The sequence below is a fragment of the Haliotis rufescens genome, unplaced genomic scaffold, assembly GCF_023055435.1.
Source record: "Haliotis rufescens isolate VD_foot unplaced genomic scaffold, xgHalRufe1.0.p SCAF_5, whole genome shotgun sequence".
NCBI lineage: Eukaryota > Metazoa > Mollusca > Gastropoda > Lepetellida > Haliotidae > Haliotis > Haliotis rufescens.
Window position 1 is genome coordinate 54,633,509 of NW_025964223.1, and position 72,089 is coordinate 54,705,597.

Here is a 72,089-nt window from a genome sequence, read left to right on the forward strand (position 1 = left end):
TATAAAGTACCCAGAAACAGTCTCCTTAATTATCCTGGAAAGACAAGAAGTAAGAGCTTTTCTCAGATATGTCATGATAATAGGTCCTACTCTGTCAACATAGTATTGTCTTTATGTTGCAGGCATTCCCCGTGTAGCAGTCCTCGGAAATGATGTGGATCTGTTTAGTTGTATTTATTTAGGATCTTCATAACTTTGTCTCGATATCCTGATGAACTATCTTGGTGATGTATCCAAGTGAATGTTTATCATCATCATCATCATCATCATCATCATCATCATCATCACCATCATCATCATCATCATCATATTTTTTGTTATTATTACTATTATTATTAATGCTACAGTCAGCAATGTCACAACTATATCACGCGATATTTAAATATTAGTATTCGAATATGAGTGCAGCAAACAGGTGGTCGATAGCATGAGCATCTTCCAACACCGCCAGGGTGTGATGAGCCACAATGAGGTTAGTGACTCATTGTGACCACTGATATTGACAGCCGTCCTTATTATAGTTGCACAAGAATCCCAGCGAGGGACTCTAGCGGCGGTGGGTTAGACTGACATTTACACCAAAAAATATGAAATGAAAAATATATATCCACAACATTAAAAATCAAATTCAAATGGAGTCCAGAACAAAACTTAACTGCGGGTAGCGCTGAGGCGAAATCATTCTAATCCTGAGTTGGATTCCTATTTCAATATATTCTCTGGAGTCAGGGAGATAGACTAGTGATCTGGTCGGCTAGTGATTAAATCGAAGGCCTTGTTCTATCTTGCTGACCCTGCTCGTGATAATTCTAGAATATTGCGGACGCCGCGTAAAAGCACAATCACTCATTAATGACATTCCAAGGTGATGGAACATTGTACATGTATAAAAAAGTTTGTTCGTTGTTTAACGCAATATCAGCAATATCACGGCGACCTGCAAATAATCGAGACTGTACCAGACAATCATGTGATTTTATGAGCCATTTTTTCTACGCCGTCGGGGTACGATGACACGCAATCAACCAAGTCACCGAGCTCGACCACCCGATCTATTTGTCGCTTTGTATGACCATTATAGGTTAAGTCAAGCCACCAAGTCACCGAGCTTGACCACCCGATCCATTTGTCGGTTTGTACGACCACTATAGGTTAAGTCAAGCCACCAAGTCACCGAGCTCGACCACCCGATCCATTTGTCGCTTTGTACGACCACTATAGGTTAAGTCAAGCCACCAAGTCACCGAGCTCGACCACCCGATCCATTTGTCGCTTTGTACGACCACTATAGGTTGCTGGGTACCAATTCTACCCGGAATCCCATAGGTGATCGATCCATAGATGGACGATTGCTTTACACATGCACACAGGGGACAGTCATTTTCACCTATTTTCTTTTACAATAGCTTCCAAACTGTTTGTGTTTGTAAACTCTCATAGTTGGCAAATGTTAACATTTGTTAACTATGAATGTTTACAAAATTTTACACTAAGCTTAGGATGAAGATACGTCCGCACACTTTATTATTTATTAGCCTAAGAATATGTCTTTCATTGTTTATAAAGATGTGTGTCTTTGTATTCGGCGCTGGTTGGCTGTTATTCATTCTAATTAACCGTTTGTGTCTAGATTTGTTACTCATTTAAATTATTTATTTATGCACCCCCGTGTAACAGATGTCATTTATATATATGCTTATGAAAACAATAACGGACCACGTGACACCATATTGCAGTCAAATGTTGATTATTTGTCAACAGACCATGTAACCAGTCATAACCGGGTCCCCAGCTGCTTCAAGACATGGGTTGGGCTGAAGTTGGAGACGAACAATTTCTTTCACGACATATTTTGTCAGGACATGAAACATTTCCAGCGAATATATATTTATTTTTTGTAAACCTGAGCGAAACAATATTTCCAGTATTTCCCGGAGAAATACCCAAGGGCAGGATTATATTTCTGTCACAAACATGTATTTAGGCAATTTCTTGCAACAAAAGTTCCCTTTATAGACATGTCATTGCCATCAAAATACAGTCAAGTCCCGTTAATTCGACATGGTTGATTGATAATGACCATGTCGGGTTAACGAGTATGTCGGATAAACGAAATTCTGTAGTATCAATTTTCGTGATCGAAAATCGGACAACTACAGGATACAAACACGTTGTAATAAAAACAATGATAAAGGGAATATTGCAATGTTACATTGTTTGCGGAATATGCTTCCTAATCCTAATCTTCCTTAGAAAACATACAAAACTACTGTTTGACTGATTCAAAATACTTTAAAAAGCATAGTTTACTGGGCAAAAAAGAAACTGTGCATATGATGATATTCTTTTGGTGTCTGGTGTAATTATACACACAACTAAATGTGATTGTTTTCAGAAAGACAAGTTCTATGGATGAACAACTTCTTTATTACAATTAGTGCGAGGTTTCAGCGTAGATCCTAACACCTTTATCACTTGCTTGATAAAGGTGTTAGGATCTACACCGAAACCTCGCACTAATTGTAATAAAGAAGTTGTTCATCCATAGAACTTGTCTTTCTTCATCACACCAACTCCTAAATGCCACTGAAAGAAGTGATTGTTTTCCATTGGAAGTATTTAGCTAAAGGTTCATATTTGTGGCTACCCTCAGTACTCAATCAACTCCTGTTTTGTTTGATCGTACACACAGGACATTAAAGTCATGAACTGGCAGACAGTGTGTCAGTCACGGTCATTCCGTGTCCAGGGAAATCTGGATGACCACAAATTGGACATGGTTAGTTTGAGTTTGCACGTGACGCCTAGCGAGGAGAATCAATCATGCAGGGGAGGTAACCCGCGACGCTCAGCTCTCCCTAGGGACTCAGAATGAGGCTAAGTGGGGTTAGTGTTTCTCTCATTACCATACAAATGGGAGTTTCATGGGGCGATAACTGAGTGTTAATTAATCGGCGTGTCTGTATGATGTAACCTGTGTTCAATCAACTGGTGGCGTACTAAATGTTATCAATACAAAGCAGGAGAGATTTTGGAGGCGTTGACGTTGAAGGTGTAAACCTTTCTCACATTCCCCCGTTTTGCCACCATTTCTTAAACAATATACGTGTCAGTATTAAGTATATGGGATAATGGTATGACAAGAGTACGTTCTGACATAGTAGAAAATTTGATCAACCTATTTAAAATCTTTGAAGATTTCACAGAAATAATAAATGGTGGCTCGCATGTTATTCATTTTATCGCTTCCAAGTTTCGAGCTTACAACGAAATTATTCGTATGCACGATTCATGTGATAAATTTGAAATATGGACAAGTCCATCACACAAGATGGAGTTTAATAAGTTGAAGAAAAACAGGCAAAGACATGTCGTAAAAAGGTGCTTCCTTTTCACAAGATCGGGAACATATTAGGTTTGTGTACTTGGTGGCGTTAAAAGACCAAACTGTACACGCTCATAAATGTTAAAATGGCATTCTTCTATAATGTGAACAGTTTTCTTTATGTCTTTTTGGCCCATCCATATTGACCTTTTGTACGTAAACTTTGAAGAGTCCTTCATCACACACTGTCCGCGTTTCACTCAATCTGGCTTCGGTCCATGTTTCTGTTCTGTATGATGATCATAATCATTAACCTCCCCATCACCTATACCACACAGCAGGAGTTAAGGACCACCGATTCTTTAATTAATCATAACTATGATTAATTATAGTAACATGAGAGAATCGGATGGTTCGTAACTTCTTTTGAGTAGTATATTTAACCAAACTGTTAATGATAGTGAACGTTATTTTACAATGACAATTCTTTGTCTCTGACAATTTTACAGTAGGATATGGTTATCATCATCCTCGTAAGCAGTAGGATTATTATATTGCGGATATATCCCCGGTTTTCTCATTTTAGCGACTAAAGATGAAAGTGGATATGAACAGGTGATTATGAGGAGCTATTTTATCTGAACGTCAGGGTCGATATTATAATAAACTGCATTGCATCTATAACACGCATGTCTATAAATGATCAACGATAATAATAATAATAATAATAATAATAATATATGTAATCAGAATGATAATCGTAAACATTATCATATATGATTTTACAATATTTTTATGCCAGCTCAGTGTCTTGTCATCGCATTTCTGCAAGGCCTTCATTTAGCCAGGTAATTTGCGATAGTAGATAAACAGTCATGGGTTGGGGTTGGGGGTGGGGGTGGGGCGTAATTACCCTCCAAATAAGTGTTGTGTGGGTGTGCACACCTCATCAACTGACTTCCTCGCCATACCCGCACAACTCACATCGCAGCATACCTACTGGACAAAAACAAATGAGAATTCCTTCCCCGAAAACCATTTGTTTCAATTGAGCCTTTTTATCTTCCTTCGCGATCAGGAGAGTTCTTAAAGGGAAGGAAGTCCCTGTCAGCGGTAGTCTCGTCACCGCGAGAACTGAGACGAGAGTGGTGATATACAGATATATGAAGAGTGTTCATTGTATGGACTTTGACAGGGATAACTAGAAAATTATTTACTGCTGAAATCGATGGCGGATTCTATGAACCCCCGATGGTGAGGAAAGCCACCGCCATAACTGCGGGGTGAACACGAAGCTATCCACGCCCATCTTTGTTTGGGGGATAAGGGACTCGTTCAACTTCCACGTGACAAACATTGTTCCGATTCAAGGGTCTGATAAGAGTGTTTAGATAAGGGATGTTTATGCAACTCGTCGTCGTTTAACAACGCTCGTAATAAATCCAACATGTTCTATGACCTGGAAACTGTTTTTGTAAACAATTCAGTTTGACACATAAACGTTGTCCTTTTAAATTTGAAATAATTAATTTCTTTAATTTAGACAATGTTTAAAGAATCTATTTGTTCCAAATAATGTCCTGCTCAACGTTTGAAAAAGGTGTTCCTTTCAATGACACACCAAACTGGTAACTTGTAATATGCATAGAAAATATGCTTGCCATAAGAGGCGACTAACATGATAGGGTGGTCAGACTCGCTGACTTGGTTGATGCATGCCATCGATCCCAATTGCGTGGATCGATGCTCAAGATAACAATCAATAGATTGTTTGTTCCAGACTTGTTTGTTTTGTTTTTTACAGATCGCCGTCATATAAGAGGAATAGTGCTGAGTGCGGCGTTAAACAGCAAACACATTTCTGGTTTTCCTCCCACGTTGCGCTGACACGCCATGGTATATCTACTTCTAATTAATTAGCGTTTTCGGGTACTTGTGAAAGTAGAGGTAAAAAACACTGAACGACCTCGCCGTGTTTGTTGAGCAACTGTATGTCAAGGAGAAATTCTTCTGTTTTGCGCATGCGCTGCCATCTGCCCAATGAGAAGACGTCTTTCATAAAGCAGTCGCATGCGCAGATACAATCTGTAGTATAATGTGCATATAAAATGCGAGAAGATTTATGCGACGGTTTGAACGGATGCCCACATTCTCAGTAATGCCGTTTTGAAGTTTATGATACCGTCGGAATAGTTAGATGTTAACGTTTATGAACAGACCGTTAGTCGCCTCTAACGACAAGCATAGTTGCCTTATTTCTATTAAAACGAATAGGTTACAAATTATACACAAGTACATATTTATTTAAAGAAATGAAACTGACAATGAAAGATCTAAACTGTCTAAACACCGACTTTTTTGGTATATTTAAACACCTATTTAATTGAAATATTAATATCAAGTTACGTTTCGCACATAAATATGATATTAGATATAAACGCCAACATGAGAGAATAACCAGCATAGATTAGCTGACGACCAAGATTCAGCTGGGAGTAAAAAACAAAATAGTGTTGAAAAATATATGAATATTTCAATGAAAATGAGAGATGACACCAGGTGTTCGCGAAACATTCTGGATGATGAACAATGTCAAAGTAGATACACATATATTCACAGAAAACAAATGAACCCCAAAATATCACGAAAATAAAAACTTACATTCTTAAAACCTCCACACTTCCTCTCTAAATAAAAGTTTTAAAAACTTTCTTTTTTAGTCCTGTGATGTATATTCGTCACCTATCTGTAAATCTTGCTTTAAATTTGTATAACGTAACGAGAATGGGTGACCCCATTACACATTGTTTTTCATATGAACGTTTTCAGGTCTTATCTAAAGAACTGCTTCTCAATGATCTTGGTGAGAGAATTACTGCTTCCCCACTTCCTTACTCCTCTGGCCGGTAAGTACGAGCGAGATTCCTCACACTCACTCTCTCCCGCAATTCGTTTCATGCCTTGATAAGAACTTTTACGACGAATAATATTTTCTGTGATTGCCAGCCAAATCACACAATTTCTACCAAATAAAATAAATACATAACCCTCACGAGGACAATTTCAAAATTTATTATTGTAGAATTAATTTATATGGCCGTGTCGAACCTGACAAGGCGGAAATAAAGTTCGGTAAAAAGTTGTAATTATAGGTGCTAAACATTCGTTTTATGTTCTAAAAGATTTGCCACATTTCCTCTTATCATAAGGCAACATTCTGAAAGATTAATTGGTTTTCGCAAATTATGTTTTCGTCAAATGAATACCTTTACAAGCGGGAGCGTTTCTGCCAGCCTTGTATCTGATAAGGCGTCTGTATCTGAATTTTCTGCCGCTCGTAAATCGCTATTTTCTTATCAGTCAAACGTATTTCCGAAATTTAATACCTCCCGTTTATGTTTTTCCTAATACATATAGATTAAAGAGGGCCAATTTGTCAGCAAATAGATTTCTTTTGAACAAGAAGGTGTGTTAAAAGCGTTAGTTGGATACTTGATTATTCTTTGTTTAATTCTGAGGGAAAATGATCACTATATTTACAAAGACGATTTTAGTATTTGTGATGGCAGTAAGTTTAAAGAATTAATTGAATTCTAGTGTGATAGAATGAATACACAATGCCATTTAGAAAGTGGTCAAATGTAACAGATGCTATATTTGGGATAACACTTTCTTAGTAAAGTACAGATTCTCGTACCCCAAAAAAGTACAAGAATCTGTACTTTACTAAGAAAGTGTTATCCCAAATATAGCATCTTTTACATTTTACCACTTTCTAAATGGCATTGCGAATTCATAGCTTTCGGCCATGAGAGCCGTGCCAATTTAACTTGTCAGAGGGGTACTCAAAGTACGTGATCTAGACTACCAGTTGTCAAACTTTCATTTTTGTGGAAGCATCGGTGGCTGCAGCTGAGTGGGTTGGATCGCTGACTTTGTGTGCTGGCGATTAGGTGCCTCACTCTGGCAAGTGTGGGTTCGAATCCCGGACGCGACTCAACCCCAAAAAGGTACGAGAATCTGTACTTTACTAAGAAAGTGTTATCCCAAATATAGCATCTGTTACAGTGAGATAGAAGTTTGGCTATTTTTAACGCCGCACTCAGCAATATTCCTCTGTGGTATAGTGGTAGAGCGTCTGCCCGGAGAGCGGAAGGTCGGGGTTCGACCCCCGCCGTGTCATACAAAAAGGCGTTAAAACGGTACTTGTTGTTACCTTGCCTGGCGGTCGGCATTAAGGGGCTCGAAGTCAGTATACTGTGTCTGAGTGGGGTATTTATGTTAAACTGCGGCATGGTATCTCAGAGGACTATAAGATCGGCATTAGTCCGGACTAGTACAAGCAGCCCCCATACCCCCCATACACACACACCCCACCTACACAAACAATCGAATCGACAAATGTGTCACACGTCACCATTCGATTCTGTATCTTGTCGGTTACATATGGAATATTCATATTCTTAGGAACAGCAGAGTCAGTGGGTTGGGTTAAACGCCACTTTTAACATTATTCCAGTTATATCACGGCGTGTCAGCTTAATGTGGGAGAAAAGCCCGAAGTGATGCAGGTCTCAGACGTTTACCACTTCGGTGAAACTCACGAGCACGGGTATGGTGCAAACCTAGAAACATATTCGGGGCGAACCGGGATTCGAATCCACAATCATAGGTTTCTGGCGTGCCCAAGGGACGCAACCCTGCACAACGCCTTAGACGACTGGGCCACCCGTGCCCCCAGGAACAGGGGAGAGATGTAGCAGGTACAAATACCCGAAATGAATATGCCAACGTTGATATTGCATCCTTTGAAGTGTACTCCAAAAACATTTGTAATTACATACATGTGTAGATGAAAGAAATTTAGGATATGGCGAAGTTTCTTTCATCTGTGTAATTATGTGTTCAGAAACAAATCCGACGAACACGCTGACATTTTCAAAAAATATATTTCTTATCTTGACCATAGTACCACACACACACTACACCCTCTCCTGTATTTAACTATTACTACTTCTGATATCTGACCTGTTAAGATCCGGGGTAGAATAGATCTTCACCAACCCATGCTTGCCATAAAAAGCGACTATGCTTGTATTAAGAGGCGACTAACGGGATCGGGTGATCTGGTTCGCTGACTTGGTTGATGCATGTCATCGTATCCCAATTGCGTGGATTGATGCTCATGATGTCAATCACTGGATTGTCTGGTCAAGACTCGATTATTTACAGACCGCCGTCATATAGCTGGAATATTGCTGAATGCGGCGTCAAATACAAACAGACAAACAGGCTTCTGATATCAGCTATTCTTCTACACCACAATGTGTAGGCTTGTGCCGGTATCCTTCCTTGTGCCCGCCCCCTCTGTGCCAAAATTCTTCCCATATCGAAAAAATATATCGATCGTTAATGAACCAGCATTATGTAGATCATTAAAATTAACATGACACCAGCAGTCGTTATGTACATTTCATCGAATACCTATTATCAGCCGTGCTACAATAACTTCTCGCTTTGTCCTGACGTGCGACGTCATGTCGATTTCAGCACGCGCTGCACGGGAAGCATGCGCTTCATGTCTGATACAAACATCGTGTCAACTATTCTCATTAGCTCTCGCAGTTGTTTCCACAGTTATAAAATGTCAGGAATGTGAGACATTTTCAGTTTGCGAAGCAATTAACGCCAATTAATGAATCAATTTACGACTGGATATTTTCTGATGTAAGATGCTACTGAAATTACGTTCCCCGGGGAGACGGAAGATTTTGACAGTTAATTGGACGAGTTTGTAATATCCCCGGCAAAGCGATGGCGAGACGAGCAATTAGGTACGCTTCCTTGAAAGTGGAGTACATTTCTATCCTTTGGAAGTGATATTGAAAACGATGTTAGTTTGCATTAATGAATAATTTTAACCTTTTTAAACGTTTAACGTTTAAACGTAACGGGGCCATCCGCTTCATCAGTTAAGTCATGAGTGGAGCAAAATACATGAGTTTTGTATATAAGCTGTTTCTATGGATATTTTCAAAAAGAACCGTTGAAGGGCCTTTCCTCTCAATATGCTAATACGCTGTGACAGATCAATGTAAAAATGGTCACAAAGCGGTTCTGTACCACTCGTACTCTATACGTTGTTGTATGGAATTACCATACACCTTTAAAAACAAACATTTCTGATACACAAGCATTTTACACCTGGGAACTTTACATAATACTCGATCAATAATTCGTGTACCAGAGTTCCGACTGTGATGAAGTAACATTTACATCATGTATAACATAATATATTCGTTGTAGATGACACTCATTATTTACAGAACAATCCTATACGTCACAAGTGCTTTGTACTTAGATTAACATACAGTCCCTGAAATAAAGTAATGTATAAGTTTAAACAAAAAATAATTTTATGAGGTAACCATCAAGTATCTTAATTTCCTAGAGATTTGAATGAAATGTGTATAGGCTGCTAGAGCTAGGAAGGAGATGTGTATGGGCTGCTAGAGCTGAGAATGAGATGAGTATAGGCTGCTAGAGATGTGAATGAAATGAGTATAGGCTGCTGGAGCTGGGAAGGGGATGAGTATAGGCTGCTAGAGCTGAGATGGGGATGAGTATAGGCTGCTAGAGCTGGGAAGGGGATGAGTATAGGCTGCTAGAGCTGAGAAGGGGATGAGGAAAGGCTGCTGGAGCTGAGAAGGGGATGAGGAAAGGCTGCCAGAGCTGAGAAGGGGATGAGTATAGGCTGCTAGAGATGTGAATGAAATGAGTATAGGCTGCTAGAGCTGGGAAGGGGATGAGAATAGGCTGCTAGAGCTGAGATGGGGATGAGTATAGGCTGCTAGAGCTGGGAAGGGGATGAGTATAGGCTGCTAGAGCTGAGAAGGGGATGAGCATAGCCTGCTAGAGCTGAGAAGGGGATGAGTATAGGCTGCTCGAGCTGAGAAGGGGATGCATATGACTATAGGCTGCTAGAGCTGAGAAGGGCATGAGTATAGGCTGCTCGAGCTGAGAAGGGGATGCATATGACTATAGGCAGCTAAAGCTGATAAGGGGATGAGTATAGCCTGCTAGAGCTGAGGAGGGAATGAGTATAGGCTGCTAGAGCTGAGAAGGGGGTGAGCATAGGCTGCTAGAGCTGAGATGGGGATGAGCATAGGCTGCTAGAGCTGAGATGGGGATGAATATAGGTTGCTGAGCTGAGAAGGTGATGAGAATAGGCTAATATCGCTGAGATGGGGATGAGTATAGGCTGCTAGAGCTGAGAAGGGGATGAGTATAGGCTGCACGAGCTGAGAAGGGGATGAGCATAGGCTGCTAGAGCTGAGATGGGGATGAATATAGGTTGCTGAGCTGAGAAGGTGATGAGAATAGGCTAATATCGCTGAGATGGGGATGAGTATAGGCTGCTAGAGCTGAGAAGGGGATGAGCATAGGCTGCTAGAGCTGAGAAGGGGATGAGCATAGGCTGCTAGAGCTGAGAAGGGGATGAGTATAGGCTGCTCGAGCTGAGAAGGGGATGCGTATAGGCTGCTAGAGCTGAGATGGGGATGAGTATTGGCTAATATAGCTGAGCTGGGGATGAGTATAGGCTGCTAGAGCTGAGAAGGGGATGAGTATAGGCTGCTAGAGCTGCGAAGGGGATGAGTATGGGCTAATATAGCTGAGAAGGGGATGAGTATGGGCTAATATAGCTGAGAAGGGGATGAGCATAGGCTGCTAGAGCTGAGAAGGGGATGAGCATAGGCTGCTAGAGCTGAGAAGGGGATGAGCATAGACTGCTAGAGCTGAGAAGGGGATGAGTATGGGCTAATATAGCTGAGAAGGGGATGAGCATAGGCTGCTAGAGCTGGGAATTGCATGAATATAGGCTTCTAGAGCTGAGAAGGGGAAGAGCATAGGCTGCTAGAGCTGAGAAGGGGATGAGCATAGGCTGCTAGAGCTGGGAAGGGGATGAGTATAGGCTGCTAGAGCTGAGAAGGGGATGAGGAAAGGCTGCTGGAGCTGAGAAGGGGATGAGGAAAGGCTGCCAGAGCTGAGAAGGGCATGAGTATAGGCTGCTAGAGATGTGAATGAAATGAGTATAGGCTGCTAGAGCTGGGAAGGGGATGAGAATAGGCTGCTAGAGCTGAGATGGGGATGAGTATAGGCTGCTAGAGCTGGGAAGGGGATGAGTATAGGCTGCTAGAGCTGAGAAGGGGATGAGCATAGACTGCTAGAGCTGAGAAGGGGATGAGTATAGGCTGCTCGAGCTGAGAAGGGGATGCATATGACTATAGGCTGCTAGAGCTGAGAAGGGCATGAGTATAGGCTGCTCGAGCTGAGAAGGGGATGCATATGACTATAGGCAGCTAAAGCTGATAAGGGGATGAGTATAGCCTGCTAGAGCTGAGGAGGGAATGAGTATAGGCTGCTAGAGCTGAGAAGGGGGTGAGCATAGGCTGCTAGAGCTGAGATGGGGATGAGCATAGGCTGCTAGAGCTGAGATGGGGATGAATATAGGTTGCTGAGCTGAGAAGGTGATGAGAATAGGCTAATATCGCTGAGATGGGGAAGAGCATAGGCTGCTAGAGCTGAGAAGGGGATGAGCATAGGCTGCTAGAGCTGTGAAGGGGATGAACATAGACTGCTACAGCTGAGAAGGGGATGAGCATAGGCTGCTAGAGCTGAGAAGGGGATGAGCATAGGCTGCTAGAGCTGTGAAGGGGGTGAGCATAGGCTGCTAGAGCTGATAAGGGGATGAGTATAGGCTGCTAGAGCTGAGAAGGGGATGAGCATAGCCTGCTAGAGCTGAGAAGGGTGTAAGTATATGCTGCTGGAGCTGAGAAGGGCATGAGCATAGGCTGCTAGAGCTGGGGAGGGAATGAGTATAGGCTGCTAGAGCTGAGAAGGGGATCAGTATAGGCTGCTATAGGCTGCTAGAGCTGAGTAGGGTATGACTATAGGCTGCTAGAGCTGAGAAGGGGATGAGTATAGGCTGCTAGAGCTGGGAAGGGGATGAGAATAGGCTGCTAGAGCTGAGATGGGGATGAGTATAGGCTGCTAGAGCTGGGAAGGGGATGAGTATAGGCTGCTAGAGCTGAGAAGGGGATGAGCATAGACTGCTAGAGCTGAGAAGGGGATGAGTATAGGCTGCTCGAGCTGAGAAGGGGATGCATATGACTATAGGCTGCTAGAGCTGAGGAGGGAATGAGTATAGGCTGCTAGAGCTGAGAAGGGGGTGAGCATAGGCTGCTAGAGCTGAGATGGGGATGAGCATAGGCTGCTAGAGCTGAGATGGGGATGAATATAGGTTGCTGAGCTGAGAAGGTGATGAGAATAGGCTAATATCGCTGAGATGGGGAAGAGCATAGGCTGCTAGAGCTGAGAAGGGGATGAGCATAGGCTGCTAGAGCTGTGAAGGGGATGAGCATAGACTGCTACAGCTGAGAAGGGGATGAGCATAGGCTGCTAGAGCTGAGAAGGGGATGAGCATAGGCTGCTAGAGCTGTGAAGGGGGTGAGCATAGGCTGCTAGAGCTGATAAGGGGATGAGTATAGGCTGCTAGAGCTGAGAAGGGGATGAGCATAGCCTGCTAGAGCTGAGAAGGGTGTAAGTATATGCTGCTGGAGCTGAGAAGGGCATGAGCATAGGCTGCTAGAGCTGGGGAGGGAATGAGTATAGGCTGCTAGAGCTGAGAAGGGGATCAGTATAGGCTGCTATAGGCTGCTAGAGCTGAGTAGGGTATGACTATAGGCTGCTAGAGCTGAGAAGGGGATGAGTATTGGCTAATATAGCTGAGATGGGGATGAGTATTGGCTGCTAGAGCTGTGAAGGGGATGAGTATAGGCTGCTAGAGCTGAGATGGGGATGAGTATATAGGTTGCTCGAGCTGAGAAGGGGATGAGTATAGGCTAATATAGCTGAGATGGGGATGAGTATAGGCTGCTAGAGCTGAGATGGGAATGAGTATTGGTTAATATAGCTGAGATGGGGATGAGTATAGGCTGCTAGAGCTGAGAAGGGGATGAGTATAGGCTGCACGAGCTGAGAGGGGGATGAGCATAGGCTGCTAGAGCTGAGAAGTGGGTAAGTATAGGCTGCTGGAGCTGAGAAGGGCATGAGTATAGGCTGCTAGAGCTGGGGAGGGAATGAGTATAGGCTGCTAGAGCTGAGAAGGGGATGAGTAGAGGCTGTTCGAGCTGAGAAGGGTATGCATATGACTATAGGCAGCTAAAGCTGATAAGGGGATGAGTATAGGCTGCTAGAGCTGAGAAGGGTATGCGTATAGGCTGCTAGAGCTGAGAAGGGGATGAGTATAGGCTGCTAGAGCTGAGAAGGGGGTGAGCATAGACTGCTAGAGCTGAGATGGGGATGAGTATTGGCTAATATAGCTGAAATGGGGATGAGTATAGGCTGCTAGAGCTGCGAAGGGGATGAGCATAGGCTGCTAGAGCTCAGATGGGGATGAGTATAGGTTGCTAGAGCTGAGAAGGGGATGAGCATAGGCTAATATAGCTGAGGTGGGGATGAGTATAGGCTGCTAGAGCTGAGATGGGATGAGTATTGGCTAATATAGCTGAGATGGGGGTGAGCATAGCCTGCTAGAGCTGAGAAGGGGATGAGTATAGGCTGCACGAGCTGAGATGGGGATGAGTATGGGCTAATAGAGCTGAGAAGGGGATGAGCATAGGCTGCTAGAGCTGGGAATTGCATGAATTTAGGCTTCTAGAGCTGAGAAGGGGATGAGCATAGGCTGCTAAAGCTGTGAAGGGGGTGAGCATAGGCTGCTAGAGCTGATAAGGGGATGGGCATATGCAGCTGGAGCTGAGAATGTGATGTGTAAAGGCTGCTAGAGATGAGATGGGGATGAGCATAGGCTGCTAGAACAGGAGGGGATGAGCATAGGCAGCTGGAGCTGAGAAGGGGATGAGTAAAGGCTGCTGGAGCTGGGAATTGCATGAGTATACGCTGCTAGAGCTGGGAAAGGGGTGAGTAAACGCTAAGGGTGTGAATGGGATGATAACGGAATTGGATGATGATTTGGAACGATTAGGGATCTGTCAGAGACAAATTTTGAAAAGTGTGCTACATAATTATAATTTACATCTCTGTATCAAATTAACATCACAGTGAATTCGTTAGAAACGAAATTCACCCACAACTATCACAAAAGTTCAGTTCCAGATTCCTGGTATAAAATCAGTGTTTATCGTGAGATAGAGCCATCATCCTATTTATCCATCCTCAGCGACATACACCAAGTGTATATTTTGACCCGAGTTGACGCGCCGATTGCTCTATCAAGCCTTCACTTCATATCCCATACGTTATAGTCATCAACGTCTCGCCCGATGACTTTACACCAGCGAGATGTACACCAGCGGCGACTCGCCGACTCCTCGACTAGAGGTGACACAGGCAGTACGGAGTTGAACCTAGCCACGTCAAGCCTCGATACGCCTGATTCCATCGCACTGAAGTAGCAAACCAAATGTCCCCACCCCAGGCAGTTTCAGAGCGGGGGCGATGAAGCCGTTGAGAAATGCAACTCCGATAATATCGCTTATGGCGTGCGCGAGTTGGTGATGTACCAACAACGGACAACTTCCAATTGAGAAATAGAAACGGAAATTATTCACGTGAGTCGGAAATAAGGATTGAGATGAGTTTGGTGATAACCCGCAGCAGGTGGAGAAACATTGTAAGTTTGATTATTTCAAATCTGACAATCTCCCATCTCAGGGGCAACTCGATAGCTCTGCAAACAAACAGCGAAAGGTGATCTGGGTAATAGGGGCGCGACTGGGCAAGGGGAGATTACTCTCAATCGGCGGCTGGGTTCCGGCTTACCTCGTAATTTTGTGCCGGCGTCGACAAGCTCGAAGCAATTCCTTATCAAATTCCCGGAGCGAGAATAAAGTGCGTTACGATAAACACGAAGCTGAATCTTACACTCGCGGTACGCTTTACATGCCGTGATAGACCGTCAACTTCTTCCTGTCGGCCGGCAGATCAGTGCGGGGTGTCACTTTTTTTCATTTGTGATGGAGGTGTAAAATTTGGTAACTTTTTTCACATTTATCTACACGTTCTTTCCGATTATTTGGGCAATAAACCCAGTGGTATGTATGTACAGTCTGATTATAATCACATGTATATACATGGTAGGTGTGCGATCCAGTTCGTTAGATCAATTAAATCAACCTTGATGAATGTATCTGGAGGTTTCATGTTAAAAATAAATATTAATAAAAAAACATATTTTCTTACTAAAAAAAATCAGGATTGATTTATGATGAAAGAGTTTCCTCTTGCCCAGGTCAGCAGATCAAATATCTAAAAAAAACCGCTTTGATTTATTTTCCAAGAGATAATCAGATCCATGTTTATAGTGAATGACCACAGTCTAACCTCAAAGGCGTAAGATCGGTTTAAGAATTTTAGGGCCTCGCGTCTTTTGTAGATTCTATATATTACCCTCCCTCGTACATAAAAGTTGGAGCGAAAAACTATTTATTGTATATACATTTCTCCCTGGAAAGTCAGTAACTAATTCCATAGCATTTTCAAATGTCACTATTTTACAGACCTACGCAATTTTTACATTCCAAGTCCGTATACTAAAATACCGTAGATGTTACAATTACTACCTATGTCAATGTAAGAAAGTTAGTGTTCTAAATGAATTATGTAAATTGTGTAAACCACTGTTCAACATATTAATAGATTGTAAGTAATTCCGTGGCATTTTATTGGCAAACCAAGCAATTATTTTCGCGTTTAGGGACTGGTCATTTACTTTGAAAGTTGGTGGGCTGGGCCTCATTGATGTAAACATTTTTTCATGCTCGATAGGCCCCCTACATTATATGACCAGGGAGCACGGGTGGTCCAGTCGTCTAAGGCGCTGCGATTCGCTGTGCAGAGTTGCGTCCCTTGGGCACGCCAGAAACCTATGATTGTGGGTTCGAATCCCGGTTCGCCCCGATTATGTTTCTAGGTTTGTCAGCACCATGCCCGTGCTCATAGGTTTCATCGAAGTGGTAAACGTCTGAGACCTGCATCACTTCGGGCTTAACTCCCACATTAAGCTGACACGCCGTGATATAACTGTAATACTGTTAAATGAAGCGTTGAACCCAACTCACTCACTCACTATGCGACCAGTCCCTAAATAATGTTCAAATTTATGAACTTGTTATTTGAATAGAAAGAATAGAACTGTGTCATGTATCCATGACCACCTCTGGATAATAAGCGACCAGCCCCTTATGTTTCCACTCATTATGTCACGCCCACTTACAGACTGCTGTTTGCCGATTGGCTGATGATAGAATGGTCGTGGCTTGTGTTGCAATATTGTGCGGAACGATGTCACCGGATTGTTCAGATTAAAACACATTCACTAGTGTCCGTGAGATGGCATCATTCTACATTCCTCGAAATCGATATTAAAAACGGTGGTTCGAATTTACACTAAGGACGGCCAGCAAAATATGTAAAACCCTTCCAAGAATAGAAATAATAGAGTAAGCTAGAAATTGTCAGAGAAAAGTTTGAGACAAATGACTTCACGTTTCTGAGGGGCGGTCGGGTAGCCTAGTGGTTAAAGCGTTCGCTCGTCACGCCGAAGACCCGGGTTCGATTCCCGACATGGGCACAATGTGTGAAGCCCATTTCTGGTGTCCCCCGCCGTGATATTGCTGGAATATTGCTAAAAGCGGCGTAAAACCATACTCACTCACTCACTCACTCACGTTTCTGAGAGTCGACTGCCCACTCCTGAACCAACATGTGAAAAACAAAAGAATCAATTTTCCCAAGTCTTCGTCTCATTTCGAAAACTCCACGAGAACATTTGTCTTGAGCTCCGCAACCTGGTTGCTTGTCATGGCGGCCTACTCATGCCATTATAAGAATCGGTCTGGCAACTGCACGGAGCTCTGGTCACATGTGAAGCTAGTTTCATTGTAGCAAAACACCGTGTCGCCGGCTCGTTAAATAAATTCGTCGAAAACTCGCATTCACTTTGATGATCCGACACTTGAAAACCGGTAAAACAAATTTGCGATATCCTACAGTGTTAATTGAAGATTTGGAGTTAATTTAGCACATTTTCCAGCTTTGCGGCTTTGATTGGAAGCAAGTCGTTCCCTCCCTCCAGCTTGAGGTCGCGCCAGCAAACACAGACTCCTCACAACGCTTGAACACTTTTATAAGATGTACAATTAAACTCGCATGGTTTATATTTACCCAATGGTGATTAGAAATAAGCCAGGGTATGATGTTATTGTCGAATATTGCCCAAACTCTTTGAAATTGTTTACACCTCTAGTTAAGGTTAACGACAGCTTCAGAGGAAACAGACGGCATGATTGCCCTCTAAACAGTTATATGTAGTTAAGCACTTCTATCAAAGCCGGAAAATGAGTTCGCTTCAAGATGCCCACTTCAACGCTTCAATTAAAACACCGAAGCGCTGGTTTCAAGATTCAAGGTGTGGTTCGTACTGATACCACGGGCATTAAAGTGTGAAAACTAGACATAGTTTAAAAACTTCAAACATAAATACGAATATATCTAAATTGCCTTTTGAATAAGATATAACAAGGTTTACGTGACATATCGACGGTTGATGTCGTAAACACTTGTACTTAAAAGTGCATATTTCCTTCGAAAGTCATACGCTTTGCCTCAAGATAGAACTTTAATGACTCAAAGGCAATTTGAAGAAGTAACTGGCATCTGCGTTTTATTTGTTTTAGAGAAGTAATGGCAAAAAATAAACTATTAGTCCGGCCGAAACAATACTTGTGCTTCCGGCAGCTCGACGACCCATAATTTGAAACTTATCTCTCATTGTAACTTCCCTGCAGAAAAGTAAAATATTGATATGCAAACTACCGGGGTAAACCAAGTACACACTTGAAAACTGGATTTCACAAAAAGACACACTTTACCAAAACGTTACTGGGTTGAATACACTCATTGAAGCACTGCAAACTTTAGGTCCAAAACACAACTATGATACCCGTATCGAATACATCACCATGGAATAACCATTGTTTGTCTCCTTTCCAGCTACCTTTAAACATGAGTGTGTACTGTTTTTTGCCAGGCATTTTATATGTAATATGTAGTGTGTGTGCGTGCGTGTGTGTGTGCGTGCGTGCGTGCGCGCGCGTGCGTACGTGCGTGCGTGTGGGGGTGGCGAGGGAATATTGTTGTGTTCGGGAGTGGGGAGGAGTTGGAGGAATGAAGGCGAGCTAAAACTTGAAAGAATTCATATGAGATGCGATGACGTTTTCTAAAAGTGACATGCGCCGCTTATATGCTTTGACGCTGCCCGGTAAGTGGAGCAAGGCAGTGTGTAATTGCATTGATGGTTAATGAAATTCACCGTCCAGTTCTGGATAAATGAGCATTATGTACAGAAATATTTTAGTTACAAGTCGTCCGGTAGGCTTGGTTTCCGGATAAACAGGGTCCTGACAAGCAGGGTTCCACTGTATATGGTATATAGCCATTGTCCAACGTCCCCCCCTCACAGAGCACGTGCTGTCTGACGTTATTCACGGGAGGGTTGTTTTGCCCATGGCGTCGGGTAATTGAAATCCGGTTACTTATGACTGAATAAGTAGATATAAGTGTCATATCATAATGAAAATATGAGTATATAAAAGACGGCAAGATGAAGCAGATAATGGAACTAGATAGGAGACATTAATTAGTGATGGTGGTGAAAGGCGTGTCATCATCGCTCGGTGAAAGAACCTCATGCAGAGGGGAAGGTACCGTAAATACCCCGAGGACGTCACCTGGGTGATGACCATACACTGGGAAGCAACATATTGAGGAAGTGCATAAGATGGTCTCATATATCCCACTGAGGATCTTTTAGTTTCATTGAAGATGGATTTACATGCGACATGAAAGCTCTTTATGTTCGTCTGAAGACCGACTAATATACGACATGGTACGTCTTTAAGTTCGACTGAATATGATCTTAGATGCACCATTGAGGATCTTTAAGTTTTACGACTGGCGATAGCTGATTTCACAGTTAAACTGACGATGGTTTAAGATTTGCGGTAGGGTGCCTTTAGGTTATATTAATGACGATAATAATTATTTATCCCCGATTGTTAAAAATATCAATTATACCCGGGATCTGCATCGGGTTCTCTCTTGTTTTTCTTCACACATATGAACCTTAACTCCTGTCAAAATGGTTGCCTTGTACCACAGCCAAACATAACCACGTGGGGATTCCGGGGTAATAGCTCCCAGTCTTACGTGGCGATTTGGAGGCCCCGAGGATCAGGCTCCCTGACTTGGCTGATTGCGTGTCATCATACTCCGATGGCGTAGATAGGTCTTCAGCACCCCATTCTTGCTGTAAAAGGCGACTATGCTTGTCGTAAGAGGTGACTAACGGGAACGGGTGGTCAGGCTCGCTGACTTGGTTGATGCTTGTCACTATATCCCAATTGCGTGGATCGATGCTCATGATATCAATCACTGGTTTATCTGATCCAGATTCGATTGTTTAGAGGCCACCATCATATAGCTGGAATATTGCTGAGTTCAAAGAAAATAAATATACGGAACATAAGAACGACCCACATCCACACTTAAGTCGGATCCCACTTGCCTATGGATTCTTAATATTAATCGGGTCCAGGAAAAATCGTCCACAGATTTTTTAATTTAAAGTGTTTCGGTTTTTTCAAACTTTACGGTACATGACTTCACCCGCTCCCTGCCGTCCTGTCCCCCTCCCACTGCACGACCGGTAGCTCTCCCCTACAGTAGGCGTGACGCCCCATGAGAGTGGGTTATCAACACAATACATTCATCATGGCGTTAATTCCCTCATCACTTGGACTACAAGTAGCGGGGTATCTCCCAAGTATTCCCTATCACCCCACGTCGTCCACGATAACGTCTTTCTGCCTATGTTGTCTCTCTCTGTTCGCGAGGCTGACCTTCCTGAGAGATCTCCCTTGTTAAACATGTATCGCATCTCATAAATTATGAACAGTGTGAAAACGTCATGGCTCCCTTGGATGTTCCGTTATCTCGGGTTCTGAGTTTGCTTCATGATGAAATGATTTATCTGAAACACTCAAAACGTTATTATGTAATAAGGCTCTCTTGAACTCTGTTACTGCTGTGGGCGGTTATTTTCGCCATTCGTATATTGAAAGCTTAGACTAACATCCAGTCTCTGAAATGAACTATTTTACAGAAAAAAAACAATTGTGTAATAATAAAAAGGAGCATAGAGACTTTCTTCATTTTCAGATACTTCAGTAATCTAGACTTGCCAAATATTATAGACTTGCATGGATGGCTGTATAGGATAAATTTGTTTTCAGGGCCTGTTACACAGACTAATTGAAGGCTTGCAATTAGTATTAAACTACAGTCTGGTTTCATGGGGTTTCACAGTATCTCATTTGTAGACGAGTTTATTCACTGCAATGTCCACACTAGATCAAACCCACATGACCTTGACCGTGACATCGAACTGATACACAACTCTGTCATACATACGTTCAACAACTCAATACAGGCCCTCAAATCTACGACACTGTTAAATGCAAATTAAATCCTCTCATGTCAACACATCGGTTTTCACCTGCGGTATAACACCTCTCACTCCCCCAACCACAATTAAAAAACAATTCCGCGGTCATAAATATAAACCGGTGTCACACTGTAATTGTTGCTGCAATTCATGTGTTTCAAAATATATATTGCTGTCAGTGCTTCCATTCGACGCGCCTGTTGTCCCGCTTCCAGATTAACATCGCCCATTTGTCTCCACCCTAGCAGTTGTATTTTACAGCGTTTAAAGACGGAGGATCATTCGAGCAACGCTGACTTATGGTTGCGAGTGACCTCTGACCCGCAACGCTCATCAATCACAGGGAGACGCCCTTTGGCTGCGAGGGGAGAAGAAGGGGGTGCACAAGTTTTGCCACGGAATGTGGTAAATCGTATTTTATGATGAAATGGTTGGTGTGTTCGCGTCAAAACGCTTCATCATATTTTGAGGGATCGTATGAACTGCGTCATCGTCTTACAATAAAGGAAATGAAGACAACAGAGAAATGTTGAAATGTTTCAGTTATGTTAAGATCATCATAAGATTTATCTATGTCGTATATATGAACGCGGGGTTATGGGGAGACGTTTACCGTTATTGTGGCACAGTTCAGACGCACCTAAATATGGTTTACTATGGCAATAAACAACGCGAAGAGATCCTTATCATCAGTATGTATTACCAAGGGTTCGGTATTTACGATCTTGTTATCTTCTATGAGCCGCCTCCGTGGTCTAGCGGTAGAGCGTCCGCCCGGAGAGCGGAAGGTCCGGGGCTCGAACCCCATCCGCGTCATACCAAAAGATGTTAAAAGATGGTACTTGTTGTTACTCTGTCTGGCGCTCGACATTAAGGGGCTATAACAAGCACTCGGCTCGGAGTCAGTATACGGTGTCTGAGTTGGGTATTCATGTTAAACTGCGGCATGGTATCTCAGTGATCTAGCATTATAAATTGACACCAGTCCGGACCAGTACAAGCGGCCACACACACACACACACATATCGCTATATATATAACGTAGTCATATAGCTGGAATATTGCGGAGTGCGGTGTTAATCAACAAACAAACAAAAGAAGCCAATAGTTCGGAGGAACAAATATGGAAGCAATTACTAACTCATCAAGAAGAGGAATCTTGGTTACAAGACAACGTATCCTATTGTCACGTATACTCACAAATCAGGAGAATATAAATTCATATATAAGTATCAAAGGAAATGTACAACAGTACAATACTCGGTACCAAATGGATACCGTTATACCTGGGATACAATGATTGCCCATTTCACCAACTTGTACAGCCATCAACCAACACCAAGTGAGTGAGTGAGTTGGGTTTAACGCCGCTTTTAACAATATTCCAGTTATATCGCGGCGTGTCAACTTAATGTGGGAGGAAAGCCCGAAGTGATGCAGGTCTCAGACGTTTACCACTTCGGTGAAACCCACGAGCACGGGTATGGTGCTGACAAACCTAGAAACATAATCGGGGCGAACCGGGATTCGAACCCACAATCATAGGTTTCTGGCGTGCCCAAGGGACGCAACTCTGCACAGCGAATCGCGGCGCATTTAGACGACATGGCCACCCGTGCCCCCACCAACACCAAGGATCAGCGTGTATAGGTCATAGACACATCCGCGTTGATGGTTGGGAGAGAGTATATAAACTTCAATATTCCACCTTCCCAATGTCAGGAACTTGTATTGTCTTGGTAAGGTGCCATACACTATCTCAAACAATCTCAGGCAATCGTCGGAAATAGGTCACCTCTTCATCTAGCGTGTCTAGTGCCTTGATGTAGTGCTCGCGGTTTTTAAGACTTTTTGAGTTTCTTCAAGATCGCCATGTGTATATTTTGTTCCGCGGGAAATAGCATTCTTTTTCCTATTTGGGTTACGTTCTATGTGTTAAAAGGATGGTGTATAAATCGCCGGGCCAAAGAAAGTACACGCTTGAAAACTGGATTTGACGAACAAATTACAAACGTCATCAAAACGTTTCTTGGCTACAAACAATCACCGAAGCACTGCAAATTTAAAGTCCAAAACACAACTATGACACTCGTATACGTCACCATCGGATAATATATGCGAAGTAAACTTGTTTAAGTTTCACCTACCATCAAACACGGGTGTACATTTTGCCCGGCAGTTTAGCTTTAAAATATTTGTAATCAATTGAGATCGAATTATCACATTGTGTGGTCCTTATATGGAGATTGTCTAAAAAGGAGTGCAATATAAATATGCGATACTAAATTATCATACAAACTGATAATTACAGGAATGTAGCCTCCTTACAACTTAACATAACGCAGATGATGAATTACCATCGTAAGGACTATCCTTATCCTTATCCTAGAATATGATAATCAATATTTCTGGTAGTCTGTAGATTACGTTTTTATTAGTGCAATTTGATTATCGGTCAAGCAAGTTTTTTGTTGTGTTATAAAATTATCAACTCCACAACAGTTGCAACTTCGTTGACGTCACATTTCTAAACACGACATGACTGTTACAACTTCACAATGGATAGAGGTACTCCTTTAAATACCATCCTTATTTATAAACTATATTTATACTCGGTTAGATGGATATTACTCACATCTGCTACTTACTAATTCCTCTTGGATCTCTGACCCGGCATGTCATTAGCAAGACGGCTTTACTACCCTTTTACCCCAAATCTCGCCGCCGTGATGAGAACTCGTTCCTGTCGAAGCGCTGACTAATTATCTTACACAGGAAAACTCGACCCTTCAAACGGCGTCTTTTAATACCTACGACTTCCGAAATAAACGCACTTCAGTCATTTGGTCCGGGCTATCCTGAACTAGGTACAGGCGTAATTGGAGACGAAACGATCATCTTTGATACCCCGTATGCAAACTTAACCCCGACATGCGCAGAATCAAAGCTGTTATTTCGCAATTTTAAGAAGTCTTTAGTATTAAAATAGTCACATGGTGTAACCCCCCCACCGAACCCCCTTTCACAACCCCCCTGGTAATACGTCTCCATACCCCCCTTTTCCCAAGTGGCTCCAATATCGACACAGGAAGTCCTCGATACGTCGCAATCATCTCCTCATTACGTTAAATGACTTGCATAATTTCTTTAACACTCATACATTACACCTAGCCTGCTTCAACCGTAGCGGGTTTCCCCACCAGATCTGATAATGCTGCTTTGGTATTATGGGAGCTCCGTTTAATTCAACCGGAAGTACACACAGACAGGTCAAGTCGTCAAATTCTGAAGAGAAACATATCCGAATTTAGAATTTGGTTTCAGAGGTTACGGTAAATTTTCCCTGACTCGGATGATTAAAATCTAGGAAAGCTTATCGGTATTGCAAATCAGTTTCTCTGATCTTATTTACCGGATGACTTAGTTGAATTATAGATAATCATTGCAGTCCTGATACCTGTCAAGATGTCCATACACTATTTACTGTAAATTCTTTTTTTAAACAGCATCGTTAGATTAGACTAAATATATGCTTTCAAGTAACTAAAATAATAGAAATATCAATTACATATTTCAGACTTCAACACGTCAACGCCAAATAATCATAAGTCTCGAATATTTGCCCATACCAATTCCGTTGGGTAAAAAAGGCAAAATAGTGATAAAAGTTATATGTAAGGACAACTGACAATCAGTGACGTCACCAGGTGTTCGTGAAAGGGCAAGCAGTTTCTTTTTCAAATTATTATCGAACAAGATGACAAAAAAATTGCTTTCAACGTCTCATGGTTAATAAGGCTCAATGCATGGTTGGAATAAATTATCCTAACTGAGCCATGCGTGCAACGGAGACATTGTCTTAGTAATTACAGAAGTCTTTAACTGTTACTGCACAGTACGAGGTGAGTACGCTGAGAAAGCGGAATTTCAATGTCTTAAATTCAGCTGTGTAGGAGAACGTATCATGATAGCAAGTCCGAACCCAGCGCTCCTTTAAAATATGTCAACACAAGGTTGACAGTACAAATAAATCTATGAATTTATATATAATACATTACAAAGGAACAATTCACTGGAGTACACTGAACTTGCATAGAGTGCTTCGATTGACCCAGCCCTCACGTCGGGAACACATGGAAAAGTACTTAGTCACGTGATCACTCATCCTTAATGAAGTACCCTGTCTGGAGACCAGTACACTGCCCATAGTATAGTGACAGTACAAACACTGTGAGGAGTTTAGTAATCCGTTAAACCGATAACAGAGCTGACGAAAAGTGGGCTGTTGATGATGGTGGGCCCTCCACCAGTTGTCCTAATTGCTGGAGCATCGTGGTAATTACTTGGCGCAATAAGAATTGTAAACAAATAAGAAACGTAGACATACATATAGTCCTCGAAAGACATATATCTATAGTGTTAAATAAAAATAATGCTGTGAAGAAACCCCCGAGTACGGAAGCATTTTAAGGCCATATGTTTTTTTTCTATTTTGTCTTGAAATTTCAAGATACATTTGTTGAAATTTCAAGATACATACTGAGTTGAAATTTCAAGATAATTAGTTAAAATTTCAAGTTAATATCTTGAAATTTCAACTTATGATCTTGAAAATTAAAGATCATTATCTTGAATGTCAACTTATGTATCTTGAAATTTCAATTTAGTAAGCATCTTGAAATATCAACATAAGATCTTAAAATTTCAAGAAAAAAAACAAAAAGACAAATGGCCCTAAAAGCCTTCCGTACCCGAGTGTTATAAGAAACCATCAAGTCTCTTAATGTCATGAGCTGACAATGGGGGGATTACGGGCTGCTCGAGCTGAGAAGGGGATGAGAGAGGAGTTTGAGTAAATGTATTTTTAAAATAGAAGACATCGAGTAAAAGAGACGAGCGAAAAATTAAACAATCACCCAGCTGTCAATTTAATCGGTCGACATTTTGCAGAATATCAGTCAAATGTTATTTGTTTAGATTTTGTATCTTTAAATGCATCAATTCGTTTATAGAAAGGTATTGTCCTTCTCACTCAATCATTTTGAAATAATGATAATTACTGTTGTTTTTAATAATTAATATAATGTTCAATGAATATTTGATAATACATTGTTGGCTGTATACACGTAAACAATTAAGAGAGGTCATTACAAATTTTGTTAACAAATGAGATTTGACACTTGGGGTTTTCATGGTAATAAAACTTTTACACTGAACTTGCAGTATGTTTATTTCCTAATCATTTTGTTATGAAACTATCAGTATCGAAAAATCGAGAGAGATCTTACATGGGTAAGCGTATCCTGAGTACACCAACTACGTGGTACACTGCAGGTTGCTAATGTACCATATGTACCATATGTACCATATGTACCAGGTCCATTGGTCCCTGTCCTGGTCCAATAACCTCTAAAACTCGTGACCTGTACCGTGAATGAGTCGATTTTTATGCCGCTTTGAGCAGTATCCCTGTCACAATCGCGGCGTGGGACATTATATATGGCCACCAAAGGGTTGGCAATCGAACCTGGGCTTTTGGTGTGACGAGCGATCGTTTTAACGAGTAGGCCACACCACCGGCCCTCTCCAACATCTAGATAACGCACAAGACACAAATGGTGTATTGTCCAAAGACAAATTATGAAATTTGAAATATACTATTCGACTTTGAATCTGACTTTTCTTTTCCAAGGGACACACGCCAATCAGAGGTGCATCGCACAATCATTGATATCCACACGCCTTATACACATAAAAGACGAGTGACACAAATCTATGGCTAAAGGCTACGAGTTCATCTGAAACTTGCGTATGTTAAATTCACGATGTCGGTGCTATCTAATTGGAATCTGACCAGAATGTAGGGATGTCAAAATGAACGTCAGCGATACAGATCACTTATCAGCGTCTAGACGGAGCCAGGACAGCAACTCTCGACAGTGAGGAGATTATGTGCATATCATCTTTTCCTTATTCGATGATTCTTAGCAAAAGATTTGAAACCATACATGCAAATATGTGGTAGGTGGTGGCTCATAGAAACGCTAAGGTTTGTTGAGCGTGTGGGTGAATATTGTCAGCGATACTCCAGCTTAATAATATAAGGCGACAAAAAACGAAAATATCCATAATCATAAGAAATCTTAGCTAAAAGCAGAGTCGATGGTACGATTCCGACTATTATGAGTATGTGCTTATGAATAACTATCAAATAATGATGATACCAAGTTTTCGCGAAAAGTTGGGCGTATTCTGTCCTACCGATCATACCCGTTACAAACACATGCAAAGGCAAGTCAATTATTCAAGTCAAAATAGGGAATTGCATAGGACAACGTTTTTGTCACTAACGCGTCAAACGTTCTCCAGATGTTTAGCGTTTATGAGGCCTGGAATGTTGTAACCTTGAAAAAACAACCCCGGCTTTAAAGGAGACATGGGCTCGACCAAATTGGCAGTTCCAGCTCATTTGATAAAAGTAATTATAACACCACTGTTTTGGTTCAATACAAATGTTATGATGCAGGGATGACGCTTACTATAATATCTCCAGTTTAACCACACACATCTTACTGATAACAACGTCTAGATCTCACACCGGAATGGGGTACCGACCGTAGAACATGGTCTTCTTTTCTATTGATATGCTTACCGTATTCGCGAACACCTGGTGTCATCCCTGATCTAAGTGATCCACTCATATACTTTTCACCACTATTTTGCCCTCGGCGTTCAAAGGGATCTGTTCCGGAGGATAATCAGTATTCTTTGGCGTTGACGTTTTATATTGAAAGAGAGGCAACGATCAGTCATATACACAGTCCCAGGAAGATTGATTCAAGTGCTATTAACCTACGCTATTAGTCTGCTAACGCATATTGCACGTGTTAGGACAGGGTTCTTTTTGTTTTACGCCGCACTCAGCAATATTCCAACTATGTAACGGCAAATGCAAGTGATACGAGAGGTGGAATCTGATTGGTCCATAGAGGGGACTTAGAGGGGACATAACTTGTAATAGTCACTGGTGGCGCTACGATCAAGCCCAGGAATTCCAGCCTAGTTCGGTAAGGGTGGAAACTGGACTTTTAAAGTCAGTTCATCCCCTTACCTCGGGAAGATGTTGTCAATTTGATCAGCTTATTAATCAATGTTCGACAGCCATGTTACTTGTCGTGTAATACCATTAAAGGGCTGCGCGGGTATATTTTTATTAAGTCATTACGATGCCTCAACAAAATTCGATTTTACACGATTTTCCAAAAACACTTGTATTCAAAATATAGATGTCCAACACATGTGAAGTTAGCACATGGTCTGTGTTTTCCCCCATACCGATGATACAGCTGCTGAAATATCAAACACAAGACTCATTTTCGTTCACATCGTTTATTACATTTGACTTAAAAATATTACACATGATTCAAATTGTGCGAGGTTGTAACATTCGTGGCAAATTTCGCGAGATCTAGTGCTACCTCGTCATCCTTATATACATATTCAGTTGTTCGACAGGAAGTGACAGTGTACGCATGCGCAATCAAAACTATTTCGCCGAATAGACCAGCGTGTTTATCAATATCGTCATATTTCTTTCTTTCTAACTAAAAATGCTTTGCATAACGTGTTGTGCGAGTGACATTAAATTATAAATCTAAGGTCTAAAATCGATTGAATCGATTAACAATATAAACAAATAAATAAAACCTTTTTTTTAAAAATCATAAGCATGACAAACTTGACATTTATAAATTTGTAACTGATAAAAATGATACCAAATGCTACGATAATTTTAACTCCTGATAAAAAGCATATCAACAAATATATTGCATAGGCACCTTGAATCCAGGTGCGGTTAATATTGGTTCCTGGCACTATGGTGCCACCAATATTGGCTCTATGTACAATACGTGTCGCTGTGGCAGTTCAGACACACCTATCTGACATTGTTCATTGTCACACATCTGTCAAAGACGTCACCACGTCATGAATAGCATCCTCACGAATCACGCCACGTCTTCGTTTACGTCACACGACGTTATATGAAATAGGCCCCTCACGTAATGACTATGATAGCAGTGAAATAACACTCAATCTGTTGTTAGTTCATCGTCCAGAAGAATGTGACGTATAACGCTACGAACTCTCCATGACGTCTACCAACGTTAATAACGCCTCATTTTTATCAAATGTCGTCGACTACGTTACTGTTACTCAATGACGTCCACTGATGTTGATGACGTCGCTTCATTCTCTGGTAAGAAGCTTCCTTGCCGTGTACCTACTGACACTCATTGACGTCGACAGAGGGTTTTGTTTCTTAATGACGTCGACCGACGTTGATGACGCCGCTTTATTGTTCAGTGATTAGCACCCATGCAGTTGTAGGAATACCATCATGACGTTGAGCTTAGTGCGTTATTCCGACATTGGTTACGTCAGAAGCCATGTATAGTTACGTGACGTGACGATCTACACGTTATTTGACGTTTCATAACGGCCTGTCTGAGGCGGCCATGTTGGAGATGACGGAGGCTTGTTTATTGGGTGAGATGCTTTCCACAATGAGGGACAAACAGTCAAGGCTGGACACGCCCCCACCGGACTGGACTTGATCGTAGTCTGAAAAAAAACACACCTGGGTCAGTATGAAATTATCAAACGCAAAGTTTTAATCAAACAGATATTACGATATAGAATTTTAAATTTTGTTTGTTTATTTGTTGTTTAAAGCAGCACTCAGCAATATTCCAGCTATATGACGGCGGTCTGTAAATAATATCATGACATCATGAGCATTGATCCACGCAATTGGGATACGATGACATGCATCAACCAGGGCAGGGAGCCTGATCACACGTTCCCGTTAGTCGCATCTTACGACAAGCATAGACGCCTCAAACGGCACTGAAGACCTATCCTTCCCCGGATCTTCACAGGTCAGATATTTGATATGAACTTGAAATAGATGTTGAATAAGAATGGTATCGCAAAACAACAACAGCAAACATCAATATGAAACATGGGCACTCAACCAGTCAACCGAGAAGAGGAATGGTCACAAAAACGTTTTGAAAAGAGTAACAATAATTCGGGACAATGGATTAACTGGTTTTTTTGTGTGTCAACTTTAACTCAAACAATAACTCAGACACCATGTTAAAGACATCCACAGGATATTAACCCCCATTTACCAATATTCGTCTCAGGATAAGGGAAAGAAGGCAGAAAGACAACGTGTTTACCAAACAAACGTTTGAACATTTCATTTCTTCCCAGAGGACGTACATATAAGAAAAGTCTCCGCGTATTCTGCAAGGAGTTAGGGTTTGTTTACTCACGAGGGGAGCACGCGGTATTCTATTTGTAAATACAACCATTCAGTCAAAGTAAAGTGATTTTCAAGACACGGTAATTTCACACTGCCGGTTATAATGAGATTCATATATGTTTACACCACAGAGCAGTCGTTGTATGTATGAGTGAAAACTGCACAGTCCTCCATTTGGCTTAAGGTACAGCTTGAATGAAGCTACGTTATTTACTGCTATTGACTATGGTTGTCACGTCAGTTATTATCGCAGTGTACTCACGATACATCTTGTGTTGGTGCATGCAATGGTAATTTGCTATAATTAGCCTCTGAAGCAGGTCATGGGCTGAGAAGATGTATTTCTCATCGGTTAACTACACGGAGATACAGGCAAGTGATTCCGGAAAATAGTACTGAACGCATTCCTTATTAAGTGCAATTCTCAACTCAGTATTTTTATGTATATTCGTGATTTCACGATACACGAAATATATCAGAATTGCAATCAACTGCTGAGTATACATACATACATACATACATACATACATACATACATACATACATACATACATACACACATACACACATACATATCCTCCAATACCCTATACAATGCATTTGAAAAATCATATAAATATTATATTATATTCAAAATGTTTTCCCAAAATGTTATCACAATATACTAGCAACAAAGATATGTATGTGTTTATGTGGCATAAATGTCAACACGTTACCCACCGCAGACATAATTAATGATGTCACCACACCACAAAGATTATTGCATACACGGAAATGATTCTTAACATACATGTATACTAACATCTACCGATGAGGGGGTACCAGGAACGCTTTTCCAGATGAAGCAAAATATGAATATCTACTGCTCAGTGATGATATATATCAAAGTAAAGGTCCGTCTCCGCAACATTGGTCGGATAAACACCTTATTTAAACGTCCACACTGGAACGATATTGGCATGTACATTTATATGTAAGTGTATTAGGAAGAATATGATTTGAATTTTAATTATAACTTTTATTAATTATAATACAAAAAAGCAAGTTAAACAATAATGCTGTTGATAGCAAATCGTGGATATATGATGTTTTGTTGAATTAAAGGATTTTCAAGAGAACCCGTTTTAAACTGCCAAGCGAAAGAATGCATACACCCGTTTTTATGCTAAAAATGAAACAAACAAGAAATGGTTATTCGATGGTGATGTATATTTGGTAGGGTATCACAGTTGTGTTTTGAACCTTACGTTTGATGTTTCGCCGACTGTTTTCAGCCTAGTACGGTTTGATAACGTTTGTAATGGTTTGGTAAAATACAATTTCATGTGTATACTTGTATTTGCATGGCAGTTTATACTTATAGGTACAGTAAACTACGTTTATAACGAACACGCATATAACGAACTGACCGATATAACGAATTACATTTTTAGTCCCGGCCATTTGTTGTGTATATGTTGTATATATGCTTATAACGAACTACGGTTATTACGAACTAAAATGGGTGGTCCCTATGAGTTCGTTATAACCGTAGTTTACTGTATATGAATGTGATATTTTTTGGAAGATGAAAATAAAACAAATCGGCATCACTTTTGGAAATATTAACCTTTATTACAAAGTGCTCCAACAGTCAGACAGCCAGAAATCTGAACACACGTCTGAGATGAAGTGCCACCATCCATCCTTGGTCAGAACGCTTCTTCCGTAACAACCCTGTCTGCTGACTAAGTGTGAGTGGGGCACCCTGCACGATTCTGTCATCGGAGTCCCTCCTCCTTAGATGCAGGGAATGGCGTGTCGTCATGGGAACCCCGCCCACTCAAGATACTTCATACCGTCACAGTCCAGCCTGTGCGCTTCTACCCTGCCTTGTCCTCCATCCCATGTGGGAGCTGTAGTCACCGGAAGACTGGGAAGTGATGTTTGTATTTGTCACTGGGCACTTCGTTAGTTCCGGAAACTGCACATCATTAATGATGTATTTATAAGGCTATAGCTATCTCATCAAGATATACGTTAACTTATCCCATATAATACACACTCCCCATCATACACATGTATAGCGTCATACAAATGGCCTTTCGATCCTTTTTGACAGCCATACTATTCATTATGGCTATTAAATGAATTTGTTAAAAAATAACCAAATAATCTGTTCCCGGAAATGTTTGAAAGACATTATTTGTCGCGAGGTGTTAATCAAGCAACGAAATCGTTCACAGGACAAGCTGTATGCTCTGAAAACATTGAATCGTGGCTCCAAACGATAGTTCGTCTCCTCCACAAAGTTGAATGTACGGACCTCGGATTCCGAAGACACTTGTTCGACTGTTCAAAGTTTGAGACAACCGGGTGACAATATTAGACCATGAAGTTATTCTACCTCAATTACGTTTTAACAGATCTATCGAGTAAAAGCGAGTTCCAGTTCAGGTTGATAACAAGGACACATTGTGTCAGCAGTATGGTAGCCGAATGGGTAGGCCTGGTCTGGGTTGGCTACCCAAAACAGAACAAAAATACAAAACTTATTTGTGCATAGTAATCTGACCAAATTACTGTACCGACTCAAAACTAAACTTCTATAAAATAAGCTCTCACTACTTGTACGTACTCCAACACTCTCCCAACATTTTCACCCCACCCTCCCACACACATACACTTAAACAAGTCTCACAAAATCCAGAAGCCGCAGTCTTGAAATCACAGCCAAATAGCCCTCCCTAATCATGTCGGACGAAAACTCCTCACAGGTACACATGTAGCCCAACCGGTGCCTCCCCCGTTCGCCCTATACTAGTAAAGTATGAAGTGGGGGTGTTTGAAGTTTTCCTAGCAGTATCAAGATAAAGAGATTTACGAGCTAACTATAAACGATAATTATGTAGTTGGTCTGCTGCGTATCTCAAACTTAAGATAGCGGGGATTTACTCTGTATTCAGCTTATTTATAGGCGCATGTTTTAGTTCATAGTGTGTATAACGGTAGACCAGGCCTACAATAATTTCTACGATACATTGTTAGCTTTTAATTGACAATAAACTAGTAAAAACAGGTTGCGTGTAACCGATGGGAGGTTTTATTGCAATTATGAAGACTTTTTATCATACATTTAAGCAGATGTGTGGATTATAGAATTTATATGCACATTTCAAATGCTGTTTTTCATTGTTCTATGACTTCGTTTTAATGTGTCCTTAATGGCAATTTAAACACCTAAAGTAAAAAGTACAGCGTATTATATACATGCGGTTCTAATAAAATGTGTTTCTAAAAGTTGCTTTTCGTTGCAGGTATTAAAATAATCTACTTTTACACATATTATGGTAAAAGTAAAAAGCAAACACTTTAGGTATGTTTTAAGATAAGGTGCACAAATTACCATCCGAAGAAGAGAAAGTTTAATGTTTTATGTAGTACCTTTTCTGAAATTAGTTAAATGTCGTAAACGAGGTCCGCTTTCAAATATTTCTACTTTTACGACAACGTCCTCGACGAAAGAATTCTGTTTCTGAATCACAGTTTTTAAACAAACCAAGTGTTCATTCATGAGTTCGTAGTTTTGAAACTTACAACATTGATGACAGGTTTATTTTAAGTGTAGCAACAATCAAACAAGCGATCGCAACATAGCGCCTTCAGTTCGAGAAACTCGTGCAACACGTGCAGTGTTGTGTCTGAACGAGCCACTAGCCTCGTTCTCTCTTCACGTGGAGTTGGGAATCTATTTCTACTTTAATACAGTTTGTTTATCATCACCACGTCGATAACTTGAAATAAGCCGTGCTGTTTGTACACATGCGAGCTTTAAGCCATCACGCCATAACATAGATGTTTGTGTACTTTATTTTTCTTCACATTAAAGGGACGTTACGTTATTTTTACGTGAAATTATCCATGGCAACGTTTGGAGTAAAATAAACAATCTATCGTAAGAAGCGGTGTGGTTTTTGTAGCGGGGGATAGGACGTCGGTGCGAGGAGCTCTTACTGGCTAATAAACCAGGGGAGTCGGGTGCAGAATGGAGATGCGATGTTGTGATAACTCGGGGCGCTGTGAACATTGCGATGCCTCTATTTGTATTGGTATTTGTACTCAAAATCAATAAATAGTGACAGTCAATATTCGAGATGGGATGTTGCTGATATATATTTTCTCAGAAAATTTGACACGCGTTTCACGTGCGCGTTGTGAAAGGTCAAAAGGTTGTACTAGGAAACTCAAGGCACAAAAACAATAAAATGTTCTTCATTAGAAATCGGCTAAAGTTGAAAGTCTTTTCAATTTGTTTATTATCATTTGACATTTTTTTGCTAACACTTGAATTATAAGGGTTACACCTGCATGTCAATCGGTAAGTGACAATTATATAAAAAAAATAAATCTAAACAACACTGTGATTAAAAGCGACATAGCACATCTTTTTCAATTAAAGGATTCAAGATTGTTTTAAAGCATTTACCCTCTAAAAAGCAATCTAAACTTTTAACACGGATGTAAGCCGTTATGCTGAAATTGCTTCGTGCCCTTCCGGTGACAAAGTGACCTGTCACGTGCTAATTCAAACCAATGGCTAAAACGGAGGTTATTGTATTTGTTGACACAGCGCATGGACAACACGCACATGACACGCACGAGAAAAGCGTGACTTTCATGTTGTGTTTCGATCCACCTTCCAGCCCAAGGCTGGTTAATTCATTTGGCACATATAATGTTATTTCGTCATGCCTTGTCTGTTCGGAAGACAACTGGGATATAATGGTGGCTGTATGATGTAACGTGAGATGGCTTGAGACAGGGAATCGGGTTGCAAAATGGGATAGCGAGCGAGGGAGGATGTGTAAAAGTGATTTAGATGCGTTTGAGTATCATTTTGCGTCTGTTAAAACTTCTTGTTAACAAAGACCACCCTCTAGCATACATTTGATTCTTTCTCCTAGACATTGGTCAAACGCCGCAGTCAGTAATGTTCTTTGGTTAGATTCCGGTTAGAATTGGTCCCCCATCAATCTATGCTCGTGGTAGGAGGCGATAAAGACTGGATCGGGTGGTCAGGCTCGGTGAAATGTGGACAGCGTGTACATAATATCAACCACTGTTTTTTCTGTCACAGATTCGATTATTTACAGGCACTTGTTTGTTTGCTTGTTTCGTTGTTGTTTATCCCAGCTATATGACGTCGATCTGTGAATAATCGAGTCTAGACCAGGCAATCACGAGCATTGATCTACACCATTGGGATACGATGACATGCATCAACCAAGTCAGCGAGCCTGATCACCCGATCCTTTTAGTCGCCTCTTACGACAAGCATGGGTTGTTGGAGACCAATTCTCTGCCCAGTTCGTCGCGGGTCTACAGGCAGTCGAAATACTAGACAACACAAACTCACGATCTCTAATATTCCGCATTTATCATGGCGGTATTGTTATGTCTGATCCTGGAAAGCTAGTCATCGATAGCCAGATCAACATTCCGAGCCGTGGCTGTACGATGACACACAATCACCAAGTCACAGAGCCTGACCACCAAATCCCCACTTAGTCGACTGTTTGCATGAGGTACTCTGGACCCAACATGACCAGGAACCCCAACATGAATGTTTATATATGACATGGGTCTGGTAGGTGGCTAATATTCTGTTCATACCCAATGGGTGACTCAAACAAATACATATATCTAGCCCTTAATGTTAATAGTCCAGACCAACAGTCTGTCGTATTTGCTGGAACAGTACGAACGTATGTCTCATTTTCAGTGTATCATGAGAACTCACGTCGTGACAAGATTCATGGAAAACGTGTATGCGCGAACCAAAAATAGCGAACCAAAATAATTCGTCATAAAAGGACCGGAAGTGTGAAACACAGGGCCTTTTTTGCGACCACAATTTAGTATCTGCTTCAAGGCTCACAGAATGGAAACCCGCAATACAAGATGGATATAACGATTTGTAAATTTTCAACACGCGTCCAAGCTACTCCGGGAAAAGGAATTCCCCCTGTACTTAACTGCATCCCAAACCCTCACCCAATGGGACTAATTTAACAGCGGTATCTATGGCATATTGTCATGTTATGATATTTCCAGAGCGGACCCCCCAACATTATCTACACAATCAACTCCACCAGCACCCCACCCGTCTCCGGCACCCCGGGCCCTTAGTAATATACTCAGTGTACATAGTTCCGCCTCGGTTCCAGTTAGGCGACGCGACGCATGAATTCTCTCGTGTGTGAGGACCGTACCAGATTCAGAACGACCAACGCAAAATAATTGCATGTTAGCCAAGTGGAAAAATACAACTCAAGGCCCCACAGGACTTGGTGTTTTGTAGATTGTGCCATCAAAGTGATTCATGATAATCTACATACCATCCTGGATTGTATTAAACAGCTTAATAGGCTTCCCACGCACGTGTCGTCATACGGGGAAACAATAAACCCCGGTGTCTGTTGTAGCCGTTGTAATTCAACCCGTTGTCTGGGCGCATTGTCCGTTAGCCGTACAGTGGGTTAAAGACATTGCGCACCAAGCCTTGCTCAGCACGGGACCCACGTGAACATATTAACAGTTTTACTGATGTCCCAAGTCGATTGATAAATTAATGTTTTCTGTGTTATGAACGAAAATGTTTTTGTGTCTAGACATTAAGGTCGTGTGAATATATGTCACGTCAAATGTAGTTCTTCAGTTGTAGCACATGACTTGTTTCTGAAGTAAGTCTTCACCACTATACAATTAAACCCTTGGTATAATATGTCGTGTAATGCTTAAAAGATCTATTCATACATATTGAAAGACCCGTGAAGATCCGGGGTAGAATAGGTCTTATGCAAACAACCCATGCTTGCCGTAAAATGCGACAGGTTGATGCCTGTCATTATATCCCAATTGCGTGGATCGATGCTCATGATATCAATCACTGGTTTATCTGATTCAGATTCGATTGTTTACAGACCGCCGTCATATAGCTGAAATATTGCTGAGTGCGGCATTAAACAACAGTGTCAGCGAGTGTGGTTTTACGCCGCTTTTAGCAATATTCCAGCAATATCACGGCGGGGGAAGCCAGAAATGGGCTTCACACATTGTACCCATGTCGGGAATCGAACCCGGGTCTTCGACGTGACGAACGAACGCTTTAACCACAAGGCTACCCAACCTGCCCTTTAAACAACAAACAAACAAACAAACAAATCATACAAATTGACATCATGCCTGATGAAAACTATAGAACGGTCACCTACTGTTGCCATGGTTATAGTTGCCGCCAATGTCCCCACCGCCGCCGCCACCGCCGTTGTTGGGCATGTGGTGTAGTTTGTCGTAGTACTGCGGACTGTGAACAGTCTGAAAAAAGGAATGAAATATTTATTTTCAAGGACATGTTATTAGGAGAGATGGGCATACTGAAAAAACATATTTGTGAAAATTTGGGGGAATATTAACAAAACCCTAATGCACATCAGCGTTGGGTTTGTGTGTTTAACGCCGCACTCAGCAATATTCCAGCTATATGACGGTGACTAAAATATTCTACAGAAACTAAACTAAACAGTAATGAAGTATACAGATGAAAATTGGATTTGAAATTGCGATCCTGAGGTTCGTTGAGACATCATGTGCACGTCACCTGTTGTGGGATATTCCTTGATATGATACATGTAATATCGCCTTTGCTGCACTGTTAATGTGTCACCACCGAATAACCATATCTTTGTTTCATATTTAGCCATCATCACATATGAGTGTGTGCTTTCTTTAACCCTGAAGTTTAGACAGGATACTTCGGTAAGAACGACAAAATATAATGCAATGTAGCTATCGTTATGGTGCATGCTAACCATTGACAATGGTATCGTCAGTCCCCGAGTCACAAACTGCATCTGGCGATCATCATCATCATCATCATCATCATCATCATCATCATCATTTTCTTTGAGATTCGTTTAAGAAAAGGATCAGCCACTGCCACGACCATGTGAGAGAGTATAGTTTTACGCCGCTTTTAGCAACATTCCAGCAATATCAAGGCAGGGGACACTATCAATGTGCTTGAGACTTGTGCCCACAGTTTGTGGACGATCGAACCCAGGCCTTCGCGGTAACGTGCGAACGGTTTACAACTAAGCTACCCCACCGCCCACGCTCCTCCGTGACTAGGTCACATCTAGCATGGCGAGTTGTTTTCTCTAAAGTTTTGATTAATTGTGTGTTAGCCATTTTGTATTTCAATATCGAAATATATTTACTACGCAATTATTTATCATAATAAAAGCTAGAAAACCCTTTCCATATTCAAGAGCAATCTCTGCTAAAAGCATATAGGGCACTGTCAGTGTTTTTCAAGAACTCGGTATCCTTTCAGATTTAGACTACCGCAGGGATCCTGTTTTCAATGAGATTCAAATTCTTCGAGGCATTAAGTGCTCTTTGAGATTCACATTGTTCGAGGGATTCAGTGTTCTATTAGATTCACATTGTTCGACGGATTAAGTGTTCTATGAGATTCACATTCGAGGGATTCAGTGTTCTATGCGATTCACATTGTTCGAGGGATTCAGTGTTCTATGGAATTTCAGTGTTATTTTCTGCGTTTTGCGCCACATCGTAACCAGATGGTGCGCTGGACAATTTACGAAATTCAAGTCAACTGTGAAACGCAAAGCAATTTTAACACCCTTCAATCCAAGACCAACAGATCAAAGGCCAGCATATCTTAAAAGACCCTGACTGTAATAGATGACCTCTCGGCCAATACTCCATCTCCCACCACTGACCAGTACGTGGTAATCTGACCACTGAATGTGGTTAATAAGATTCCATGTTACCCCGGTCAGCAGAACACCGCTGTGGACAAGACGATTCAGTTGGCCTGTGTCCGAACTTAACACCGGTTCCCCATTGCTAAACGCAGCATGTTTTGTTCTTGTGCTTGTTCTTGGTGCAATTTCCGACGGGGCCAAGACAATCTACCATCACGCACTGTGACTGCCATTCCGTGGAGGATGAGGAACACTTCCTGCTCTCATGCCCACTGTATACAGACCTCAGGAAAAATCTCATCTCACTGATAGAAATAGGCGACCCTTCCCAGACTGATAAAACCAACCTCCTAAAACAATTTATGAACCCACCAAAAGAATGGTCAAGCCTTGTTACCAGGACTGCATTCTACATATTAAGCTGAGGCCATGAGAAATTCTATTCTAGTCCATCAATGCAGTATCAACACTAAGTGTACGCTGCAAGCCACCTCATGATATACATAAATGTTTATATGATGTAAATGAAATAACATGAAATACCTCTATGTATAATGTACATCATGTATATCTACCTCTCATGTCTATAATTATATACATGTCCATATGTAGATAGTTTGTACCCTACCCTACGAGGGTGTTCTGTACAATAAAAATGCTTGATTCTTGATTCTTGCTAACTTCGCTATTAACTCCGTGACACATAAACACATGCTCATGTTATAGTCGGAATCGTACAATCGACTGACCTGGGATTTATTGTGATTTATAAGTGTTTTGTCGCTTTTTACCCTCCTATGACCTGAATTATTTTTTTTATTTTTTTTTTTTATATTAATAATTGTTATTGTTCCTGGTAAAAGTACATCATGTTTTGGTAGAAATCATTATACATGACCTGAATTGCCTCAATGTTTTTTTGGTAATTGTAAATAAAGAGCTTTTATTAAATATGCCCAAAGCGTTTAGTCTCATTTCAGGAACTGTGTAGCATAAAGGCAGAAGAGCGTGGCCTGGTGGCCAGTAGGCACTACCTAACTGATGTTAGTCGACATGCACACGTTAGATGTGAACTCGACATGTACATGTTAGACCGAACTCGACATAAATACATGAGATTGGAAAGCTCAGGTTTATTTCGACTGGTGAGCCAAGCTAAATATGATGGTAACTGCTGAAACTCTACACGTATTCTCTTAAATACATTCTTCCAAGACAGTGTATAAGTCATTACGGTCGGAATATATACAAATGACAAATATATCTTTTGTTTTTGTAACATTTCGCGCTTAGCTAACTTACTATTCTTAACTGCAAAGAAAGCAACACATATATATTACCCACAGTCTGCCCTGTGGAATTCTTAGATAGACATAGACGTGATCCCCAGCAACCTATACTGGTCGTATGACGCAATCAAATGTATTTGTAGTCAAGCTCGGTGATACGTGGACGGTGATGGCATGTCATCGTGCCCCGACCGCATAAATCGTTGCTCATAATATCAATCCCTGGATTTTCTGACTCCGACTCGACTATTTACAGGCCATTTGAACTCCACAGCAGAGGACCCAGTGATGAGGCCAACTAGATCAACCCATTAACATTGCCCCAAGGCCACACCACATTGACTGGTGAGCCAAGCTAAATATGATGGTAACTGCTGAAACTCTACACGTATTCTCTTAAATACATTCTTCCAAGACAGTGTATAAGTCATTACGGTCGGAATATATACAAATGACAAATATATCTTTTGTTTTTGTAACATTTCGCGCTTAGCTAACTTACTATTCTTAACTGCAAAGAAAGCAACACATATATATTACCCACAGTCTGCCCTGTGGAATTCTTAGATAGACATAGACGTGATCCCCAGCAACCTATACTGGTCGTATGACGCAATCAAATGTATTTGTAGTCAAGCTCGGTGATACGTGGACGGTGATGGCATGTCATCGTGCCCCGACCGCATAAATCGTTGCTCATAATATCAATCCCTGGATTTTCTGACTCCGACTCGACTATTTACAGGCCATTTGAACTCCACAGCAGAGGACCCAGTGATGAGGCCAACTAGATCAACCCATTAACATTGCCCCAAGGCCACACCACATTGACTTGTTGTTCTTTGGGTTCCCCTCAAAGTGAAGATGCAAAGGATGAAATATGATAACTTTATATGTTTTATAGTTTCTTAGCGATTGCAAGTTCTCGATATTGTCGTATGTCTCATATCACAAGAACTGATAAAATATGGAAACTCCGATATGACTGATATTGATATTTGGTGGACCACATATTCTTGATTCTCTGTGGGTACATTCAATGTGGGTATTGAAACGTTTGTAGTCACGTCATTTTCGCAAAAGTCGATAGATAGGGTAGGTAATCAAGGAAAAGTAGTAATGTGGTCTTGTTTCCTGCTACCTAAGTCTCGTGTCGCCCCGGGCTGCCCGAATACGATCCCTGGAAATGCGTGCCATCAAACGACTGACAAAACACTGCATTAAAAACGCGAGAAAAAATCTTGTGAAACAAATACCGACTATTCATGTCAAAAGTGACACGTCTCTCAAACGCTATGCTGCTTGTTAAAGTAAATATTCCGATCATATGGTTATTATTGTAAGTCTGTTAATGTTTTATATTTGACATAAAAATATGTTAATTTATTGACAAAATGACTAACAAAATGACTAACTTAAAATACTTGCGTAATTTTAGCAAAGACCGACAGTTAGGGCTAATGATTACATAAAACATCTTAAACGGATACCCATGTCTATGCTCACCGAGTCATACGTGGGCCGGGGGCTGTTGGGTAGCCGAGTGGTTTAAACGTTCGCTCGTCACGCTAAAGACCCGGGTTCGATTCCCGACATTGATACAATATGTGAAGCCCATTTTCTGGTGTCCCCCGCCGTGATATTGCTGGAATATTGCTAACAGCGGCGTAAAACCTTACTCACTCACCATACCTGGGCGGGCGCATGGTTGGTCTGTATTACATGCCCCAGAGAATATATTTTTATGTAATAAAATACCCCCCCCTCCCCCCCTCCCCTCCACACACACACCCTTCCATTCTTATTCATTTTCAACTATAGAAATAACGAGAGTTGAGGGTTTCTTATACCCGTGGGATCCTATTTAGAAATATTTATATTTAATCTTATCCACAAGTCATTTTCAGGATTTCAGGGACAAAATGTTAGTCTCGGTGATGTTTTTGCAGTTTGTATCTTTCTGCATCGTAAAAAGAAATATAAAAAGTAGAAATTAAACTGTGAGTGTCATTAGCACCAGGTACATAATGATTGCTCATAAACAACCACATAACCATCACGAGTGTGCACTGAAAGTCATACACTATCTCAATGTTTTTGCGACGCGGTATCTGTTTATTCGACTTAGTGGGTGTTAATGACGTCATCAACCCTTCGTCACACCTTTTTTTCATATATTGTTTTGTTGAATATACCTTTTTTATTCTTGATGTTGAGTTATTGCTGCATTTGTACCTGGTTAGCTGTGGATATGTTTCAAGGATAACTTTCTCCTTCCTCTAAATGCAGGTCCATTACGATTTTAACTGTAACTGTTTGCATTGATACTAACATTGCCTTTTTCATCTGTTGAGAAATCGATACGATTATGATCATTTTGTGACATTGTTGTCGAAGATGAATACCATTTTATGTTTATTTGCCCTATATACGAAAATCTAAGAAACAAGTACTTACCGCAGTGGTCTTTATCTCATTTTAATGCTATAAGATTGTCTTCATTACTGTCTTGCAAGGATCTTATAACACAACATACATAATGCTTTTTTGTTACGAAGTGAATTGTTACCTTGACTTTGTATTTTATAAAATATGTTATGTAACTCCATTGTATATGGGCCTGTGGCCTTTCATACAATAAAGAATTGAATTAAATTGAATTGAATCGTGATAACCGTGTTGGGAGTCACCCTGACCCTGACATCAGAACCCCTGTCAACACGTACTGCTCGAGAAATATATGCCTAACGGTAGTTAAAATCAACGCTGGTGTTTTAAACGGCATGTGGCCATAACACAAAAAACAGACTGTAAACAAACTAATTTATAGAAGAATAATCTATAAATCAGCAAATTAATTTTAAAAATATGGAATAGCCATGTTTTAAATATAGACATAAACAAAGCAATCCTAGTGAATGCAATGCGAGAATGGGTGCTCACGCCGCGTTGTACATAACTCATTATCCACATCAAGTTTGTAATGAGGGTCAACAGCTGCGATCTTTCACAAGTTGTTTATCAATCATGCTTAGGATGTTTTACTTTATTCTGCTATTTGTTTTGACTTTATCATCTTTGCGGTTTTTTTCATCTTGGAGAAAGCAAAAATAATTACACGAAAAAATTCCTGTAATTCTCATTGTGCTTAGAACGTTTAACAGACTCCTGTCGCTGCAATTGTGATGTGAAAATTAAGCCGATAACTCAGTGTCACGGGGCCAAATAAAAAGGTTTGGTTTTTAAAAGTCTAAGATCAATATTGTTTTGATAAACAAGTCCCGTTTTAACCGATCTCAAAGATAAGATTTTGATTAAAAGATTTAAAGATGTTTTCACTACATGTAAGTCAAAATTATTGGACAAAATTTACCATGCGGTTCTGAAGTCTAACATTTTTTCAATCATATCGGGTTCTTCCGAAATGGTTTTGTTATAAGATCATCATCATCATCATCATCATCATCATCATCATCATCTACATGTGACACACCCACCAAACGCGCACCACTTTATTATACATACATATTCACATCTAAATGTACACATATTCCAGGGACTAATAATAGTAAAAGTAAACATGTACATTAAACTCCATGAACGTTCTGACAAATTTCATACTAAATATTGAAGCCCGATTTAAAAAACAGCATGTTCTCTTGTTAAAGTTTCCGAATCACGCCGCCAGTTATCAACAAGCCACATCTAAGATACATGATATTTCCATCGTCAGACAGAAATTATGAATATGTTATCAAATATTGCATCAGCATGACTTGTTGATAAGTTGTGAAAGACAAAAAAAAGTTAAAATATACATCGAAGACAAGTGGACACCAAGGGTTTTAAAAAGAATTATATCATTTGATGTTTTAAGGGTAATAGGATGATCTTCTATATCAAGCGGTTGTGAAGCATAACATGTCATTTTCAAAGCAGCGTAAAATTAATCTGTATATGTTATGGCATAGAGAGACGGAATAGGGTGCACACATCACATACTTTGTGATGTGATGTTGTGATGGATACCCAAAGAAAAAAAAATAGTTTAGGCTCACTTGAGGTTAATGTAGGTTGGGAAATGGTTCCAAAATGGGTAGCAATGGGTTCAAACGGGGTTTGGGATGGGTAGGGTCTGTGTAGGTGTTTATGTTTTTTCCAACATGCATATAAAAGGCAACACTTTTATGACATCACTATACGTTCATCTTTTCCGGGGCGGTTGGGTAGCCGAGTGGTTACAGCGTTCGCTCGTCACGCCGAAGACCCGGATTTATCCCGACATGGGTACAATCTGTGAAGCCCATTTACGCCCCAGATACGCCGTGATATTGCTGGAATATTGCTAAAAGCGGCGTAAAACCATACTCACTCATCTTTTCGCGAACACATCATGACTATTTCCTATACAGATTCACAAAGCATGCTTATGAGATAAACTGCCAGGCAAAGAAGGTATACACCCATGTTTGATGGTGGCTAAAATGAAACAAACAAGAAATGGTTTTTCGATGGTTGCATTTGACGCATCTTCCCTTGGCAAACGTGTCCACTGGCATATATCAAATTTAAACTAGACTTTTATACGCATGTGTAGGCTAGTGGCCGCACTTGCCTGGGGAAGGTGTATTTGAGATGGATAACATCGTTGTGTTTGAGAAATTAAGTTTGCAGTGTTTCAGCGACAGTTTACAACCTTGTAACGTTCAGATAACGTTTGTGATGTTTTTGTCAAATCGAATGTCAAATGTATACTGTCCGGCAGTACAGGTGGAATCGTAGAATGGGTTCTACTTTTAGCAGAGATTTCTTATGATTATGAAAATGGTTTTGTCCCTTTTTTAATAAATGTTTGTCGTAGCTTTTTTGAAGAAGCGGAATAATTTGCTGACTATATTTGAAGATATTCCAGAGCTAGGAGGTTCAGTGTTAGAACATTAACAGTATACATAGAAAATAACATTATTTATTATTTATCAATTCACGAGCTGCCAGGGATACCTCTTTTCCCTTTATGTTTTTATTGAGCGATTTCTATGAAAGTGTTTGAAGTGTTTTGTCATCTAAGTGTACCTTATCTTACAATATTTAGTACCCATTCGTTTCCAAAAAAATAACTAAATGTTTGTTCAACCTAACATATCTTAACTTACTCATGGTAGCTATAGATAAATAATGAACGCCCTCCGGGTCACACGTTCCACTCGGGATAGGCTAGGTCATGCAAAACGTACAGGGCTTTCAAAAATGACCTATTTTATATTTCTCATTATCTCCAGTTAAATATTTGTAAGATCCGTCCTTGCTTTTGAGTGTTTTATTAAGTATTAGAGAACGAAATGCAGATAACCCGGATGTAACTATGGCATCAAATTACTGATATCTACATCACGACAGTCAGGCTTCCAGCTCTGGCATCCAAATTGCCAATTATCATTTCTATACACATAAACAATGATAAACAGTTTTTTCAATTATATTCAATCTCAGGAAGCATCAGCTTTACACCAAACGACCTCAGTTTGTGCACCCCTTCTGAAACTCCAAACCTCACTAACACGTCGCTTCCTACCGTCGTATCAGGGAGATACAAACATCTCAAAAGCTGTAAGGAGTTATCAAAGCTCCTTACTCACCCCGTGTTATCGGCGCCGCCTACTGGGGCATTAAAACATTGTTAATTAGCATCAAAGTTTAATATAAATAATTGCTCAGTGCACTCGAGGTGAAAAGGGGGACGCGAATAATGACAGATTGTTACTTAAAGTGAAACTTATTGAACGAGTTGGATCACAATTTTAAGATAAAATGCGATAGGAAATCTCTGGTAAAAAGAAAGAACATGTCCTTGTCGAAATCCATTACAATCGCGATAGTAATAATTACAACCAGAACATATACTTGTGTAAATTACATATTTTCATGAACTCAAAAAACAAATATTCATAAAATGCAACCTGTATATTAGAAATGCGTTTTGGATGTGACACAAAAGAAACTTGGTCTTCCAGGCCTTGAATAGGAATACTAAGTTGATATGAATCTTAATTGTGATATTTTCATATCTGATCTGATAAAGCAATTCGTAAAATCTTGTTAGTTCATGTATGATGTAATAAATATGTACTGTTAGAAACACACATGTAACAGTTTATATTGCATCCCGTACACATTACACTGCGCCAGCGTCAGCAGCATATGATGTAGCCTGTCAAGCAGACCCTGAAACAAATATATCCAATGCAGCCCATGCAAGTCTATAATAGTTGGCAAGTCTAGATTACTGCAGTTTCAGTTTCTGAAAATGCAGTGAGTCCATGGACTCCTTTTGATTATGTTTTATGACGATAATTTAACAACTGTTTTTTTAACATTACATATATACACTGCATGCAGAATATACATGTATTAATAACTGCATGCAGCATACACAAGTATTTATAACTGAAAGCAATATGCGTAGCTATATGAGTATGACATCGAAATAAATGCAAATGCTTCGATGAAACGGATTTAACAGGAGTACACGCCCAGATATACATTTCATATTCTATAAAAAAAATTAAAGTGTTCTATACGAATAAAAAACATATACTAAAATTTGTCTCCGTACATAACGTACATCCTCAAAAGTAAGAAGTAATATATTGCAACCAAGCGTTAAGATAACACACTTTTTATTCCAGACACGTGTTATGAGTTAATAGTGAAAAATACATAAAATATAGCATACACTGTACACGTATTACAATGCATTATGGGATAACTAACAGGAATCGCGGATTCTTTAGAATGTTGAAATAATACAGGTATGTAAACAGTAAATAATTTGCTTTTGTTCAAGAAAAGATACACAAAGTTCTTTCTTTCACACAATACTTTGTGAGTTAAACTTGCGGTTACAATGTGTATATATTTACATTGCGTTTACTTCGTCTTCTCCTTGATTTGACCAAACACACTGGCACCACTGACTGGAAACTCCCTACACTAAAACCCGATACCCCTTCATCTATAAAGTAGCCTCACTTGGGATTTCATTAACCCCCAAAGTAAAAGATCGTTATTGCAGGAGCAGACACGGAGGCTATTTTGTACAGTAACCCAACACTACCCACGACCAGCTAGTTAGCAGAGGGGTGAGGTGGCGAGGTAATGACACCTTCACGAAGTAGGAGCACTTGGATTAAAGTAGGCGATGTTTCAAACGTGGTCACGACGTCGAATGATGTTTAAGCCATCTGATCAAGAAATGACGACGGGTGGGGGTGTGAAGAATAGTGAACAAGCATCCCCCTTTATATGAAGCCTTTTATACAAGTAAACGCCGGAATAGCAATCAACCCTCCCTATCCTCGACCCCCCCTCCCTCCACCCCCATCTCTCCCTCCACCCACACCTCCTAGGGACATTTCACTACCGAGCAGTGTACCTCTGTAGGGTTGCAAACGTTAACGATCAAACCGGCTGAATTTTACATACGGTCTATTAAACATTCCCGGTGTACATGTGATTCGACTGCGACGCTCTTGACTAAATAACGCCTTTCTCTCTGAGGACCGGTGTTAACTAATCGCGCAACCGTGTCCCCATCCAAGAAGAAACGAGCGCCTTTTAACCCCCGTTGAGAATGTGGGGTTTGATTGAGGCTCCCCCCGGGTTCATAGCTTGACCAGATGCAACCCCGAAATTCCCTCCGACTATTGGACCTAGGGTAAATGATTTAACGAAATTTGATGTTTCAACGCCAACCTGGATCCACTTCAAACTCCAGTCGCGTTACTATGCCAGCTTTGTTCTGCTCAATTTGAAAATATGTTTTGAAGTATGCGCGAAACGTTCCGTCTTTTGAAAATCAGCTGAAATGTCATTTGAAAAACTGATTAACTAGTGCTGTTTTCAAATGTTTCGAATCGTACTGCACCTGATAAGTTTGACGGAATGGAGGTTAAAACCGGAAAAAATTAAAATGTAATTATAGCGTTGGTTATAAATCACGCTCCCCGAAGAGAGTTGATAAATCAGCCTGTTCCGGGTCAATTGTTGCATGCCACTAAATCGAAATCGGCTCCTACGCTGTGGTTTTTAACCAGCACAAATCTGTAGATACAATCACAGGACTTGGATTTATCCCCAGTGGATATGTTTTTAACGTTCCACAAAAAGTTCCAAATTTTTGATAATGCGTGGTATTATTTTCCACTTGTCTTACCAGCAGGATTTAACAACTAACAACATGTGGATTTTCACATATATCGTTATACATTGATTTAGAACTCTTTCTTACTTAAGACGATTAAAAAACAAGTTTTTAACAGGAGGGGGTAAAATAGTCATATTCATATTTATATATCATAGTGCGTAGTTTGGTGTTTTGACCATATAGTTAGAATCAACACAACACAGAAATTTAGACTGGTTTTTAAAGAAAAGTTGCTCAAACATATACTGCATTAAATTAGCTTATCCAAGATTAATATTACATAATTGAATGAATTGTGATATAAAAGATATACATAATAAATTGCATAAATTTTCAATGTGAAAACTACATGTTTTCATGATGAGAAAACCAAAATGAAAAACATGTCAGAAAAGTTACTTTAATTGCTTCAATATTATTGTTTAGGAAATATCATTTTCAAAGAACAAACAGATGGGATATATTACTTGTCCGCCAGAAATGGCACATTGCTTTGAAAAGTTAGACAAGTATTTTCCGCTCAACTGGATCTAAGCCGATATTTAGTGTGTGGGAAAGCCCCGATAGGGCTCGACACATAACTTTCGGGAATGCCCAAATTACTGTGATGAAATGTCACGCATAATTTCTCAAAAATTCAAAACACTAAAAACCGCTTCATCTTCATATTTCTAATATGGCAGTTGACAGGCTATTGGGCGATGTGTCAATCAAATAGCTCTGTCGTCGCCAGCGCATATTGTTTACCTCAAGCGTGCATGATCTCGCACGAGGAAAACGTGCAAAACCCGGGTCATGCGCTCCAAGACTAGCACCTCGCTAAATTACTTTTGACAGTTCAAATAAGAGATCACTCTCTAAATGGCTATACCACTGGCAAAACAGAGAAGCTCTCTCAATTTCAATGTGTGTGTCCCGTTCTTACTTCTATCGCAGCTTCAACTAACAGACTTCACCTTAAAACGGCGGACACTTTTTAAGTGGTTATTTCAAAGATTTGGAGATAATTAAAGATTATCTGTATAATGCTCTTAAACGATTCCGCATCGGATTTCGAAAACAGTTTCAAAGATGTTTAAAGTGATGAGCTATAATGACACTAATGATTTTTGCTTTAACACAATATTCATATAGAATCATCGTAAAATACATATTAAAGGGATTGTAACTTTGAGAAACGCCACTTCGTTGAATTATGCATAATCATAAGGGCTTTAAGCATGCATACGAACTTATCAAAGTACATCTTTGATACATAAAACGTACAGAAATAACAAATTTGTCCTTATCGTTTTGTAACATTTATGCGTATTTATACACACGATCAAACTACTTAAAAGTACAAATTTGACACATGTTTTAAGACAAAATATGGCAAGCTAAATTCTTTAAATAATGAACGTAAATATTTTCATATACGTAAGCGTTAAGTATGATTGTTTCTGAAAAGAAGGTAATCTTTCGATCAGGCTGTCAGCATGCGTTTGTAGCAAAGCAGAATCTCTAGTCACCCGACAAAAAATCTTTCCTTGTCAACATTACCGAAACAGAAGCCGGGCTTATCGGCCAAGAGCCAAATCCAGTTCATAAAATTGGCATTCTGTATCTCAATGAGATATAGTTAATTTTAAAGGTGTCTGTAGTTTGTCAAACGATATCTTATTCTGTTTAAATGTTTCCAAAGCGCCCCCTAATATTTATTACTTCCAAGAAGTAAACAAGCCACGCCCACCCCTGATACATGCATCTTAAATCAAACATAAAATTCTAAATTAACGTCACAATTTTGTTTCTGGAGCAAATCTTCAGTCAGCATTTAAATAATCTATAGTTGTGGGAAAAGCCGTATATTTGCTGGAAAATATACGTTGCACTATTTTTGCCAAGCACGAAGCTCTCGCTTTCTACATCTGGTAGCGATTATCATTTAAAATATATTACCAAGCATTCTCATTTCATCAGTGAAAATAACTCTCGCAAATAACACCACGTGTTAATTCAAGGAGAAAATGGAACTTCTGAATTAGTGTTGTTCTTAAAACGACTTCTTTACGTGAGAAAAACAAAGACTTTTAAAAGTTTTAAACCTTTCTCAGGTTCATTGGCAGCACCATCTAATTTACGCGTCTACACCCAATTATGACTGTTTTCTTCTGATTTTGTTTATTTGAAATTTATCCAACTAATCTATCCAATGTGTCAATCAGCCAAAGAAATGTTGTTTTTATTGAAAAGATATTTTCGTAGACAAGAAGCTCTAGCAAAAATAGGTTTCCAGTTTAACCAGGATGTGCAAGATCTAGACAGCTTGTATCGTCATCAATGATCCAAACAAACCTCTTGATTGAATGTTGCAGAAACTCTACTTGTCAGTTAACAGTATTATTTACAACAATATATTTACAATAGTACTATATTGGTACACGTCCTATTTCACTTTTTTTGAATTTATTACCAATCCTAAAACGAAACATTTCCGCCTAAAACTCTCCATTCACCGAATCACCTATTGCGGCTATACAATTACATGATGTCTGCGTAAGGTATTTGGACATAATCTTATGTAGTTTTTGTATGCGTATAGGTAACTCACCATATAGTCAGAACCACTGCTTGAAGAGCCGGCATCATTACAGTTGTCGTCACCTCTTGGTATCCTACTGCCGTGAAGCAGTTCCTCTAAACTTTCAATATATTCTATAGCGTTTCTCAAAATTTCAACTTTTGGTAGTCTCTGATTCGGATTCGGGCACGTCCGTCTTTTAAGTGTCTCAAACGCTTCGTTCACTTTCCGTAACCTACGTCGTTCCCGCATCGTCGCCGCCTTCCGCCGGTCAATTGTCACAGTCTTCTTCTTGCACGCTTTGCAGGCCCAAAGCAGACACCTTCTGTTGGGTCCATGGTACCCAGGGGCTAGAACGTGGGGGATGTGTTCGTTGTCGTCGTCGGAGGTGTGGTCGTCGCTCATGCTGCCGGATTCATCTTTGATGGGGGAGCAAGACCTCGGGCTATCCTTGTCGTCCAACATATCATTCTTGTCGTCTTTGATGCTTGAGCAGGATCTTGGTTCGTCATCGCCTCCAGTCGAGTCTTCCTTGGACGACACAAACCCCTTCTCCTTCATTTGCGAATGATGTCGAGGTCGATAGTCAACGGCCGTTTGGTCACCGCCTGAATTGAAGAAATGCGGCGGCATCCCACTACTAGAATGATAGCCATAAACCTCAGGATACTGACGAGGATACGACCGATGATAAGACCCATTCGGGGGTCCAAAATAATCAGGGTTACCCCCAGGATGGGAGTAAGATATGTCCATGATTTGCCTCGCGTCTGACATGTCTGCTCCCGCGAACGATGGTCCGGTGAAAACGGGTGCGTTGTGGTCGTAGCGGCAGCTACGATAGTCTGTCATCATCATCATGCTGAAGTTGCTATCGCCTCCCGTCTGTGATAATCTCACCGCGAATTAATCCCTATCGTCTGCTAATCTGTTAATCGTACCGTCTGCTCCTGATTGCAGACGCCAAGAGAGGAACTGTCGTCTGCTACTGAGCCTTCTGCCGTCTGTCAACACTTGCCTACCAGTTCTCAGCCAAAACCACGAGTCCCTAAGTGCTACGCCTATATCTACATGTGTCGTGGAGATACTGTTTTCGATGCTTTGGAACCTGAGACTGAAATTAAGTCACACATGGCAAAGTTTACCCATTAATTAGACTCGGGCTCTGGGACCATGTTTTGATCAGCTCACCACGCCTACAAATCCTGGTACCAATGCTGCCACTAATTTTGCGATACAAAACGTGTCCAATTGTGTCAATAGTCAGACGTACATCTCTCCACTGGCTAACAAGTCAGACTAACACACACAACTAAAACAAAGGTGTATCATTCACGTGCCTCACCGATCTGTTTTAATGAAGGGGTGTGAGCCAATGAGATGCCTTGCTGGGCCCATTCTTCCTTCCCAATGCTTCTGATAGGCGGGCTGGTACATCAAACGCCTGTCCCCCTCCGGATAGACAGGGAAGGAGGGCAAAGGGAAGGTTTCCCTCCACTCAAACTGTTACCAGATGTGCCAAAGAGGCCCAATTTGCCTCGGAAGCGATACCACAGCCAATATTCAAAGTAATGGCGTGCATGAATCTACTTTTTCAGTCGTGATTACACGCTCGCTCAGATTACACATCTCATCCGGTGGAGGAATAGGGAAGGAAAGTCTGTGTTTTTGAGAATTACAACTTACTTTCCTGAAAGTTAGGTCCTCTCTGCATCACTGAACGTTCAAACCGTGGAAATTAGTGCCATGTTGTGTCTCCAAGCCTACTCAATACGGACCCACCCCACAAAGATCAAATTATTACCGTAATCGAGTTTCATGTAGCGATTAATTATATTCCTTCTATTTCAAAGACGACCGGATCATACATAAAATGAAAGCATGCATAAAACGCTCATCTATGAACCATCGAAAGTGTTAGGAGGTGAGAAAAGGGTGCTGGCACATCTGGGGAGAAAAGCGTGTTGTTTTATGACATAATTACTGCACAGATATTATAATTGTTAATGTCCCATCAGATCATTAAATCGGCATACTATTTCTTATATGAAAGGTTGATGTCTTGGGTATTATTGACTCCTGGTTATGGCTTCAATATGTTTTATTAATCATATGCATTTTTTCTTCTTGTTTTATTAATATGTTGAGTTTTATGTACATGGGTATGTCTTGTATTTAAGTGTCTGCGTGAGGTTTTGATGGAACAGCGTTACACTCGTTGTCATACATCAGTATTTAGTTCTCCTACCGTTTTTATCCAAACAATTTGAAAGTTTGTTTTGTTGTATGACCCCGTGACAAAAAACCTAGCCAAATTTGTTTGAATGTCATAAAGCAATAGCGGAACTCTTTTCTGAAACCATCTACCTACAAGGGACATAACGTCTAATGCAAAATTATACTTCTAAAATATAATATTAAAATTTTAAAGATATATTACTTATCAACTTACTCAAGATTTTCAAAGTCATTTTATGTTGTTTTATTTACGTGAGCCGGGGAAATGAGTCAATTATTGTTTAATGTAATACGTGTTTTTTAACACACTCAGATTGTCTTCATACATGGTATCAAGAACAAAAATATAAATGTACCCGAACATTGTATGAGAAGGCCTGGCAACAGTACTAACACCTGTGTAAGTGAACGTTACATTTATTACATTGTATAATGTCATATCACAACCCTGACCTGAACCCTTAACGGATAGACTAAGCCCTGGAGCTCTTGTCTCTCTTCAGTTATTGTATTGCATGATTTGTGAAAGCTTGAAACCCCTTGAAATGAATTATAAAAAAACGACCGATTCGACTATTAATGAGTTTTCAATTATATGAAATGATTGCAGGATCCTATCAAATTTTTAAAAAAAGCTTAAGATCCCTCGAAGAATTTTGTAAGATAAATATAATTTTAATGAATATCTTATGACAAGTACATATTAATATTTATTCATACATGTCACATTTATCTGATGTTAAATTTTCTAAATTATTTTTTCTGTAATTAAATATCTGTATGGATACCACGTGACAAAGCTTAATTTAGTCAAGTCAAACAGACTGGCAATGTGATGACATTTCTTTTCAGTGTATATTCTTATGTCAGTATATGTGTTACTGTTGGGTATAAATATAGAACGTCACTGCAGGAGAATAACCAGTCTTGATTATCCGCCGAAACAAATTCCATTTGGCGTAAACGACACAATAGCTGAGTGTGAAAATTATGTGAATGGACCACTGAAAATGATGTTCGCGAAAAAGGTAAATTACGTACTCACAAAGAAGTCACGAAGGGTATTAGAAGATTATGTAATGTCGTAATCTACAAGCATGTCGTCATGGAGTCGAAGGTTGTAAACTTAAATAATTGTTCAGGCATACATACTAAACAGAAAAAGCATTTAAATCGTCACGAACGGTCGTGGTTTTCATTCAAACGGCCGAGCCACTGTAACTTTTTCTGTAATGCTTTCAATAATATATTTCTGCTTCGTTGTTTATTTGTTATTTATATAGGTTCCTAGGTTGTAAATGTCAGTGCGTCTAATGCAGGTAACCAGTGCAGAACAGAAACAACGAGGTTATGGAAGCTGTCAATGTGTCCATTAATCTATAGAAAAATAGAAAACATAAATGTCGGGTTTGACAGCTGCAAGAATCTCTACTTTGTAATTTATAAATACTTTAACATTTATAAGATAGCCTATACATGGGATATGACTCGACATCTCCCATGTGTTCAGTGACTGAGTGAGTGAGTTTGGCGACACGCATCTTTATACAATATTTCGGTTACATCAGAGCGTATCAGCTTGTGGGAGGATTGTCTGAAGTAAGACGAGTCTTAGACGTTTACCACGGGTATTGTTATGACACACCTAGAAACATAACCAGGGTAAACCGTGATTCGAACTCACGATCGTAGGTTTCTGGTACGCACAAGGGAAGCAACTCTGCACAACGCATCGCGGCGCCCTAGACGACTAGACCGCCTGTACCTCCCCCCCCCCCCCCCCCCGCACAGTTGTTATTAAGAGAGGATAAAAACTAAATTCCAAAGAATGTTTACGTGTGTATATATATACATGCATCCATCTATTTATTGTCGAATTGTAGGACTATAGACCTGAAAATTTACTACTGAGGAAATACATATATTTCTATTTATTAACAAAACAAAATATTTTTTTTATATTAATATCACTGGGAAACAAGTGGTATGTTACTATACATATTGACCACCCTTCCCGACATCTACACAAATGTCATGCGAGACAAACCATTCCCTTCACATATGTTCCCTTACTTATGGTCACCAGTATATCTATGACAGCGGAACTGTAAGACATACGGATCCAGTACTTATCTCAACGATCTCCGTATGAATATATTCAGCGCACATTTACCTCTAAGGGCATTCTAGGTTTGAAATGGACCACAGCAAACTACACGTATACTACTTCTAGTAAGAGGCGACTTAATAGATCGGATTGTCAGGCTAGATAACTTAGTTGCTGGCGTCTCATCGTATCCTGAAGGCGAGGATGATTGCCCGTAATATGAATCACTGGTTAATCTGGTCAAGACGCTATTACTTACAGGCCGCTGGAATATTAATTTCGCTGAGAGCGGCGTTAAGCAGCAAAGAACAACAAAGCACACATATAGTTACCCTCTTCAACGGGAGACAGAGGATCATATGCCGGGGATGTTTGTTAGAAAATGATCACGGACTACTTGCCGATACAGTGTAACCTTAACAAACCGGATATTTAGCATAAACCCATTTTTTAAAAAATATTTTAATATTCCGACAAAGGAAAGTCTCCGTAGCCCGTAGTATGTATACCAGAAATATATATTGTCAAAGCAACAGAATAACCAGCCTAGATTTTCTGCCGAAACAGATTCCACTTGCAGTAAAGGGCAAATAGCTGTGGAAATTATATGAATGGACCTTTGAAAATCATTGATGACTCCAGGTGTTCGCGAAAAGGGTCGTGAACCTCTACAGTGTGTAAACGTTTTGCGAGTTTCTGCCGCTTTCTGTTCCATTCCGTTTCAAGTCTCCAACATTATTGGAACGTTTGAGTAACCCACTGGTTAAGGTGTTGGCTCGGGACGCGGGATACCCGGGTTCGATTCCCATATGGTTAAACGTGTTAAACGTGTGAAACGTATCCAGGGTGTCAAACACAGAGCATTCAAACTTAATTTTGCAGCTTGTGGTCATACTATTCATACGTGTGTTAGGCCACAGTAATCGTCTTCTTTCCCATTTAACACCGACCTCGGGGTGGCCCTAAATATTTTTTACATCATTTCTTAAATATTTGTTTAATCCTACTTTTCTGTCAGCCGTTGTGACAAACATGAATACTTTTCGAGATTTTGCAGATCAGCTATTTGCATTAATTTAAAACGTCAGAGCCAGGGAATAACCGCTCTCGATTGCCCACCGAAACAGATCCACTGGCTGTAAAAGGTAGAACCAGCAGTGAAACGTTTATGAATGGATCACTGAAAATCAGTGATAACACCAGGTGTTCGCGAAAGGGGTAAGCGTGTCTTGCATTTTTTAACGTAAAACTGGGAAGTTAGGATGGAGTCCAGTTACAAATCTAACCATCCATCATGATAAGAAAAAAAGAACTGCTGTATGTGGCCTGAATTTAAAAAGCAACTTTCGCATTGATAATCTTGTCCGAGAATTGATAATCTTGTCCGTGAATTGATCTTCTTGTCCGTGAATTGATCTTCTTGTCCGTGAATTGATCTTCTTGTCCGTGAATTGATGACGTTTTGGGTGTTCATGTAATAGGTCTTCAGCAACCCATGCTTGCCGTAAAAGGTGACTATGCTTGTCGTAAGAGGGGACTAACGGGATCTGGTGGTCAGGCTCGCTGACTTGGTTGATGCATGTCATCGATCCCAATTGTGTGGATCGATGCTCATGATATTAATCACAGAATTGTCTGGTCCAGACTCGATTATTTACAGACCTCCGCCATATAGGTGGAGTATTGATGAGTTCGGCCTAAAACAACAAACCAACCAATCAATCAATCATATAAAGTATGACTACTCTGCAATACACATGCATGGAAGAAATATTTTTAGAAATACATATCCCTCAACGTATACTATTGCCACGATTAAAATATAAAATGAACCGATACCATATTTAGACACATTTGTTATTCGTTGTGCGTGCAGGTCAAATGTCATCAAGTCTATGCCTTCCGGTTTAAAAAAAACACATTCTGCTAAGCCCATGTTGCAGGTGCCGATTATTTTTTTTGCAGCTATCTGATGTAACTGCGGATATCTAATCTCAGCTTCTTGAGGATACTTCTCTGCAGTGTAATCTAGACAGTTACATGCGAGATATGACAGATTTTATTACGCTATATTTTTGTGTAAAATATACACGTCACTATTTTATGTGTTCATTTGAAAAATTGAACGAGGTATCAAATGACTTCATTTTTAGATACGCGTGGATGCATATTTCTTTCGGAGAAATTACTCATATTCAAATTGTACATATGTGTATCACAACATTTCTTCACGAAAATAATAAAACAATTCTACTGTTTAAGTATGTGTGTGATCAATGTGAATTTCAAATACATCGAAACCCTGTTAGGACCTGGTCTTGTTTGTGTGTGGAAACGTCACCGGATTGAGTATTGTTTTACGCCGCTTTTAGCAATATTCCAGCAATATCACGGCGGGGGACACCAGAAATAGTTTCACACATTGTACCCATGTGGGGACTCGAACTCGGGCCTTAGGCGTGACGAGCGAACGCTGTGACCACAAGTCTACTCCACGACCCCTATGATACAAAGAAGCAATTGGGTAGTAAAAAATAGTATTTTGCCGTGGAGCAGTTACAAAACATGTCATCAGATAACCGATTTTATTGTCTGTATTTCAATATAAAATGTCACTTTGTAAACAAAGTTAAATTTTAGAAATAAAGTATACTATTTCAATATTGATTGTTTCATATGGAACTATAAAGTAAATAGTGCTTAACTTTCTTCCAGATGTATATAAGTAACATGACGTTTTTCCAAACCGGAAAGACGTACCATTGCACCGTCCACACTGTAGCCGTTATCATGAAATTCAAAATCAAATTCACAGCGAAATGTTCACGTTGATGGAAAGTCAATGAGAGTGGACTGTGTCTTTAAGTGTAAATGGGGATTTGAATATTACTTTCAGGGTTAGGTACAATACATCAAAGTGACAATCAACCATATTTTTAAAAGTATCATATGAAGGTAAAGTACACCCAATAATGTAACAACAGTTGTTAACATGCATACATTACACGTATAAACAATTATCAACTCCTTTCTTCAGAATCGTCAACTTTTACTTATTTATTCTGTTATTTGGCCAAGATGATAAAGATAATTTTGTCCATTCCGTTCTGTCCGGATTCCGGGTAATATGTCACTGAACAGCAAGGCCAGTTAGCTAGAATAAAAAAAATACATAAAATAGTGCTTATAGTAATAATTAATAATCATGACTTATTTGAAAAGCGCCTAATATCCAACCAGTGCTGCTCAGTGACGCTTATATATTATTACCCTGATTTTTAGGTTGACAGAATAAATATATTTCCAGTGCATCACTTGGTTAAAGTTAAGTAGATTAATTAACAATATATGCAATATAACAATATAATTAGCAGTACTCATGTAACCTATATCGATTTTTTGAGACCCCGATCACATTTTTACTGTGTCCTGCGAAATAGGTTATCCATTAAAAAGGGGGTGTATTTCTATCTTGAATCCGTCTAAACCGGACTACTGTGCAAATTAGACCACAATTCCCGAGTCCGATTCAAACAGGTTCCACTATAATGACTAGTGGTAGTTCATTCGATATATCATATAAAAATAACAACCATGCACAACACTAGCAAACGGACATTATTATATTGTAATATGTAATATTAAAATAATTATGAATTAAGTTCATATGATTCATGAAGGTTGTGACAAAAGTCGTACTCGTCACTTAAACACTCATTTAAGCGATGTCAAGTTAATATTTGTAATCTTATCTTCAGCGTCATCTTCCTGGAATGAATCAAGCTAATGGGGACCGTCACGCGCCGATGGATGCTGAAACTATCTCAGGACATTAGCTATTAATTTAGTCCACTACTAACCGTCCATCACTGTTGGTCAAAACTGACCAGCTAATGCACACCCAGTGCACATGTGCGTCAGTGAGAAAGAGATGAGAAGATACTACACCCATATTAGGCACGGATCATTTTATATTGGGGGCGGGTATGGAAGGGTGTGTGTTTTTAAAAAATATAACGTATTCTGATAAATACAAGAATTTATTTTTTACACCTGAAAACATTTTCAAAATGTGTTGTTGGGCGATGAAATATCATACCCACCCCTTCCAGAATTTTAAACGGTCTCGTCCATTTTTATTAGCATTTGTCCGAGAGTAGATGCATATGTATAGTATACAAAATCAATATAGCGTTTATATTACAACATATACCTTAAAAAAAATCATTTCGTGTTCAGTATATTGCATGCAGTAATCAATTACCTATTCATTCACCGATGCAACACTATGACGTATCTTATCTTCGCACAGGAAGCAATTGTACACAATAGCCCGTGCTTCTCGTGCTAAGGGAGTGTCAAAGGTTGACACATGACATATTCGTTGTCAATTGCATCACGCACAGACATATTACTGTAAACACCTTCGTAAGCTCATTACAGCGATAGGCGAGATCGCCGGCAAGTTATGGCTTCACGTAGGTAGGATTCGCTGAGCTAATTAATTCAGGCATTAGAAGCCAAGCATCACTAATAAGGTATGTACACTGCCAATTAGCGGGACTCCTGTCGCGGGTCGTTTAGCTCGGTTTCTAGACAGGTCCCCAATGACTGTCCAGATGCAGGGTCATATGATAGCCGGATGACCCCTGAACTTTCTTCAACGACCCACAACAAGGTTAAGTTAAGTACCTTGTTTTGAGGTTAGGAGTGGCTAGTTAATTGCTACCGGAGACATATAAGATTATGTAAATATCTAAATCATGTTCATTACCTATATTAGATAGCTTTTAATCTTTTTAATCCCACGGAACGCTTAGTAATAACATGTCCTCAAAGGTTTCTTGCTTGTCATTATCATCTTCCCGTGGCAAGTGAGTTAACTGACTATAAAAGTCCAGTTTCCACCCATGCCGAACTAGGCTGGTATTATTGAGTTACATTTTGGCTGGACTAACGAGTCTGTGCATAGTCAAATCAAATTCGCGCACTGAAATCGAAATCCGGTTCGGAAACTGTCGTGCAGATTTAAGTTTTATCACAATATAGATCTTGATTATCGATCAGATCGTTTTGACTGGGCGCTACCATTTTGTGTGAAGCAAACGCAAGTGATACGAGAGGTGGAATCTGATTGGTCCATAGGAGAGGCTTAGCAGGAACATAACTGGCAATAGCCACAAGTGGCGCTACGATCGAGCCCAGTAATTCCAGCCTAGTTCGGCAAGGGTGGAAACTTGACTTTTATAGTTAGTTAACTCTCTTGCCTAGGGATGATGGTCATTATAGGAGATCGGATGGTCAGGCGCAGTGACGTGGTTGATTTTATGTCTTTGATCCACAACGGCATGGACGGTGTCTTCTCGGACCCCTGGTGTAATCACTGACTTTCAGTGATCCATTCATATAATGTTCACCATTCTTTAGCCTCATAAGCCAAGCGGGATCTGTTTCGGCGATAATCGAGACTGGTTATTCTCTGGCATTGACGCTTTGTATTGATAATGGCAATCACTGGTTTGTCTGGCCTAGATTCGATTATTAGCAGACCGCCGTCACATAGATGGAATATTGACTTCAATAAACAAGCAAACAATATGTGTACTCCGAAGTGGATATAAGTAATGCACTCCGTCGTCAATATACTATCTTGATTAGGATTTGTTACTTGATGTCACGCAGTTATCCTGTTTATCCTGTTATCCTTGGTTTGGTTTAAAACTTGGAGACAAAATCAGCCCTTTCTGAGAGAAAAGTAAGACAAGAAAATAGAATCTGATATCTGCATATCTTTGAATTTTAGAATGGCGTCTTTTATAAACTCATGTTTACCTTTCTTTGGTAGTTTGATTAACACGTTGAAATGTCTGTCATTCAATAACACACATTGAATGTGGTACACAGGAACAATATTCGTGTCAAGGTATCAGATACAGGGAAACACAATATATATGTGGTAAAACATTGAATGATGGAAAATCGTTCTTTTAATGACACAAAAAGTCCCGGTACAGCATTCAGTATTCATACAAAACATCTTAAATAAAGTGCCAGGAAAAAGAAAGTATACATTTGAAAACCTGGATTTCACCAACACATTACAAACGTTATCAAAACGTTACTCGACTGAAAACAGTCGTCTATCATAAGACATTGAAGCATGATCTATATATTGAAACATCAGATACAAATGCGATACTTGACAAACATGGTCAAACGTTGGATAAATATTAAAGAATATACTCTTAATGAAACATCAGATTCACGTTAATGTGGAATGCCGTTGTATATAAGGTAAACTATATGGTTAATATTACATAGGATAGAGACGTTACATGGTTTTACGTCAAATAATCTAACACGCTAGCGGTAAAATATTTGACTCATGTTAAAATATCGGATACTTTGTGAAACTCCAGGTAACTTGTAAACATCTTGTACATAGTAAAACAGTAAGATACATGGCACACCAACGAATGAATGGTAGAATAAAAGCGACACAATAAAACATGATTGCATATAGACGTGAACAATGTTATTGTTCATTGTTAAACTTTGGACATAAGGAATCAGATATAACGAACAGAGTCTATCATAACAGTGGCAGGTAACCTTATTGTAAAGATGGACAACAACCCGATACACAAGGGTTAAAGGGCATCGCAGCAGTGGTAAATAAGGCTGACAAAACCGTTTCCATAATCATAAGAAATCTCTACTAAAGGCAATGGCTAGTATACGATTCCGGCTTTATTATGGAAATGTTTTTGTCGCTTTTACTTTTATTTTCGTGAATCACTACCAAACAGTGATGATATCAGGAGTTTTCGAATAGTAACATTAGGAGGGGTGGACAAGGAGCTCTGTATATTAGGAATAGAGGGAGCGAAAATGGGAGCGTATCCTACGCCACCGGTGGCATAGATCGTAAACACATGCACCGGCAAGTCAATAATTCTCCTAAAAAGACGCTTAAGGTACAAATCAAATAAGTAATTGCATCGGACTTCATTTTTATCAGTGCGTCAAATTTGTAAATATCCTCCCCATGTCTTCAATATAACTTTTGAAAGCTTTTATATGTTACTAAGGTCTCGAAGGCTGTAACCCTGATCAAGCAACTTTTGAGCAAGTGACGAATGATGCCCTTTGAAATATTGGTAGAACGAGCATGCTCGATTTTTTCTCAAAAGTTGTGAAATGTGGAGCTGGACATGAAGGAAATGTTGACTATTAGAAAGTCATCCCTCATGTCATACGATCTTGTGGAGTATATCTGTCACTCTCAGTCTGTTTAATAAATCCAAATATGAAACAGCTAAAGTAGTTTCACTGGTATCTTTTCTTTCTAGTTCAGGTTGGGAAACCAGTGGAACGGACTTGGCTATTTGACCATTATTGAACGATATCAGATCATCGATATACCTGAAGCTTATATCAAACCTTTTGGTAACATTTCTTGGTTTTGATTTTGCCAATCCGAGCAGAAATTCCGATTCAAGTGCATAATGAAACAGCTCAGCAAGACGGGGAGCACAATGGGTACCCACCTCCTTTCTAAATGTCCTTTCCCCAAACTTCTCATGGATGTTATCTATGAAGAATCATTTCACATAATGTTTTCTCTGTAAACTTCAGATGACATTTGTTTGTATATTTGGCAAAATTGACCTGAAACTTTGCAAACAGAGATGGAACTATATCTATGGTCCCCACGTTTACTGACAAATGCCCCATGGATCCAGGAATGAAGCTTTTCGTGTGGGATAGTGGTGTACAAAGGTGAAAAATCAAATGTTTTGACATAATTTAGCTTGCTTCTTTTTCGATATTACAAAAAAGTCAAGCAAATCATTCGAGTTTTTTGAGAATCCACATTAATTTCACTTGATTGTCTTAATGTAAAGAAAATGTTCTGGTTAATTTTTTAGACAGGGTTTACATGGTACATTTGCTGGACGGATATTTTTTAACTTTGGTTGGTTTGGTTGACTCAATGACCTTATGGTCTCTGGTTGACTGGTTTGTTGTTTACACCGCACTCAGCAATATTCCAGCTATATGACGGCGGTCTGTAAATAATCGTGTCTGGACCAGCCACTTGACATCATGAGCATCGATCCACGCAATTGGGATTGATGACATGCTTCAACCAAGTCAGCGAGCCTGACCACCCGATCCCGTTAGTCGCCTTTTACGACAAGCATAGTCGCCTTTTAAGGCAAGCATGGGTTGCTGAAGACGTATTCTACCCCGGATCTTCACGGGTCTTTAACTTTGGAATCCAGTACAAAAGTGGACTGGACATGTCTCAAGGTTTTAGAGTCAAGCCAAACGTTGGTTCTACTGATACGTTGTTTGGGCAGATTTCTTCCCATGTTAACATACTGGCTTCATATATGACATTATTTGATCTGCCACTTACACAAAGTTAAAAGTAACGCTATTGTTCAGGTGGAGGAGAAAGTTTCTATATTACGAAGAGGTTTAAAAGGTTTATGGGAATTCTGTATCTCTGGAACCCTCTGCAATAAACATGCTGTACATGTATCAGAGTGGAATTGATACTTATTTTACCCAACAGGGAATAGTTGATGTAAAGATGTCATACAACGACATGGAGCATTTCTTACATTTTCCTCAAGATCCAAGCCATGCCAGTCGTCAAATACTAATCTGTACATATAAAAGATCCCGGTACCTCATTCTTGTTGTGAATAGAAGCGACAGATTTATTCCGTAACTATAAGAATTCTGCTAAATGAGGATCGATTGGTCTGACCTGGCTGCTTGTTGGTCATCTACCCCGATGGCGAGGAAAGGTGTTCATGTGCCTTGGATCAGTGGATGCCCATTTTTTACTATACTGTCAGGCAAACGTATAATTTTGGCAGCCTATAATGGCTGTTACAGACCCGTGAAGATCCGGGTGGAGAATAGGTCTTCAGCAACCCATGCTCGCCGAAAGAGGGGACTATGCTTGTAAGAGGCGACTAACGGGATCGGGTGGTCAGGTTTGCTGACTTGGTTGATGCTTATCATCGTATCCCAGTTGAGAGGATCGATGCTCATGATATCAATCACTGGTCCAGACTCGATTATTTACAGACCGCCGTCATATTGCTGAAATATTGCTGAGTGCGGAGTTAAACAACAAACAAACAAATCTGCCTGTTGCGTTAAATGACATTCACGCATGCTTCTCCTGGGCGGAAGATGCTGTTGCAGATCAATCTAGACGGACATTTTGTATTATGGATGGTCCGAATAACGCTCTAACTGATGGGATTCCAGAACGGAACTGTGCAGTCAAGACTTTTATTAAACAAATTGAAGAGCTTAGTGCCAAAAGGGGTGTAAATGCACTTTGGCCCTTTTTGCATAATTATAGCACAAATAACATCTCCGAGTTCTCGTCTACTTGCAGAAAACATTATGTTTTCATTGATAAGTTTTTGAAATATAGCTACTTGAAATTCTGTAAAAGGGCCTAAGTCAAGGGCCAAAAGGGCCAAAGTCACTTTGCTAGATTTTGACCCTTTTAGCTCTCATTCCCGTGTGTGGTTGAGACTGGTTGTTCAAGAGATTTCGAAAGTTTGGAAACATTATTATTATGTTTCAACTGTTTCAACAAAGTTGCCATTAGTTTAAATCATTTGAAAGAGCTTCAATAGTGTGTGTTTATACTTTCAGGAGTAGTTTTATCAATCTCACATGTTTAATCCCATGCTTTTTGGGGTTGGTTTGTTGTTTAACGCCGCACTCAGCAATATTCCAGCTATATGACGGCGGTCTGTGAATAATCGAGTCTGGAACAGACAATCCAGTGATTAATATCATGAGCATCGATCCACGCAATTGGGATCGATGACATGCTTCAAACCAAGTCAGCAAGCGGCAAGCATGGATTGCTGAAGACCTATTCTACCCGGATCTTCACGGGTCACATTATGGCAGGATTGTTAGTGCGATTTACAAATCCCTGAAGGTAAAAAGGGTAAAAATACAGACATTGGCACTTTCCACTCTTACACAAATTAAATACGTATGTTTATTTCCTTTTTTTTCTATAGCAACATTTATATGTATGCTGTCAACATGTGTTAATGGTTAGGACTTTATCGGTGAATAAAAAATGTTTATCAGCAGGCATAGGGTTATGGTTTTCATTACTTTTCTCAAAACGGACTCCACGTGACATTGGCTCCTATGGCTCCAAACTCTTCAATTGTGTTCATAAGAAATGAATTGGGCACACGTTTGCACAGCTAAGGTAACCCCTTACCAAAATTGTTACGCGATCAGCGTGATATATCACAATTGAGAAATGTACAAAACAGAGCATGGACAAACAGAGAGAATCAACAGGAAACAGGGTATTATATTTACTTTAATCCATTAGTATGGTTGATATATGTATGGTTGAACAGAGTGAAACAACAGGACATTTTCCTTGTAGCTGAGATGGGAGCTCCCACTTAACAATACTGACATCAAGGAACAGAGAGGATAGATTTTAAACTGAGCTGTAAATAAATACCACAGGGTATACCTGCTTGCACTTTAGAAGCAGTGTTGTCTGATTGGTGGATTTGGTGTTTACGTAACGGCGGTGCCAGAACTCTGACATTGAGCTATATGCTGACGTCGCCGCGCTAAGGTCATGGAACAATGAACGTCGTATAGCCTATGTGGGATTTTTCATTGGTTGACAAAGGAACGTATATATTGCTGAAACTTTCTGGATCTGCGCTTCTGTGAAACGACATGGTGCAATCCAAATAAATACAGTACGGACAAATTCCATCACATAAGTAAAGTAAGTATTTTATGCCGCGAATAGTTCTCATGAGACGCGGAACCAGCGTGTACGGAAGGTAACATCTATCTTATCAAAGTGTTATCTAATTAACTTCATATATTCAAATTGTTTTTCATCTTTTCTAATTTCGTTTTTCAAAAATGATTCAATTTGCACATTGTAAGACAAGCTGTCCGACATCTTCAACATCATGGTACGTTTTTGCGATACACAATACCTTAAAATCTTGAGTATGAATCTCGGTCGTATCTTTAAATCGTTTTTATCCATCCAAGCACTCAAGTGTAAAAGCGGTAAACCCGATCTTCCGAATTGCAAATCAATGGCCTTATAGTTATCACCTATGTACCCTTCTGTCGTCGCCAAACTTGTCTTTATTGCAACATTAATTAACTTTCACATGAGAAATGTTTAAGCTCCATATATCATCTGTCATACACAAAGTTGAATGGTTCGGCAACAGGTGAAATAATTTAGCAATTTGATAAAAAGATTACAACTTAAGACGATATATGTTTCGCAAAAACTTATCTATATTTCCAATGCTTGTATCAAGTTCAGTACGGAATACGTGCAACAGATTGGCCTAACATTATCCAATTTCACTGTAACTTGACGTTTTTATTCTATCAACGTTTACATAGAAATCTTGTAAATGAATCGTTAAATGCTCAACTCTTTTTAAAATGGGAACGCCATTGGCGTAAATAACGAGTTGAGGACGGGAACGGGTAAGACACTCCAAACTAAGAGAAACCTCCTCTTTTTCAACTTCAAACGATCATCAAAGCTACTTAAGCAGATTATATTCAGCGATTATCACCGAAAGACGTACTACCGCGATGACATCTACCCTTCCGGGATGTTCACGGCGAGGCTAGAACTTGGGGATAGCGAGATTTTTGTCACTTAAAAAACACGCGATGCGTGGAGTTAAGGTACAGCGATAAAGCAAGGAGAGGAGGCCTGGGGAAGTCATTGCGATGAGTGACAACTCACGATGAGGAGTTTCCCATGATATAATACGGACAGGTGAAGACGAGGCTGATAGTAGAACGGGAAGAGCCGAAGATTGACGGTATCACCCGAAGTAGTTGAAGGCTAAGTATTTTTCAGCAGATTACTGGTTTAAAATTTCAATCAAATACGTTGTGATCAAGATGTATGTAAACTAAAAATGATCATACATGGGTTAAGTATATTGCTAAGCAATTCTTTTTTTGAAAATATATCTGCTGTTTGAATACATTTGTCGACGATACTGCCGGGTAAAATAAAGTATACATTTGAGAATAGGATTTATAGACGTTACTTGGCTGAAAACAGTCGCTGAAACACTGCAAACTGTAGGTCCAAAACACATCTATGATACCCCTATCAAATACATTGCCATCGAATAACTAATTTTTGTTTGTTTCATGCTTTTGCCTGGCAGTGTATTATGTATATGATGTACAAACAGGAGTAATTTTAAGTTTTCTTAAAACAACAGGAATACTTTGACTCAGATTCAACAGAGAGAATACATTTTTTAAAAATCAACTGATATTACCCTTTCGGAAAACTTATAAAATTGGCACCACGCTGTTACACGCGACGTTGTTAAGTTGGTCTACCACTATTCCACGGAGGCGCTCCCTGTAGTACCAAAGTACCAAAGTCGCAGAGAATCTTCTTGATGGCAGTCAACCGAACACCTTCAATAACTTGCATGGATTCCTATAATCGATTTTAAGCTTGAGATTAAGTTTGATAGATCAAAAAGGTCTTTGATTGTATTCAGTTAGATTCTGAAGTGTATGATTTTACTTAGATGTTAATATTGGAAAAAACGGCCGATACTGATTATTCACCCCGTTTCATATAATTGCGTATGGTGTTGTGAGGCCCGTGAAGATCCGGGGTAGAATAGGTCTTCAGCAACCCATAATTGCCGTAAAAGGCGACTATGCTTGTCGTAAGAGGCGACTGACGGGATCGGGTGGTCAGGCTCGCTGACTTGGTTGAAGCATGTCATCGATCCCAATTGCGTGGATCGATCCTCATGATGTCAATCACTAGATTATCTGGTTCAGACTCGATTACTTACAGTTATATTCATATAGCTGGAATATTGCTGAGTGAGGCGTTAAACAACAAACCAACCAATCATGACCATTCTACCGAATCTGAAGCCTCCCTGTCCGCAAACAAACTGCTGCAGTTGCTGCTACCATTTGTTCAACCAGTATCCTTTAATTCACTATAACACTGCCCTTTCATAACATGCCGGGCGAAGTAAAGTTTACAGCCAAGTTTGCGTTTTGCTAACAATAAAACAAACAAGAAATTATTTGTTGTCGGTGTATTTGATACGGGAATATTAGCTGTGTTTTTAGTTGAAAGTTTGTGGTGTTTCGGCGAATGTTTTCAGTCTGGAAACGTTTTGATAACGTTTGTAACATTTTGGTCAAATCCAATTTGCTCGGCAGTGTATAGCTCTGTACTGCAATCATTGGGCAAATCCGACAAAAAATACAAGCAAAAATCTCGTTCAAATTATCCATCATTCCTAATTTCCTTGAACCTATTGCACTAACATCGTCACTAAAAGAGATCCATTCTAATCAACAACGTAAATGTGAAAATAATTCCACAGTCGTAATGGCTCCCCAGTGACCAGTACCAGCTTGTATACTCTCGCTGTACATAATCATCAAAAAGCAGTCGGCGACCCCCTCCTTCACTCTTGCCCCATCCCTCCCGACCCCCCTTGGGGTGACGACGTTTTAACGGCTTGGTAGTATACTCCGTGCAACAACCGTGACGACGGTAACGAAACTCCATACCTGACTCCTCAGTTCTCTTGGGTTTGCACTTGCCGTGAAATTGCACTTAGCGGGACGCGCGCCTTTAAATATCGCCACGTTTTTTTCATCTTTTAACTCAATTAATTTGATCGTGAATGGTGAAACAAAAAGATATTCCGAAACTTGTGATATTTTTGAAAAAAACGCCTGTGTCGGCATCTGGTAGAGTGTGGCTGAGAGGTGAAGCGTGGAGGCAACGTAAGCAATGTTAGTCATGCGTGTAAAGCGGACATAACACATACAAAAAAGCGGCACTTGATTGTTAATGGCGTCTACCGAATGATGATGACTTGTTCACAGTTCTGTAGGCATCCATAACAAACCGAAAATATTATGTACATCTCAGTTTGACATAACTTCAGTGGTGCAACAGAGGGTTCTTCTTCTTCTTCTTCTTTTTCTTCTTCTTCTTATTATTATTTACAGATTAAAATTAAAAATGCAGCAAAGAGGGTTCGGGTGATCCTGGCACAGTCAGGCTGGTTAGGCTCATCATCAGCTCAGGGTCCTTGCCCCCTCTACATGCAGCCCAGACAGCGAACCCACACAGAACTTTTCGGAGAATGTAAAGACTCCCCAACACTGCAGCCTTCTACATTACACAGATTGTCAGAAGGGCTGTATTCCTGGTAGCAACCCTGGGTACTCTCCCGATGTCAGCCAACAGATTGGGAGGTACCAAACTTGGTACTGGGGATGCAAGCGTGACAATTCGAAAGCGAGGTCTGCATATTTGCCATGTATTTCCTCAATCTTGTCAATCACATTACTGTCAAAAGGGACAGAAATTTCATTGATATAAATGATTTCCTTTGATTTATCAAAAGGACAAGATAAGTTTTTTTTGGCCTGGATATGTCTGAGGCTGTATACGGGCCTATTCCAAAGGATTTTGTATTTATCATTTTCCATGACGCCCTCTACATATTCCGGGTCGTCCCATGCATGAACCTCTGTGTCAAAATCACAAGCATGGCGAAAACGATAATAAAATGATCGAGCCATCCCATTATGTCGCTTAAGATACTGTGTCTGTGCCAAATAAAGCTAGGCATCCACTCACATTGTGTTGGACAGTCTCATTAAATTCATTACATAATCTACATTTCATATTTAAATTTTGATGCAAAATCATACATTGACGGTTTCGAGTGGGAGGTGAGTGCTCCTGAGCAGCAAACAGAAAACCTTCTGTTTCACTTTTCAGGCCAGACGACTTCATCCAAGTGAAGGACTCTTCAGGGTTGCTGATCTTCTCAACACACTGCATATAAATCCGATGCAGTGGTCGTTCAGATAGCCTCTCCATGAAAAAAACTGAGTATGGGCCGATTTGATATGGCACTTCGCTTGGTTATGATTATGATTATTATGATAATTATTATCATTATGAAGTGAAAGTCAAACCTTATTGTTTATACCCATTGCTAAAGACACTGCATCTGACCAGAGCCTTCATTAGCACATGAAAATCAATGGTCGGCACACGATATATAGACAAAAGTCTGCACATGATAATCAATGGTCTGCACACGATATCTAGACAATAGTCTGCACATGATAATCAATGGTCGGCACACGATATATAGACAATAGTCTGCACATGGTAATCAGTGGTCTACACATGAAGGGGTAATGATTTTCCTCAATGTGATCGTTTAATATGGTATGATAATGTTGCAGAATCATGATTGAACCATTATGATGATGTCTTGTTGTTGTTCCAGTTGATTCTGAGCCAGGAATTCACAGGGCATTTAAGATAAGGAAAACTAATAGGTCATTATGAAAAATTATAAAGAAATTATACATCAGCTATAACAAGTCAGAGGGCGGTGGAGTAGCCAAGTGGTTAAAGCGTTCGCTCGACAAGCCGAAGACACGGGTTCGATTCCACATGGGTACAATTTGTGAAGCCCATTTCTGGTTTTCCCCGCCGTGATATTTCTGGAATAGTTCTAAAAGCGGCGTAAAATAAATCGCACTCTGCACATGATAATCATTGACCTGTACATGATAATCCCTGACACACAGTAGTTTACCCGGGATGATGTGTCAGCTACGCCTGTGTGAACACATTGTAGGAGGTTCATATCGTTATTTTCTAAGACAATTATGACATACGCATGTCATTAAAGGCAGACAAAGGCATCGCGTTTAAACGTTTTGTTGGTTGGTTTGTTGTTTAACGCCACACTCAGCAATATTCCAGCTATATGACGGCGATCTGTAAATAATCGAGTCTGGACCAGACAATCCAGTGATTAATATCATGCGCATCGATCCGCGCAGTTGGGATCGATGACATGCATCAACCAAGTCAGCGAGTCTGACCACCCGATCCCGTTAGTCGCCTCTTACGACAAGCATAGTCGCCTTTGACGCAGCGTTTAAACGGAGTTTCACGAACAAGATAACGATATACAAAGTTTCAATCCTGAAGAATACATTTCACATCGTTTTTACAACTCATTGAGCTGTTATAAATTACTAGTTATGGCGTTGGCTGATAAATTGCAGGGCGAAACAAAATATACACTTGGAAATTGGATTTACCAAGAGAATTACAAGCGTTATCAAAAAACATTTCTAGGATGAAAACAGTCGCCGAATCACTGCTACCATTACGTATGTAGCTGCCACCAAATATGGATGTATTCTTTCTTTTGTCCGGCACTGTATATCACCAAATGTGTAAGTCATATAGTGTTGTTTTACGTTTAAGTAAAGTTTACCCGATCACCTTCAAATTTCCCCAATGTGTAAATGTTTAATACCTTTCAACATGAGGAGGACGGGTGGGGTTCGGTTGCGAATCCTTGCATCCACTTTGGAAGTTCGACACTTGAGTGAACAAAATGAGGTCCGATGCATTTCTCTATTTTGACGTACCATACTTTGCGTTTTTGTAGGTGAATCCTTGACATAAAGTTCTGAAGTCATTTTTAAATGCGGATTTAGGTAAATGAAAGCAGCAAAGCCCTTTCCATAATCACATTATACGATT

The 72,089-nt window shown here is 40.1% G+C and overlaps 1 protein-coding gene across 1 annotated transcript; it reads right to left on the bottom strand.

Moving 5' to 3' along the window:
* Positions 1-28,282: 28,282 nt before the first annotated feature.
* Positions 28,283-52,396, bottom strand: LOC124125921 (transcription factor SUM-1-like). Its single transcript, XM_046489320.2, has 3 exons — positions 51,097-52,396; positions 37,494-37,596; positions 28,283-29,531 (listed from the first exon to the last, which is right to left on the bottom strand). Exons 1-3 carry the CDS (start codon positions 51,925-51,927, stop codon positions 29,401-29,403), a joined length of 1,065 nt encoding a protein of 354 aa, XP_046345276.1. The 5' UTR covers positions 51,928-52,396; the 3' UTR covers positions 28,283-29,400.
* Positions 52,397-72,089: the final 19,693 nt, after the last annotated feature.

Bases quoted from the DNA above. Each gene is read 5' to 3' on its own strand.
- LOC124125921 (XM_046489320.2), bottom strand. From the start codon at position 51,927: ATGATGATGATGACAGACTATCGTAGCTGCCGCTACGACCACAACGCA. The intron at 37,597-51,096 runs GTGAGTTACCTA...TCCTTTTTTCAG, and splicing joins GCAGTGGTTCTGACTATATG to ACTGTTCACAGTCCGCAGTA. The intron at 29,532-37,493 runs GTAGGTGACCGT...GTTTTTTTTCAG, and splicing joins CAACTATAACCATGGCAACA to ACTACGATCAAGTCCAGTCC.